We start from the raw sequence: 72,089 nt of genomic DNA on the forward strand, positions 1-72,089 counted from the left end.
GTACGTGTTGGCGGAATCAGCAAAATTGGTGCAAAATAAAATGTTCAAATGTTGTTGTTTATAGTGGTCAGTGCGCTTAGCTACACCTAACTAGTTTGCAGACATGCCACTCAAACGGAAAGAATCAAATATATAAAGTAAACATAATAGAATTAAAAATCCCAAGCGGCGGGAGGCAGACCAGTTTGATATTTACAAGCAACACCAAGGCGTTGAACTAGGGTCTATTGTCTCACAACTCCAGCTAAGTGTGAAAGCGGGACTTGAACTCGCAATCTCTGGATTTCGAGTCTGACGCCCTGCCCACTCGGCCACGCCGCCTCAAAATTTTTCATTTTCTGAGGAAAGGCGCGTAATGATAAATTTTAGGGCGATTTTGTCTGCAGCCGTGAAGCTGTTACACGTTCATCACCTTTTATGTTAATTTTGCTAATGTTTTTCCGAAAAAGTGTCTCCAGGCTAGTTCCGTCACTGTGAATCACTTAAATATTATATTAAACGTCACTCAAGGTTTCATTTTTATGCAAACAAAAGGAAGAAAGTAATTCAGGATAACCGCTAGGGTTTGTAGAATTTGCAAAATGTTTCCTGAAGGTAAAAGATATCGTTTAAAACTGATAGATTAAGTGCACATTTTTGCGGATAGTTTAACCCCGTAGTATTATTTTTTCAAAAAAAAAAAAAAAAAAAACGGAAACAACAACCAGTGTCTCTTTAAGCTTAACCCAGCTGCTCAGCTATGGCTGGTTAATTTGTCTTTCCAAAATCATTCATGTACTGACATATTTCAGCAAACTTGAAATCAGGCGTTATAAAAAGCGTCTTGATCAAGTAGTTCGTCAGATGTTAAGAGCCAGTTCCTGTAAATACCGAGAATGAGATGACAGTCGCGAAATTTTCGATTTCTTCATATTTTGCCCAAATAACCTCTATAGTGAGTTGTTTTCGAAAATACCATTCAAAGGTCCTGATGCGCTTTAGTTTTTTCGAAATTGAGGAAAGTTTGAAAATCGCCATTTTAGCTGCCTGACGCCGCCGAAAATGGCCGAAAATTGTGCATTTTCTTTTCGCTCGTACAGATCAACGCGATGATATCTATCGATATACTTTGGGTAGCTCATAGTGCATGTCTCGCTGTTTCTAAAGCATTAATTTGATTAGCAAAACCTCAAAGTTTAATAATATTTTAGGCCGATACAAGTACCTTCATCGAAGCTCGTGAGCGACATGGCTAATTTTAGCTAATTTCAATACCATCAAAAGCCCACTGGTACATTGAATATGAAGTCGAAACTAAAATTTTCTAAAAGCCCATACTCTATATTATGATGTGTGAAAGTCTCTTCCACGGCCCGAGAAAACTAACCCGTCGAGAGACATAAACGTGTGGTACATTTTTGTAAACTCGTCATTCGTGAAACCAACATGGAACTTGGCCAGCTACCTTCATCAAGAACAAAAATAAGCGAATGGAAACCTTTTTCGTCAATAAGGATACTTGTAATCCGTTTTTTTTCCCTTTTAGAGTAACCACATGATTAACTTTCGCAAACATTTGCAGTTACATCAAAATAGACGCTGCTTTTGGTACATTGTAATGTTATGCAAATTTATTTCGATCATCGGCACGCGCATATCGCCCGAAACTGATTTTCCTTCCGCGTACTGTCTGTTTCTTTTTGAAGGTTACAACTGTAGCACACATTATTCGTTCAATATCGGCAGTTTTAACTTTTATGGAGCACCCATGGCCACAGCCAAACTTGACTTCAAGTAAAAAAAAACATTTTGAAACGTGAAGTTTGAGTAAACAATCGGTTACAGTTGTATCCATCATGTTTGGTGTAAATATTCGAACACAACCATTTCATGCAAACAGGTACACTCTACTTTAAAAATAACCGTCTCGTCGCAGCATTTCTTGAAATCCTGGTCTGAGACCAGGTAATGCCGATAACAAAGCGCGAGCAGTTGACGAAACTTCATGATGAACTGTCGAAATGTCGTACTTGTGGAATAAGCAAGATCATTCAACCTTTGCATTCCTTACCCGTGTGCTTGCAATTCTTATGGATACAATTGCCCCTGTCTGTTACCACCAGATTCATAGATGAATCGTTCGTTTCTTTAGCTAATATGGTACATACCTCTGAATAAAACACATACTGTGATATCACTTTTCTTGGAGTGTTCCAACAGACGTCTGCCAATTGCAAAACGTAAGCAGCAAGACAGAAAACTCCAAAGGCTTCTTCGTCAATCGCACTACGCTGTCCAGATTTCTTTCTTACAAAGTTTCCAGACTTTGCTCTCTTTTAAAATTCCAAGACTTCGCCGTTCTGTTGGCCAGTCCGAATAACTGTCATGGCGTTAGTTGAGTAAGTACTTGACTTTGTTTGGTGGTCCCGGTTCGGACAATTGGGCAAATGTGGATTGCGTGACAATCGGCCACTGTACCAAATAGGTCGATATCTGACGTTCTGCAAAGTGAGTGAAGTTCGAGGGGAGGGGGACACCCATATAAGAAGGACGGGGGTGCTTCTCAAAAATTTTAATTCCCTAAGATCCCCTAAGAGGTACCAAGATCCTGTTTTTTCTCCTCTAAAAGATACCAATTCTTACATAACACATTATCTCCCCGCGTCATATTGTTTTCGGCTCAATACCTTAAAAGGCATCGCAAAAGCTCACGCTTTGGACCTTTTGAGGCTGAACACCCTGAGGGCTACTAAAACTTCATTTTTAACCCCTAAAAGGTACGAGGAGCTCCCCCGCCCCGGGGGGCGTGGACAAGGAATCCAAACTGCTCCTTACTCGCCTCGTGTAGGCAGGATGTTTTCTCTATGTCTGCGTGAAAAAAATGGAAACTACAGTCGAACCTGCACAGCCACCTCTCCACAAAGAACCACCTCTCTGCAACGGCCACTTTTTTCATTCCGGTGGACGGTCACTCGTTTTCTAATCTCTCTACAACGGCCACCTCTCCACAACAGTAACAGCCACTAAAACACGTCCCAACTGCCAAAAAAACCTCTTCACAACGGCCAGTTAATCAACAACTGACGAACGCTGTCCACAAAACCCCATTTTTTATTGGACATGGTCACGAAACTTGATCCATGCCGCAGGGCTTTGGTCTCTATTTCTGTTTGGTTTGATATATTTTGATTGTGTTACGAATTTACATGTTACACTAAGCCTTTTTTAAGATAAAAATTTTGAAACCCAAGAAAATATCGGTGTCATATCTCACCCCTACTGATACCGCTCCATAACGGCGACTTTCCTCTGTCCCCAAGGTGGCCGTTTTAGAAAGTTTCGACTTTACTACCGTTAATAAAAAAACCCACCCTTACTAATGAACTTTAAAATACAGGTATATTGCTCCAGGTTTTTGGTATAGAAATGCACCAGGGACATGACTGGGATGGAAGAAGAAGGTCTAGGAGGCACTAGTCTTAAATGGATACCTGTTGAGAATTTACGTACATATTCACTCCTGTTACCGGTTCTTATTTAAACCTATAAAAACTATACAGTTGAACCCCCACTAACGGTCAACTCTCCACAGTGAACACCTCTCTACAACAGACACATTTTTTTTTTTGTGGACAGTCCATACATTCGCTCTTATTTTTGCCTCTGAAATGCGCAAAACAGGGCTACAATTGCTGGTTTTCAGTGTCACACCATTCAAAATAGATCAAAATAAAAATCAAAACCGTTCAATAGACTAAGTCCAGAATCTGGGAAATGAAGGAAAGTAAATGTGCAAAGACTCTCGCCTAGATTCTGGTCACAGCAATTTTTCTTATGCAAGGTATGCGGAGAAATTTTTTACCCAAATTTATAGAGATTTGTATGGTGACGCCATGCTAGTGCCCATCCGTATGGGCACAAACATGGCAGCCGGAAACCAACAGAAACATCTGTCACTGAGTTTTGCTACAAAAGCGTGAATTTATCCTCGAGGAACTCTAAAACATTAAAATAATACTTTTTCTACGACATGAACTGTTCAGATAGCCGAATTCCCCGAAATAAGTCACTTTTTTAACCATCATGACGCTATCATGTAAATGCCGTGTCAAGCAAAAGCTTCGAAATCCAAGCGTAGTGTATCACAAAACCAAGAACCCATTCGGAGCGAAACTTTGTATGTATATTGGTTTTCAGCTGCTCTTATACATCATTAAAGTAAAATCTCAGGAAGATCAATAGTTTTGTAGTTTGAATTTTAGTGACGTCATGTGAAAACCAGCTATACATAATGCCTAACTATTTTATACCGCCTAATTATTGATGGGAAGTTCGCTAGGTCTATAATTGTGAATTCTCAAGGTAAAATAAAGGAAAATTTTAGCTCTTCTGAGTGTCCGATTTTTGGAAAGCGCCCATATTATTGTCTATATAGCTTAGCAGAAGGCAACAGGGGTGAATATGTATGTAAACTCACACCGCGTATCTAAGATCTAATGCCCTCTAGGCCTCCTTTGTCCTTTTTGTATTCCAGCCCTATCACCGATGCATTTCTATTCAAAAAGTACGAACGACAAACATGTATTTTAAAGGTAAAGAGGAAAGGTGTTTGCACAACTTTTGTGAACGCGGTAATACTTTCCATTAATCTACGTAGACATGCCGTGATAGCAGGACCCGCGGACGGCTCTGTCAGTTCGTCGAGTTCTGTCCTCTTGCAGAATTAAACAACACCCCCTTCCCCCTACATCCTTCAATTTCGTCCAAAAATGCTTATTTAGGATGACAGTGCGAACCACGTTACTTGCACGAGCAAACAGTTTCGCTGGCCGCCATCTTCACCCCCCGGGAGAGGGACTCCCACATGGAAGTGGACGGAGATGCTCGTCGGCAATTTTGAATTTAACCCCTAAAAGAGACCAATCTGGGCGTGGCCGAAGCTTATGCAGACCCCTAAAAGAGACCAGTTTATAAAACAGACAAATAAAAAGTAGAGTGACTTTAAATGATGGCGAATTTGTTTATATGAATTGAGTAAATATGAAGAATCAAAATTCTTTCTGTTTTGTTATTCCTTCGCGTGCAACCCTTAACGAGACCTTGACGGCTAAAAATAATGACATTTTGCCCAGAACACCCTAAGCGAGACCAAACCCCGAAATTTACACCCCTAAGCGAGACGAGGAGCATCCCCGTCCATTCCATATGGGAGTCCCCACCCCCGGGCTTCACCCACTTTGGACACTTTGCAAGTGGCCGTCTGTCACGCAATCCACATTTGCCGGATGGTCTGAACTGGGACCACCAAACAAAGTCAAGAACTTACTCAACTAACACCATGACAATTATTCGGACTGGCCAACAGAACGACGAAGTCTTCGAATTTTAAAAGAGAGTCTGGAAACTTTGTAAGAAAGAAATCCGGACAGCGTAGTGCGATTGACGAAGAAGCCTTTGTGGTTTTTCTGTCTTGCTGCTTACGTTTTGTTAGTGGCCGCGGACGACTGTTGGAACACTCCAAGAAAAATGACGTCACAGTATGTGTTTTATTCAGAGGTATGTACCATATTAGCTAAAGAAGCGAACGATTCATTTATAAATCTGGTGGTAACAGACAGGGGCAATTGTATCCATAAGAATTGCAAGCAAACGGGCAAGAAATACAAAGGTTGAATCATCTTTCTTATTCCACAAGTACAACATTTCGATAGTTCATCATGAAGTTTCGTCAACTGCTCGCGCTTTGTTATCGGCATTACCTGGTCTCAGACCAGGATTTCAAGAAATGCTGCGATGAGGCGGTTGTTTTTAAAGTAAAGTGTACCTGTTTACATAAAATGGTTGTGTTCGAATATTTACGCCAAACATGATGGATGCAACTGTAACCGACTGTTTACTCAAACTTCACGTTTCAAAATGTTTATTTTTACTTAAAGGCAAGTTCGGCTGTGGCCATGGGTGTTCAAAAAAATCAAAACTGCCGATATTGAACGAATAATGTGTGCTACAGTTGTAACCTTCAAAAAGAAACAGACAGTACGCGGAAGGAAAATCAGTTTCGGGCGATATGCGCGTGCCGATGATCGAAATAAATTTGCATAACATTACAATGTACCAAAAGCAGCGTCTATTTTGATTTAATTGCAAATGTTTGCAAAAGTTAATCATTTGGTTACTCTAAAAGGGAAAAAAAACAGATTATAAGTATCCTTATTGACGAAAAAGGTTTCCATTCGCTTATTTTTGTTCTTGATGAAGGTAGCTGGCCAAGTTCCATGTTGGTTTCACGAATGACGAGTTTACAAAAATGTACCACACGTTTATGTCTCTCGACGGGTTAGTTTTTTCGGGCCGCGGAAGAGACTTTCACACATCATAATATAGAGTATGGGCTTTTAGAAAATTTTAGTTTCGACTTCATATTCAATGTACCAGTGGGCTTTTGATGGTATTGAAATTAGCTAAAATTAGCCATGTCGCTCACGAGCTTCGATGAAGGTACTTGTATCGGCCTAAAATATAATTAAACTTTGAGGTTTTGCTAATCAAATTAATGCTTTAGAAACAGCAAGACATGCGCTATGAGCTACCCAAAGTATATCGATAGATATCACCGCGTTGATCTGTACGAGCGAAAAGAAAATGCACAATTTTCGGCCATTTTCGGCGGCGTCAGGCAGCTAAAATGGCGATTTTCAAACTTTCCTCAATTTCGAAAAAACTAAAGCGCTTCAGGACCTTTGAATGGTATTTTCGAAAACAACTCACTATAGAGGTTATTTGGGCAAAATATGAAGAAATCGAAAATTTCGCGACTGTCATCTCATTCTCGGTATTTACAGGAACTGGCTCTTAAGAAGCTGCTCTATAACTTTAGACAGTGATAGCTGATCGATTCCAGTTTGCAGTTAAGCTACAAATAGCTATCTTGAAGATCAACATGGCAACTGAAAACATTACTGGAGATGGACAGCAGAAAACAGTTGGACAACCATTATGTTCGTCAGACTTAGCTGCAGGAATAAAGGGCCAGTTACAGTTATTTCAGTTTTTAACTGTTTTCTGTCCATAATTGCATTTTATAGGAAATACTTTGATAAAGGTCCTCTTTATGTTACTACGTGTGCTATGATTGCGAAAATTGCGTCATCAATTTATTTTGACAGGACAATATCAGGGCGAAACCTTTTTTACTTCATGTGCTGTCATGGCGAAAAAAATAAACTATATGTTTCAAAAAATAATTTCTATAAAATAAAAACTATATATTTCAAATAAAATATACTACACATCGGAAACCAATGTATGGTATCTATTAATGGGTTCATTAAAAAAAGATAATTAAATAATAAAAAATACTATGTTTAATCGAATGATAGTGTTAACTCTTTGATGTTTTCATCTTTGTTGTGTTGTATTTTTTGTAATGCTTTTTCTTTAGTTTGACGTTTACCATATCTTGATATTGATCTTATTTTTTCACCTTTGATTTCAACTTTGCAATAAAGGTAATTTTCTTCTTCATTATCTTTTATCTCAATCTTTTCTTCTAAATCTTTTATACTTTTTGTTAATTCTGCTTCTTTTTCAACTTGATATTGTATTTCACGGTCCTTTTTATTTTCTTTTTTACTTTCTTTTTTATTGTTTGGATTACATTTTTTGTTTAATATGCTGTTGCCATTTTTATCAACGTAATACTCGATGTGTAATTTTTCGATTTGAGTCCAACCCTAGTGTCATGAAACAAAAACCAATATTAACAGTACTTAGTACGTGGACCTAGCGAAAATGTCATAAAACGAGATGTTAGTGGAAAGAAAGGCATGCTGTCATTTTGCAAATGTTTTTTCGAGTAGATTGAAGCTAATTTGGCTCATCCAGGCTGAAAATCTCCGAAATGTCCTGAAAAATAATGTGCGTTTGGCAAAAAGCTCCAGTAGTCGATGGGTTAAAGCACAGGGGTTTGTAAACAAATCATACTTTCTGCGAGGTTTCAAATGGCCTTGCTTCTAAGTGATAATGACCGATTTGCCAGTTTTAGTCATCAACTAAATAGGCCTCTTCACTCAAAGGCTAGTCTGACAGCCTGCGTCCAGAGTAAAGAATCATAGTGATTTCTAGAATTTACAGACTTATTTAATCTTTATGCATGTCAACCTAGCTAGTTCTTTGTTTAGTTTTACAAACAGGGTACATGTAGTTTGAATTGCCTAGTGGAGGGTGATAAAACACAAACGCTTAGTAATTAAGCTTCTGTGTACAATGGGTTTTGGATTTTTCTGCAATAATAAATGACATCTAATGTTATAAAGAGAAATTTGTGAGCACCATGGTTCCCTTTTTATAAGCAACTTAGCCTAGCCATATCAGTACCAAAAGATAATAACCACAAATCAGTACATTGAGCTTTGATATTATTGTTGATTATCACAGCAACTGCCACAAATACTTCTCAATCATGTATGGTTGATTTGACCATCACGCCACCTCCCAAGGATGGAAGTAAGTTAAAAGGGTTGATTACTTTGTGCAGTCATACTGTTACACATTTGTGTAATTTACATTAGTTTGGAAGAAAGTGTCATCTTTACATGTACATGCAGTATATTACTAGAGGGTTGCAACAGGCCAAAAATGTTCAGGGAAAAAAATTCCATCAAGATCAGAAAAAACTCAGATATTTTATTTGGAAAAATTAAAATATCAGGAAAAATTAAAATATCAGGAAAAATTAAAATAATTTAATTAATGACTGATTTCAAACCATTGAAGGCTGCAAGAAACATATGGGGTCACAGCAGTGATTTCATAATATCTTTCTTTAATAAAGAAGGTAAATCAGTTGAAAATTTACACTCTTAATGAATTAGTCTTCATTTATTTGGTAAGGAGACTTTTATTTTTATCAGAAAAAAGTCTGGGAATTTTGAAAAGGGATGTCCATGACAACCATGAACAGCCATTCCTCTTGTCCTACTTTTTCATTTCGTACCAGCACAAAGGAATAAGATATAAAAACTACGGTGGCCATTCTTTCAATTACAGCGTGTATTTCAAATTTATGACTTAATGCAGAATATCTTAACGAATGTGTGATATAAGGGGCCCTGAATAAGAATGGATTTGACATCATCTGAATTACTTGACTGTTTATTATGATAAGAATCAACCCGGAGATTCCTGACGAGCATGGCAAAGCGGGCAAATGACAAAGGTTAGACTCCTACCATGTACACTGTATTGTTTCATCTAAATTTGGTGATGAGTTATTTAACCTAAACTGTGTAGTTCCAGAAAATATCCATACCTCCCTCACGGAAGGGAATTTTTGTAAGTCCCCTCCACCCCTATGGAAATTTTGATTGAGTTTCATACATTTCTTTAATTTATTTGGTCTTATCAACCCCCCCCCCCCCCCACCCACCCCCCAGGGAATTCCAATCCCTTCTGTGCGGGGAAGATATATTCTGGAACTGAACATTATACTTTTAAAGGGGTAAGATACTTCTAGTCTTCACTGTAGATGTCAGTCCAGGTTTAACAATCTAACTTGTTTCTTGGTGTAAATGGACAATGCAATTTAACAGAGTTAACAACAATGAGTGCATGTGCTTGCCTGTGGTAGACAACAGTGTTTGTGATATGTGCATGCACCAGGATTCCATGTGCTCCTGTACTGAGACGTGTTCAAGCTCAAGCCCCCCTATCTATAAGTCTATGTACTTCCGATTTTAAGGTTTCCCAGATATAAGCCCCCTTGGGATTAAAATGAAATGAATGCAACCTATTTAAATACCATAATTACAAAATGGTGTTCATTTCTCTTGAAAGCCCCTCCCCCTCCCTCACCCGGATATGAGCCCCTCCGTTTATAGGCCTGTCCATCTGCAGTTGTAAAGTCTGGTGCTTATAAGCAGCAGTTCATGGTATATGTGGTGGTTCTACTTTCTATTTATTTTCCTTTGTTATTGGTTGTAGTTGATGCATGATAATGTGTTTGAAACAAAGGATAACAACATTGAAACCATCAGAGTAAAATTGAACCTGAGAAACCTAAATTTATTTATAGAAAGGTGGGTGTAATTGAAAGAGTGTATTAAACCAAAGTTAGTGTGATATTGTATTAGCTCACAAAACAAAAAAAAACAAAAAAACAAGTTGTTAACCAACCTAAACGCCTTGTTATTTTCATCTTTGTGAACTGGTGAATATGAGTTTTGTCACAGGACCTGCATTGTATGTTGTGTTTATCATTTAGCATATCACTGTGATATGTGATTAGTTGACACCCAGCAAAGTAAAGTATAAAAAAGAAACATATCTGAATTTTCTATGGTGACTAGGTTTTTTGTTGTGAGCTGATTAAGTTTGCCAAACTGGTGAGAACGATTGTAGTTTTGCAGGAACAGGATTGCATCTCCTGTATATAATTCTAGCATATCTGTTACCCCACAAAATGTGATAGTAACATCTTAGGTTACTATTACATTTGGCGTTAATAATAATATCAGCATAATAATATCACTGCACATGATCCGTGATTAGTCCATCCAACAAATAATGTATATAAACTGTAAAACCGAAGGAAATCAATATTTTCTAGGTGTGAGTTTTCATTGTCTTGAAATTATTTTAGTCGCTGAGGACTGTGTGTCTTGTTTATAGTTTATGCGATAGGTTTAGTTAAAAATAATGTTAATAGTAGACTAGTATTAAATTTCTCAAGTAAGACCTCAGGGCTTTAGTTTCTTTGAAGGGGGGGGGGGGGGGAGATATTGTGTGTGTGTTTTTAGAGTCTATAATTTTCTGTGTTATATTGACTATAGCTCCATATTAAATAACTTGATAAATGCTTTATTATTATTGATAATGTTAAATAATCTAAAATTTCAGTTGATACGTAGATCAATGTGATCAGTAATTGCAGGTTTCAAACAATGAGAATAGTTAAATTTTGAATTTCTGTTTTGTTAGGTACGTTTTTTTTCCTATTCAAATGTGTGAACAAGGTTTCTGAAATGAAAACCAAAACATTTTTAATCCTGTTACTTAGCACGATTATAGGGGTACACATTGAATGATACATTAGAATGCATATTTTTCTAAAATTATTTTAAGTGTTATGAAGTGTTATGAAGTTTATTAAGGAAGTAGGAACAGCTATTGAGAAATTGAAATAAAAAACTCAGTGTCATGCCATGTTATGAAGTATTTTTATTGGGGGGTGGCAAAGGTTTCATCAAATAGTTGTGGAAACAAACCGGTCAGATTTTTTGTCACCTATTAGACAAATACTGTTCTTCTACTGGACAGTTTCAGGCAGTATGTTGGAGTGATATCTCTCTTACAAACAAGTCTAGACAAGTAATGGGGCTATGACTGACAGTGAAAGCAGAGGGTAATGAAAAATAAATGAACGGTCCATTAAAGTCACCAATTGAAAAGCAACGGGCATACGCATTGAAGCAGAACTTGCATGACTAAAAAGTTCCGAACTTCAGCTTCTCCGAACATCAAATGCAAATACGAAATTGACTCCCCGATGCCATTGCGTGATCCCAATGTATGGACTTCTACGTTGTACATCGTCAAGCTTCTAATTAACGGGGCCCTGTTAGGGAGGCGGGAGGCTTAGTCATCCCTTATCCCTAAAATTCCAGGGGCTGTTATCCCTTAACCTGACAATTACCGAGATTGTTGTTCCCAAAATTACTTATCTTGGGAATTTAGGTGACAATTTTAAAGTGTTAAGTGATCCGTTTCTGAAAAGATAAGGGACAGCTCATTATTTATCGTCTGGGTGGGGGGCTGGGAGGATTTTCGGCTAAAAACTAACATTTAGCGGTCCCCCCCTTTGGGCTCTCAGTGACGAGTGATCATGTAATGCCCGTGTTACACGTGCGCCATGAGGTCAGTGGTTGACCGAATAAAAGAGCCTGGGAGCAAATCTACATTTGACCCATCTTGATTGAATTTGGACTGATAAATGACCCGTTACTGTTAGTCACCGGTCGTCGGTGATGCAGATCCTTGGCAAAAGCGACCAAACAAGTGTCAATTGAGAAATCAAAGCAATTTTTTGTTATCCCTAAAACTAGCTCAGTCATCCCGTATCCCTATTATTATTTACTCAGTTATCCCTTATCCCTAAAACCCCTAACAGGGTCTCAATAATGTTCAATCAGGTTAGATAGTAAGAGTAGAGTAAGAAAGAAACAACTTTCGTGAGGTCAAACTTAAGAAGAAAATAATAACTATAATTTATCAGAGCACTGGGTTATCGGTGGGAAAACGTGGAGGGAAAATTGCAAGAAAATATCACATGAAGCACCGATGACTTCCTCCTCTTCTCTGACGCCACATTCTCTCGTCGATGTATGATTGTAAGACCTCCCCTCTAAGTCCTTTCTTTCGCTTTTGACCAAGTTTAGGTTGACTTCAATAGGATTCAACCTCCTGAGTATGAACACCTGTTCTTGGGTCTACGAAATGTGACGGGCGTGTACCACGACACGATGAGCAGAGACAATGGGCAGTCTTGCATGTGCCTGCCAGTCGTCTCTATGTATTTCAGTACCGGGAGGGAGGTATCTTTTTATAATAGGCAGGTGGGTTGCCGCATTTCGTCTTCGCACGATTTGGAAATTTCCTCGTGCTGGGGTGAACTGCGTGGAAACGATACCAAATACTCATGCATCGGTAGAACTGCAAAAAATATGTATGTATATAAAAACATAGTTAGGTTCTATCTTTTAAACTTCTGCTCTGCTTCAAGTGAATGTAATGAAAGACCCTGGTCCTTTTTTTGGGTTTCGCGATGTTTTGCTTTTTGTGCTCATGGTGACGTCACAAAATATTGAAAAGCACTGATGTTTTCCTTGGAGCGCGCGCAGATTACTTATTGGGGCTTTCGTCCTTAAGCATGCGTGCACATTTTTATAATATAGATAAGACCCTGCGCGCGCTCTGATTGGTCAAAAACCCATGTTTTATCAGAATATAAAACATAGAAAAAGCGTGTTTTATTGTTTTTTTTTGCCACATTACCTCTCAGTATCATAAAGCAAATGAAGAAGCGTAAGCCGTGTATTACACTTTCATAAAAAACTCCGGACATTTGAGAACACGCCGGAAATATAGAAAACACGAGCCGCAGGCGAATCTTTTCTACATTTCCCTCGTGTTATCAAATGCCCGTCGTGTTTTATCACAGTGTAATACATGGCTTAGGCTTCTTTATTTGTTAAATAGAACCCGTTGTAAATCGAGCGTGACGTAAACCACGAAGTGAACGACACTCAACTCTATAACTGACCACTCACAAGAACTCGATTTCATTATTTAGAATATTCCTGAAAATTTAGAATATTCCTGAAAAATTTCAGGTGGGCTTGAATTTTTTTGGACAAAATAAAGCCATGGACTAAGTTTATGAACAGAGTGAATTTCATGAAAATTCGCGAAATAGTAAGAGAAAACTAAGTGCACATCCTATGGATGACTTTGCAGAAAGATATAAAGATGGCCAAAATTATTTAAATCAATTGGCATCAACGAGGTAGCTAAAATCAGAAAAGCTTTTCGCGGAAAAAGCTACTCACTGCAAATTCCAAATTTCAATTTTAGTCCAGGCTGAGAACTCGAAAGCCCTTTTTTAGAAGATTTATTTTCAAAGCTTACCAGACTGAAGTTCGCCACGTAATCAAGCCCTGAATAGTCAGGGAGGAGAACTTATTCAGCCGGTTATCTATCACGCAAATTATTTCCGTACACGCTGCAGAAGGCAAGGAAAACAAAGAGGTGAGACATTGTGCTTCGATCGTATTCTTTTGTTTTAGATTTAACTGTTTTATTTTTTTTTTAGTTTACAAGCGCGACTGTCTTGCCTTGTTACCGATGTGTTTTTTTATTTCACAGCAGGGTTTGAGAGGTGAAGGCAGCCATAAGTAAAAGTGAAAAGAGCAAAACATACGCCTTTTTTAAATTAAAAACTAAATCGAAATAATAAAGTGTGGAGTCGGTTCGAAATGTTAAAAGAGATTCGTCCCTCGGGACCAGTACTTCGGTCTATAGAAGGGTCATAAGCGGGCGTGTGGTAGCGTGGATAAAAATTGAAACACCAGTAGTGGAGCCAAATCGCGCGGAGCTCGATAGCACAACGACATGAACTTGAGCGAACTCAACGACTTCGAAAGGGAACCTCCATTGAATGTGATACAGTGGCTTCAAAGATGCTATTTACTACCTGATCCTCTACAATGCGCACAGTATAATCGTGAAATGGAATTGACAGAGAGGACCGGTAACCATGTAGATGGATTTCTGTGGTAAGTTAAGCGTTGTCGTTTGCTTGCACTTTAAAGCAAGATGAGTTGGGTCTTATTGTTAGTTAAGTGAGAACGTAATGTAAGGGCCTGGACGCACCATGGATCATTCCACGCAATATAATGCGCTGCTTCGCTTGTAATATTAAAGTGGCAGTACGGCGAATAATGCGAAAATGACACGAGAGTAACAGATGCTACCACAGAAAATATGTTAGTTGCCATCTGCATAAATATGGCCAAATGCAATTATAAGGCAGGGATAAGGATTGAGATTTGCTTAAGCTAGTACGGGTGTTTTTTTTAAGTTGTCTTAAATGTGAAGGTGGATCCCTGATACAGTTTCATTACCGTGCGCGCTCAGATGATGCAAAGTTTCGAGATCTGCTCATTAGCGCGCGAGCCGACGGAGGCTGGAGAAAAAATGGTCAACCAAGGGATTATGTTTTATAAAAGGAAAACTCCGTCCATCACAGATTTTTGAATAAGGCTAGATAGTTGCATCGAAAGTTCAGTTATAATGTATTGTTGCAAAGACGACGCATACGCAATTGCTTTTCACAAATTGTGGTAAATGTATGGAGCAAAAATGACGATTTTCGCACAGGCTTTCTTGGGAGTATTTCCCTCAAATCCCATTGTTTGCACTGGGGTTACAATCAGTGTTTGGATTTACGCGGTGACAGTTTGTCAAGAAAATCCAGTATCTGAACAGTTTCCACGCAAAAAACTACTAATATCACAGAAGCTCTGTGCTTAAAATAGGTATCGAGAAAGTATGGATGTGCTGTATTGTAAAATTTAACCGAATTAAACTGAAGAAAATCGAATATCAGCCACAAACAATAAGAACGCTTTCTTTTTAGTACTTTAATAAATCCGTAAACACAGAAAGCCAATTTTAAGTTTTTACTGAGCCGAAATAAAAAAAAAGATTTCAACAAATAACACTTAAGCGCGTTATTAACTTTTGAATTAAAAATGCAGCACCAACTGACTTGCATGAGTCTCATGTCTCCTTGGCCAAGGTGAAACGAAAGCGGAAAAGTTGTTTTTGAGATGCGCACAGATGAGATGTCAAGGTTAACAAACTATTGACAAATTGACAACTCTACTGATTCTGTCCTTTGATTTTGAAGTGTAAAACTTCTTCCTTGATACCAATTAACATCTATATTCTTCAGGCGATGCAGTGGTTGCAGAAAACGACGGAGTTTACGAACCAATACTTTCTTCGCTGAATTTCCAAAGGTGCCACTTGTCACGCTTCTCAAGGTCATCTATTACTTCATTCTGGATGACTCGCAAAGAAGAATTTTGCGAACCCTGAATTTGAGAGCAAGTTTGGTCTCACGAATATGCAGACGTCTACAAGATGTGTGTTCCATGGACCTGCAAACTCGTCCAATAATACCAGTTGGTGGTCCGGGTGCTGTAGTTAAATGTGACGAAAGTAAATTTAACCACAAAGCAAAGGTAAGCGCTATGTAAAAAGAAATGAGCGTATCGTTTAATCTGTATCATTACATTGCATCGGGTACGGGCTGTTCCAAAGGTGGATAACGTTATCCACTGGATAAATCACTATCCAGTGAATAGCGTGGTTTGTTTAGTTAACGCCTATTCACTGGATAGCGATTTATCCGAAGGATAGCGTTATCCAGCCTTCGAACAACCGGGGTTTGACGTTGTGAAACCAATTCTACTTCGCTAATGTTTTTCAAAACGAAATTAAATTCCTTCTTGTAAATTGTTTGAGCGGAAACTTAAAATATCGTGAAAATTGCCGAGGGGGTACTGAAGTGGACCAGAATCCCAGCTCAATTTTTCCCCATCAGGACCCTCCGAAGAGGAAAGTTTCGCGAAAATTCGATTTAAATATTTGATAAATGATTATCTTGAAAATTTGCAAAATTTCTCGACAGAGTCAAAATAATGAATGGAATAGTTTGCAAAGCTATATTTCAAAACGGTACTGTACTGAATCATTCTGGGAGAAATTTGGTAAATTTAACAAAGCGACCATGTACTTTTATGGTCTCAACTCTTTTAGTAGAGCTAAACTCCGCACACGTACGATAGACAACTCATAAGGTCACAGATTTTACGGTTGAAGGCCACATATTCTAGTTGACATATTTTGCGTTTCAAGTAACCTCATTTGTACGGTCTATACACTCAACCAATCGCGAAAATTAAGTCCAACAAAAATAAATTTCACAGTGTACTATAGTACGCAGTTTACTACAATACATAAAAAATGACAGCTATGATGCTGTTTTCTGGCTTAGTAACTATGCCATCTTTTGCAATATCGCCCTTATAAGAAACAAATAATCAAGTAACATCACAATTATGGCTCCTGGTAACATTACTAATATCTTTGCAGTACAACAGGGGAAGGAGGGGTGCTCGTGACTCGTGGGTGTTTGGCATAGTCTCATGCGAGTATAGTCCCGCAAGAAGCTATTTCCAAGTGGTGGATAGAAGGAATGCGGCAACTCTTCTGCCCATCATTCAAAGATGCCTTCTGCCAGGTACAGAAGTGCACAGCGATGATTGGGGCGCATACAGAAGACTGCAACTTTTGCCCCATGTCAATTCTCGGTTTTCACTAGTCATGTGATCAAAACTAAAAATCGTAACCATTCAATAAATAAATTCAAGAATCTAGGATGTGATAGATGATCGCTATATAAACAACCTCGCCTAGAATCAGGTTTCTGCTGTTTTTCATTCGCCCGTTATTCGCAGAAGCGTGTCATCCAAATTTATAGAGCTTTGTATGGAGACGCCACGTTTGTGCCCTTCGGAGGGGCACAAACATGGCGACCGTAAAATAACAAAAACATCCGTCCTTGAGTTTTGCTATTGAAACGAAAATTTTTACTCTAGTGCTCCGACACATTGAAATAAATGCTTCTTCTAGTGCAAGCATCGTTTATTTAACAAAAACTAAAGCGATAACTCGTCTTTTGACCTACGCGACAGTCTTTTCTGGCCGCCATTTTCATGTCACGCAACGCAAAAGCTTGGAGTGCTCTGTTACAAAAAGAAGAACGCTGTCGAGCTAAAACATTGCCAAACGTCACGTTCCTACAGGGTCTTTTATCTGATGAAACTAAAACCTCAGAAGGAAGGATAATTTCTAATTTTGGAATATGACTACGTCACATGAAAACCAAGAGTAGGCACCGAGTTGTTGTGCACGCTCACAATTTTGTGGATCCACGAACAGGCGTGCACACACAGGAGGTGGAATCCGCGTGGAGTCAGCTGAAACTGGGGCAGAAAAGGAGAAAGGGGTTGCGCAGAGAAGATCCACAATCCTACCTGGACGAGAGAATGTGGCGGCAGTGGAGAGGGGGCAACTATCAAGTAATTATGCGCAATTTCCTTGCCATTTTCCCGCTACAGTTTCCAACCGATATTCCGGTACTTTAAACTTATACTAACTGCAAAGCACGGTAAAAACTACCCGGGTGGGAATCTCATAAGAAAGAACGGGGTTGCTTGTGAAAAAAAGAGTTGAACATAATCCCTTAGAAGTACCAAGATCTTGATTTATAGACTTACCTTGAAATTTTTTTCATCCCTAAGAAGTAACAATTAACTAAAACAACAAATTACATTCAAATCATTATTAAGTCTAAAAAACGGCCACCCCTATTAGGCGGCCAGTAATCAAAGTCCCGATAAGGTCTTTTATACTGTTTTAAACTCTATTCAGCTCAACCCTTTTAAGCGGTAACTATCCATTTTGGCCTTTTAATAGAGTTGAAACATATAAGTAAGCATATTCAACGCGCTTTCTCACGATTACCCATTAATTATGTGACTGAGAAAATTGCGAACGATAAATTGGCTTGTTCACAGCCAATCACAATGACATAACTTTCACGGTCATGTAAGGAATGGACCAAAAAAAAAAATAATAATACGAAGGCAAGCCATCGAAAGTTTAAATTACATACAATTAAATTTTTACAATAACTGTCTAATTTCTCGAGCTTTGATTGGTTCATTTTCTTCATCAACGAGAGTACAGACGGATAAACTTTTAATGTACAAAAGCTTTCAAGTTCAGCTTCGAGCTGTCAAACTGCCAACTTTTTAACCAATGAAATTGTATGGACTGTTTTTAGTTGCCAATCAAAAACCGCGAAAAGCTATTGACAATGTTCGCGTCATTATGAATAAAATTCACTTTGTTTAGGGCAAGTTAATGGCGTCTTTTCCCCTCATTTATTCCCGGCATTTGACCATTCTGGGGTCTTGTTAATGTACAAAACAAATGACGTCAGTTTTTTATGCGTCTGTCCTCTTATTGATGATAAATTTCGTCATAACATTGTCAACGTTTACTGGGGAACCACTTTGACAGTGTTATGACGCAATTTAGCATCAAACGCATAAAAAACTGACGTCAATTTGTTAAATTTGTGACGTTCCAGTTGTGTTGACTAATACTGGGAGCTTAAGCAGTGAGGACGACGCGACTGCGAATGCGACTGGATTTATTCCTTTTTTTTTTTCTAAAAATTACGTAACTTCCAGTCTCCAACATTTCAAACAAATTAATGATAAAGAGGTACGTAAGAAAATTTATTGTTTTAGCAAAGTTAGGGGTAGTAGAGAAACAAAAGCTAATGACACGCAAATCAAAAACGAAGCAATGCGTTGAATTGATCGAAGATTAAATACGCCAATTTGCTAATGTAAATATTTTCCAGTTCCATTTCCTTGTGGGGGCAAGAAGTGATCACTCGGCCAAAAATGGCTTCATTAATTCATTAATAGATCATATTTTACCCCTACAAGGGACTGGAGCCAGCATTAGCAAAAGGGTGAATTCATGAAAATCAATTGTTATAAAGGTGTGATTGTAAAATTCAGTCGAACGAAATCAATTATACAACTGGCATGTGCTTTATGGACCTACAAATGGTAAAATATAACATAAAATAGGTCGAGACAAATAAATAAAGTTGTTTTAAAACATAAGCTAGTTTCGCGTTACTTTCATCAAATTTATAAGGCAAGACCAACATATCATGCATCCGGCCTCTTTTTGCAACCTGAGTAAAAATTAAAAGAAAACAAAAATTCGGGTGAATACTATTAAAGATAATGGAAATTTATATAAAAAAAGGTTTTTTACTGTTTTTTGGGGGAGGGGAGGTGGGGGTAGATGCAGTCAGAGACCACCTAACTGAACCGCTACGTAGAAAGGTTTGGAGGGGGGTAGGGGGGGGGGGTCAGTCAAAAACCACACAGCCGGACTAGGCTAGGGCCATGAACTCAGATCGCCGGGACACGGTCCAAAACCGAGCTCGGTATAATTTAAAAAAAAAAAAAACCGTGTACGGTCAAGATAATTAACCGAGTTGGGTCATGCATTCACAACCGAGCTCGGCTTAATGTAAAATCGAAACCGAATACGGTTTGTGTATTCTCTAGGGTCGGCGGTTATCACCGTGGACGTTATCTGGAAACCATACACGGTTATGAAACAACACATAACCGAGGTCGGATAAAGACAACCCCCTGTACGGTTTATAAAATGAAGTCGGTTCGTGAATCCCAAGCTCGGTTAATACCGTGGACGTTACGTGGACACCAACCGAGGACAGTTTACCGACCGTACATTCTGTAACCGAGGACAGATTTTTTTCCGAGGACAGTTTTTCAGAATCGAGGTCGGTTGCCCAGAAACAAAAACTGATCCCATATTTCTTGGCATAAATGTTTACTTGGAGTGGGAAGTTATTCTAAATAAAGAGAGAAAATTGACTTTTAATAAGTCATTTTCATCGAGAAAACTGAAGTTATTAGGCTAGCAAAAAAAAAAAAAAAAAAAAAAAGTGTACGAGCGATGAATTGAAATACACTTTTTTTAAAAAGAAAAAAAAAAAACAGTTTTTTAAGAGTTGTCCAGCCTAGTTATGCTGGTCAGAATAATTATATCACCCGTGCCATTTGTCTAAATGGTTGATGCTGAGATTCATAAGCTGATTAAATTGGGGATGGTGGGTGATCGAAAGGTCGAGGTGAGCCACCTTTGTCAGAGTCGAGTCGACCCAATTGATATTCAAAATTAACTGCAAAGTTTCTCGACGAGGAAATGCAGTTATTTGAATATAATAGCCAGATTTAGCGTACGCTTGTTCAATGACAGGGTTTGCACACATTCTTTGTTCATCAAGGCTGCCTGTTAGGACTTCTTGTATAAATTTGGTTGTCTGTTTTGGCTCGCGCGCTTATTTATCAATTCTAGAAAAGCGTAGTTGTATCTGGTGTATAAATATCTGGTGTTTTATTTTCGCATTGTAGATATTTTATTTGTTTACTTCCAAGGCATACCACGTGGGAGCGGTGCATAACTATTGGTCAACACAAAATCACTGTCTTTTACGCGCGGTGCACGATGGGAAGGTTGAATGTAATAACGTCGGAAATATAAGGGCTTTCCTGTATTTTCATTGGATTATTTTGTATGGCATGATATAAAATGTACTACATTGCAATACAATACAATGAGGGTTTATTCAGAATAATACTTATACTACGACTAAGACTAAGACTAAGACTAATACTAATACTAATACTAATACTAATACTAATACTATTACTAGTAATAATACTAATACTAATGCTAATGCTAATGCTCAAGCTAATGCTAATGCTAATGCTAATGCTACTGCTAATGCTAATGCTAATGCTAATGCTAATGCTAATGCTAATGCTAATACTAATGTTAATGCTAATACTAATGCTAATGCTAATGCTAATACTAATGCTAATGCTAATGCTAATACTAATGCTAATACTAATGCTAATGCTAATACTAATGCTAATGCTAATGCTAATACTAATGCTAATGCTAATGCTAATGCTAATGCTAATGCTAATACTAATACTAATGCTAATACTAATGCTAATGCTAATGCTAATACTAATGCTAATGCTAATACTAATGCTAATGCTAATGCTAATGCTAATGCTAATACTAATACTAATGCTAATGCTAATGCTAATACTAATGCTAATGCTAATGCTAATGCTAATGCTAATGCTAATACTAATGCTAATGCTAATGCTAATACTAATACTAATACTAATACTAATACTAATACTAATGCTAATGCTAATGCTAATACTAATACTAATACTAATACTAATGCTAATGCTAATGCTAATACTAATGCTAATGCTAATACTAATGCTAATGCTAATACTAATGCTAATGCTAATACTAATGCTAATACTAATGCTAATGCTAATACTAATACTAATACTAATACTAATACTAATGCTAATACTAATGCTAATACTAATGCTAATACTAATGCTAATGCTAATACTAATGCTAATGCTAATGCTAATGCTAATACTAATGCTAATACTAATGCTAATACTAATGCTAATGCTAATGCTAATACTAATGCTAATGCTAATGCTAATGCTAATGCTAATCCTAATGCTAATGCTAATCCTAATACTAATGCTAATGCTAATGCTAATGCTAATGCTAATGCTAATGCTAATACTAATACTAATGCTAATACTAATGCTAATGCTAATGCTAATACTAATGCTAATGCTAATACTAATACTAATACTAATACTAATGCTAATACTAATGCTAATACTAATGCTAATGCTAATGCTAATGCTAATGCTAATACTAATACTAATGCTAATACTAATGCTAATGCTAATGCTAATACTAGTAATAATGCTAATACTAATACTGATACTAATACTAATACTAATACTAATACTAATGCTAATAATACGCTAATACGCCTTCGTGGTTTTCAGTGGGGCCCTGTAAATCATAATAAAAGTTAAAAACAAAAAAAGAGATAATACAAATGAATAGACGTCAAAATTGATAATAGAGTAAAAAAAATGCAACGGTGAACACATCGGCGACAACAAAATTAAAATAAATACGCATCCCAAAAGAATGTTGAAGATCAAATGAACCACAATTTAGGCATTTTTTTAATTGGAGTCCAATGTGTTCATTAAATATAAAATAAACATATTCTGAAGTTTCAAACGAATTGGACGAGGCATTACGGAGATATTGGAATGTTAAAATCACTGTTTTTTATGCTTCATAATCGTAGAGCGGTCGGGGAAAATTGTCGGATAATTTTCGGAAATAAAAATTGTGACGTCACTGTTGGTGAGCTCAAGAAATGTGGAAAATTTGAAACTGTGTTGGTTTAAAGTTCATAGTGAAATTCAGAGGAAAACCTCTCAAAATCCAAAGTGAGCACTTTCAAGTTCCCCCAGGAACCAAAACTTAAAAGAGAATGGCTTATGAAAATGAAAAGGAATGCTTTACGCCCTTGAAACATCCGCCCTTTTGTGCAGAACACTTTACCGAAGACAGCTGTGAACAAAATATTGCGGTGAGGAGTTTGTTGGGACCTTTCATGCTTCATCAATTTGTAGTCTAGAAAGACGCAGTGCCGACGATTCTTAACTTCAATGTGGAAAGTTGCAAGACAAATCAAAGTGGCTGTGAGCCACTGAACTTAGAAAATAAATTTTGAATGGGTGTTACGGGGCAGTGCTCATTAAGGAATCGAACTACTGTGATGTGAGGGCAGTCTAGCTTTCGAAAAAGTCCGTAAAGCCTTTTTCCATTTAGGGATTTGAAAAACGAAAAAGTTCAACGTTAAGGAACTGTTTGTTACTCGGGCCTGCCTACACGTTTTATATTACATGTATCTGTGGATGTCTTCCTGGTGCTGTAGTCAAAAATGGCAAGATCATTTTGTTTGGTCAAAAGTGAGGTATAGACTGAACGCAACACTTAAGCCTGCGGTGCGTAAATAAAATATTAATACTTTCACCTTCCAGGAACTTTTTTGCGATAACTGTAGAAATTCTCGCGCGCTCATTGGCTAATTTTTATCGTCAATAAGCGGACAGACAGATGAATTTATAAATTATGCGATACGTCAACGAGCGAGAGCGGACAATTTGACAATTTGTTATCGTAAAAAACAAATTGACGTCAGTTTTTAATGCGTCTGTCCTGTTATTGACAATGAATATTGTCATAACATTGTCAAAGTAGTCTGCGGATGCACTCGGCTATCGCTTCGTGGATCTACAGCTACTTTGACAATGAAATGACGAAATTCATGATCAGTAACGGGACAGACGCATGAAAAACTGATGTCAATTTGTTAAATGTACAAGTAACTTAGTGTGACAAGCGCTACCTTGCCGTGCGAGACATTGGGAGTTCGTCTCCCAGTGGTGACCACTGATTATTTTTCCTTTTCTTCTTCATTCTTTATTCTTTGCTGTCAAAAAAGCATTTACCGACAGGTAGCGTTTGTCTTCCCCTTTCTTGTGTTAAAATAATCGTCTGGAGCGTTTAATCATTCGTTTATATCGATGGCTTTCGAACTCACAATATCACGTAGGTGTGTGAAGGAAATACCACGAAGACGTTCCCTGAATCAAATCGCTAAGGAAGAACCATAAGTATTTTCCTTACAATGAAAAAACCGTTACACCTTGTACCTCTCGAAAATAACTGACTTGACACGCTGCAAGCGAGTGTAAAACGGCCTTAAACGACTGATGTTCGAAACCCGGGGGGAACTCCTATATGAAAAGGTCGGGGATGCTTGTCGTCTCGGGTACAAATCAAGGATTCTGGTCTCACTTAGGGTGTTGATGACGAAACGTCACCATTTTTAACTGTCAAAGTATCCTTTAGAGTGTACTCAAGAAAATAATAATAAAAGAAACGCTCTCATTTAATTTCTGTTTTCAGGCTTGATTTCTTCTGATCTCTCAAATACGCGAGTCGGGTCTACAAGTGCGCGCGCGAAATCTCTCCTTAAACAGTGGCTAGAAATTTAACCTAATACATACGTTTTGTGGTATCTTTAAGGGGTCTAATGGAAGCTCAAGCAACGTCCACATCAGTCTCCCTTAGGAGTTAAATTAAATTTTCCGTGGAGCTTTGATTGCCTTTTCATGTGGGAGCCCCCCCTCCCCCCCCCCCCCCGGTTTCCAAATGTCTAACGGGAAGTGAAGGAGTGAAGGCTAAGAGATATGGGGTGAAATCGTTTCACCACTACAACGTGGAAAATAATAAATATTTTACAAGGTAGCAAAACTACGAAAAACAAGCGAATAATGCCCGCCGAATAGCGGGCGAACCGGTCTCGGTCATTTCCCAAGCAAAATACGGTTTGTTTTTAGATCCAAAACCTTCCCCACGAACGACTCACTGACGCAAAAACGCTGCAGTGTACAAGACAACAATGACGCCACAAAGCAGAGTCTCAATTCCAATCCTTCCGTTAAAGTGCGCAGTCATTTTAAAAACGTTTTCGTGAGGCCATCGGCTGTATTCGTACTTTTAACTTCTTTACTCCTTCAGAAAGAAAAATTCCGCGTGAGTTTCCTCTTAAATGTTTTTTTTTTTTTTTTTTTTTTTAACATTTCCTCGCCCTGAATTATGGTTCAGTTGACCTTTAAAAGACTAGCCCTACGTGAACACCGGTCGCTTCAAATGAAGAACACGAATGGAGGCAGAGTAACGGCAGCAATAAAATAATCCACCCTAACATTCTCCCAAACTGAAAAAAAAAATAGAATTCACACTATTTCCGTTTTAAAATGTGTGATACATTGCCACCCGCACTGTTTCAGACACTATCTTTGTAAACAATATGACTAACAATTAGTTTGATGCGTGATCGAGGGAGAAATTCTAATTTAGAATAACAGGAAGAATTTTCAGAATTTTCCAAATATTTCCTGCAGTTTAAGACATAACCTTCAAAACCAATAGTTTGACAATGTTATTTTAATAGTTTTTATTTTATCTTTATTTATTTACCCAGCTAATTGGCTACCCGCTAGATTTAATTGTCTTCCAAATTTATGTTTAAGCAAACTTGAAAAAGGAATTATCCGTCAGTTGAGAAGCCGCTTTGTAACTTTTCTACAGTGAAACGTTTCCACCGAGAGCTGATCGAATACAGCTGCTACAAACAGCCATATCATCTTACCAACTAAATGGCAGCAGCAAACTTTACTGGAGATGGACAGCAGAAACCAGTTGAACAACTCGTGTGTTCCGCAGGATTAACCGCTGGACTACACGGCCAGTTGACATTTATTTCAGTTTTAAACACTTTTCTGTCCGTTACTGCATTTCTTGGAAATGCTCTAATCTTAATTGCTCTTCACAAGGAGTCTTCACTTCATCCGCCGTCCAAACTCTTGCTTCGCAGTCTTGCAACAACTGATCTCTGTGTTGGTCTATTTGTAGAGCCTCTCTCTGTTGGCTATTGGATGTCTGAGGTGAATGAACATTGGAATATTTGTCCTCACCTATCGGCGGCAAGTTTTCTAATAGGTTATATCTTGTGTGGAGTGTCGGTCGCAACTCTGACTGAACTAAGCGTGGACAGACTTCTCGCCTTGTTGTTGGGACTGAGGCACAGACAAGTTGTAACTTTAAAGCGAATGTACCTGATCGTTATCACCACTTGGGTTATTGCCGCTGCCTTTTCAGGAATGGTATTTTGGAATCCCGTAATAACCATATGGTATGGCACCATAGCTATACCCCTATATCTTATAATCTCGATCTTCTCTTACACAAAGATTTTCCTCACCCTCCGTCAACATAACACTCAGATTCACAGCCGCAATGTTCAACAACCGAGCCAAGCAAATCAACTGAACATAGCGCGATACAAAAAGGCCGTTTCCACTGTAATATGGTTGCAACTGACGCTGGTCGCTTGTTATCTACCTCATGGTGTAGTGACTGCTTTGAGGGCTAAGAGTGGACTATCTGTATCTGTTTATCACGCTAGGATTTATACAACCACTTTAATTTTCTTAAACTCGTCTTTAAACCCGATTCTTTACTGTTGGAAGCTAGATGAAGTTAGACAAGCAGTGAAGGACACAATGAGACAAGTGCTTTGCCATTGTTTTACAAGTTAGTTCTTGTAGACCAATACGATGAACAGGGTTAATGATGTTATACGACTAAGATTTTAGAAGTCCTCCTAACCATTGCCTAAGATTAAAAGTGGTGCTTACTCATTTTAATATATCAGTATGAAAGGTTTTTTCCAGCAATAAGATAGCCGTTGAGAAAGTTTTCATCATTGCTGTAAAGAAATATAAAAATTGTTCTAAAATGTAAGTTTACCATGCAACAGTGAATAAAGATGAAAAACAATAAATTGCCATTTTTCTTCGTGTGGACTACATCACGCATAATTAAAAGAGATTAGACTCTTGACAAAATACAGTCATTAAGTTAAACAATAAGAAGGTTTTGATGTTGTTTTCGCTCATAAAACATGCCGAAAGCGCGGAGTTTTTATGCGATATGAGATGGGTGTGTTATTATGACAGGAAAAGTCGTTAACGATATTAACACAGAAATTGTGCACTAAATTTTTTTAATAACCGCCTTAAGTTCAGAGTTTGTGTTTCCATGATTCGTCTCAAGTTCAGAAACCCAACGAATATTCACAAAATGATTTATTGCGCATTTATAGAAGAAAGCAAGGAAACTGTGGGTTACGTAGTTAACACTCAGCCGGGAATTATTCGAAAATTATGACTCAAGTCTTCATTAAGGCTTACGTTAAATTTTATTTTTTTCGGATATGCAAATTTTTTGCAATTTTGTTTTATAGATGGCGCATATTTCTGCAGCTGCGAGAGCAAAATAAGTTAACTAATATCATACTAAAATTAAAATCGACAGTGGAATGTGCTTTTATGTGAAACGCCAGCCGTAATTTATAATGAACATAATATTTCAAAGCTACGCTTTATTGAGTAATTTAACTTATGTTGGATTAGAATTTAAGAATTTAACTGAGGTAAGGGTGGCGCCGACATTGTTGTCAAACTTTTAAAATCGTGCTCAGATTAATGTTGTGGTTTCTGTTCCAAACATCTTTCGTTCGAGACAGCTCTTCCGTGTTTGAAGCGTTATTTATTGAAGCATTTATTATTATTTATTGAACTAAGCTCGACTGTTAAACTTAAAATAAATAAATGGCGTATTAGACCAAAGATGAGATAAATGTATTGTAGAAAAATGGCGATAAAGTTATTGGAATGGAAAACAGAAAATATTTTTTCGACAAATTTATTCAAACGGAAAAAGTTTAGGACTTCCTTGTTAGCAATGTTCATATTTCTTGGCAAAAATGTTTATTTGGCGTGGGAAGTTATTCTAAATAAAGGAAGGAAAAATTGACTTTTAAATTAGTCATTTTCATCGAGAAAACTGAAGTTGTTAGATTAGCCAAAAAAATGTACGAGCGATGAATTGAAATGCACAATTCTTTTTAAAAAACACTTTTTTTAGAACTGTCCACCCTACGGATACGGTGTTCAAAATAATTACATTGGTATAAACGGTGGATGCTGTGAATCATTAACAGTTTAAAGTAGCGATGGTAGGCGCTCGAAAGATCGAGGTGAGCCACCTTCGTCTGAGTTGAATCGACCCATTTCACGTTCAAAATTAACTGTAAAGTGTTTCGAAGAGTGAATACACTCATGAATCGAAATACAGTAGCCAGATTCAGCATACGCTTGTTCAATAACATCACAGGGTATGCACGCGCTCTTTATTTATCACGGCCGCCCGTTTGAACTGTTAGGTAAATTTGCAATAAAAGAAAAATTAAACAATATTTGTTCATTGTTTTGTTCTTTCTCGCCTGGTGTTAATTGAACGAGGTATATATGTTATTTATCAACTCCTTGTTTTTTCTCGCGTGTTAATGTTTCTGGGTTGTATGCTTTGGCTTGCGCGCTTCTTTACCAGTTCAAGAGAAATAAAGTTGTACTTGGTGTATATAAATATGGTGTTTTATTTTTCACCGTGTAGATATTTTGTTCGTCTTCTGTGTCTCGGTTGTTTGCTTACCAGTCTGAGGGGTCTGTATGATTTGGTATCACCATACTGGCGCCTTATTTCGATCCGCCGCTCATGTTTATAGTACATGTCTCTTCGCCCGTGTTTTTATTAGGGTTGCCTGGTTACCGACTCAATGCAAGCATTCCTTGTCAGTCTGGGCTGACTGATGAGATGCGGTTTACGAATCATTCACGTATTCACTTTTGATTAGTCAATTACCAACTCAACCAATTCTTTCATTACGCTGTATTGTGATCACATTTAGATAATGAGGTAAAAGAGGTGAAATAGACCCAGTCCTCTTGATGTAATATAGATAGTTCCAAAACTGATACGTTATTTTCAATCACTACTTTGCCTCATTTAGAAGAAATTAAGAAAAACAAGAAGGATAAAAAAAAAAGTCTAAAATAAAACGATTATAAAATCTTAATTAGAACAAGAACGGAATACAAACATAAATATGAACACCAAATCTGAGTAAAATCCCTTTGAAATATAAGGTTGACAAATAAAACGTCAAGTCATGTGACTAAATAGTTGACGCTACGAAATGTTCAGTAATAGTTCCTAGGAAAAATCACAAACTTTGACCACAATAGCTTCAATGCAGTTTGATTTAAAAATGGATTGAAAGCTACGAGGCTAGTTGGTACACGCCTGACGCCGAAATAGGGTCAAGCTATATATAATTAATTGAAACTGACCAGAAAAGGAGATTTTCCAAGATAATGAAGTTTAGCAAAATGTCGTCACTGCTTTAATAAACTGACAAATGAAATATCATCTTTCAAAAGACTGCAGCTTAACCTTTCCTGGGAAAAAGAGCCTGTTTTTTGTTTTTGTTTTGTTTTGTACATTTTGTGATCTAGAATACCAGCGAAACCAAGATCTGTCATTGTAGCCTACATCCATGAAGTCAAATAAAGATATCAGTAGGTATAAGTTGTTGGAACACAGGAAGCAGGTTTTAATTTCTCGAAAATTTAATTTAACCTTCCTTAATGTAAATTAGGACAATTAAAGCTAGTATTCACTTCTGTGTGTTCTTTGCATATATCATATTTTGGGCTTATATTCATTTGCAAAGTAAATAAAGGAGAGCTGGTCTTGTCAGCCGAAGTGACAGGAAACGAAACTTGTCAGTCATTTCATCTTAACTCAAAAAAAGAAACCGTAAATTAAAATTGTCTTCCATAACATGAACAGCAGTTAGTAGACAGTGGTTTGGAAGCTGGCGGAATTAAAGATACTTGTGGAAAGTTTCCATTTTCAGGGAAAACATGATGATTAATTCAGGCAAGGCATTTTTGCCTCGCGTAAGCCAAATGAGGGCCTCCCTGAGAATATTTAAACATGGACGGCCATCTCTTTCAGGGACAAAGGACATTTCTGAATCATTCTGAGGGAACAGCTCTGTAAACCGTTCACAAGAGATCATCCTCTCTCTATCTTTGCCATTAATTATAAGTCGAACTTTTTTGATGGAGAAAATGGAAGACTAAAAGGAATAAAAGAAACATTTAGTCCCTGTCCCCGGAAGGCCCTCTTAAATAATAAACTGAGTATGGAAAGGCTCACTTTCTGTCAGTAAGGCTACATAGATCTTTCATGATCGATACAGAGTAGCTTCTTCCATTTTGTTACAGCTCTTAATAAATAAAACATGACGTTTCCCCACAGAAATTGGAGTTAACTTAGCGATCTGGCATTCTCACGAAATTCGCCCTCTCTGCAGGATCCAGACCCTTGTAGGGTAGGGCAGGGATAGTTTAGCAATTTCTAAAAACCTTCAGTGGTACCTAATGATCTCTGTTCACACCCTGCAGCTAAAACTACAAATATCCGTAATGTGAAAAACCTAAGACAAAACAGTTTCCTGAGGGTTTGAATATCAAAAATCATAAATCACATAGGACTATTTCAATAGTACTTCTCTTTTATAGAAAAAACGGTAGAAGTACTTTTATATTTCATCGATTTTAACAGAATTTATGCATTTTTGATCTTATTCAGTGTAATTTATTTTATTTCTTATTTATGTTGTGACTAGAACTTTGAAGTAGCTTTCTATCTAGCTAAGACTCAGTCACTTTGATAAAGACTTGCTCTTACTTACCCTTACTCTCTTACTAACATGTAGTTATACACATGTCGTTTCTCTTGTCAGTCTGTTTTCAGAGTCTGAGAGTAAGCCAGCTGCTTGGCAAGTTAAGTTTTCTTTCCAAACTGTCAATTATCATCCATGTACTGACATGTTTCAGGAGATAACAAGCGTCATGAAAGGCATTTCAACTGTTTGTCAATTGCTGTGGTAACAACCAGCTTCGTAATTTACTACACTGAGAAGTTTCGCTAGTGATTCCAGCTTGTGGATAAACTACAAATAGCTATCTTGTAGATCGGTATGACAGCACCTAACTTTACTGGAGATGGAGAGCAGAAAACAATCGAAGACTTAACTTGTTCGCCAGATTTAACTGCTGGACTACACGGCCAGTTGAAATTTGTTTCAGTGTTAAACACGTTTCTGTCCGTTACCGCATTTCTTGGGAATGCTCTGATCTTAATTGCTCTTCACAAGGAGTCTTCACTTCATCCGCCGTCCAAACTCTTGCTTCGTTGCCTTGCAACAACTGATCTCTGTGTTGGTCTATTTGTAGAGCCTCTCTCTGTTGGCTATTGGATGTCTGTGGTGAATGAACGTTGGAATATTTGTCCTCACCTATCGGTGGCAAGTTTTATAACAAGTTATATCTTGTGTGGAGTGTCGGTCGCAACCCTGACTGAACTAAGCGTGGACAGACTTCTTTCCCTGTTGTTGGGACTGAGATACAGACAAGCTGTAACTTTAAAGCGAACCTCGCTCGTCGTTATTACCACTTGGGTTATTTGCCGCTGTCTTTTCAGGCATAGTATTTTGGAATCCCGTAATAACCATATGGTATGGCACCATAGCTATACCTCTGTGTCTTATAATCTCGATCTTCTCTTACACAAAGATTTTCCTCACCCTCCGTCATCATAACACCCAGATTCACAACCGCAATGTTCAACGACTACACCAAACAAATCAACTGAACATAGCACGATACAAAAAGGCCGTTTCCACTGCAATATGGTTGCAACTGACGCTAGTCGCTTGTTATTTACCTCATGGTGGAATGACCGCTTTGAGGGCTAAAAGTGGACTATCTGTATCTGTTTATCACGCTAGGATTTATACAACCACTTTAATTTTCTTAAACTCGTCTTTAAACCCGATTCTTTACTGTTGGAAGCTAGATGAAGTTAGACAAGCAGTAAAGGACACAATGAGACAAGTGCTTTGCCATTGTTTAACAAGTTAGTTCTTGTAGACCAATACGATGAACAGGGCTAATGATGTATTACCACTAAGATTTTAGAAGTCCTCGTAACCGTTGCCTAACATTAAATTTGGTGCTTACTCATTTTATTTTATCAGTATGAAATACTTTCCCAGCAATAAGATAGCTATTGAGAAAGTTTTCATCATTGTTGTAAAGAAATATAAAAATTGTTCTAAAATGTAATTTTACCATGCAACAGTGAATAAACATGGAAAATAATAAATTGCCATCTCTCTTCGTGTGGACTACATCACGCACAATAAAAAGAGATTAGACTCTTGACAAAATACAGTTATGAAGTTAAACAGTAAGAAGGCTTTGATGTTTTTTTCGCTCATAAGAGAGGCAGAAAGCGCTGAGTTTTCATGCGATATGAGATGGGTGTGTTATTATGACACGAGAAGTCGTTTACGAAATAACACAGAAATTGTGCTCTAAATTTATCAACCGCCTTGAGTTCAGAGTTTGTGTTTACATGATTCATCTTTAGTTCAGAAGCCCAAAGAATATTCACAAAATGATTTATTATGCATTTGTAGAATAAATCAAGGATACTGTGGGATGCGCAGCTAACACTCAGGTGGGAATTATTCGAAAATTATGCCTCAAGTCTTCATTGAGGCTTAAGCTGAATTTTATTTTCTTAGAATATGCAAATTTTTGCAATTTTGTTTTGTAGATGGCGCATATTTCTGCAGCTGCAAGGGCAAATGAGTTAACTAATGGCATACTGAACTTAAAATCGACAGGTGGAATGTGCTTATATGTGAAGCAGTATTTTACAATGAACATTAAATTTCGAAGCTACGCGCTCCTGAGTCTTTGAACTTGGTCAGTTAAGAATTCGAGAATTGAATTCAGGTAAGCGTGACGAGCGTTCATGTTGAACTTCTCAAACCGTTCCATTATAAACGGTTTCCGATGTAATTATCTTTCTTTCGAGACAGCTTGTCTGTCTTAAATGCAAATTGAAGCGTCTATTTATTGAGCAAAACTTTACTCTTAGGTAAATGTAGACTTAATTTACGTCTGGGGCTTATTAAACCAAGGATGAGATACATGTGTTGGAGAAATATGGCGTTAAGGTTGTTGGAATGGTAAACAGAAAGTATTTTTGCGAGAAATTTGATCATTTTTTTTTTGAAGCTGTCCACCCTAAGTTACGCTAGTCAGAATAGTTATATCATCCGTGCCATTTGTATAAACAGTTGATGCTGTGAATCTTAAAATGATTAAATTAGGGATGGTGGTTGATCGAAAGATCGAGGTGAGCCACCTTCGTCCGAGTCGAATCGATCCAATTGATATTCAAAATTAACTGCAAAGTGCTTCGAAGAGGTAAATGCAGTTGTTAATTTGAATATAATGGCCAGATTTAGCATACGCTTGTTCAATAACAGGATATGCACACATTCTTTGTTCATCAAGGCTGCCTGTTAGGACTTCCTGTATAAATTTCGTTGCCTGTTTTGGCTCGCGCGCTCATTTATCAATTCTAGAAAAGCGTAGTTGTATCTGGTGTATAAATATATGCTGCTTTATTTTCGCAATGTAGATATTTTATTTGTTTACTTCCATGACATACCACGTGAAAGCGTTCCACAACTATTGGTCAACACACTATCACTGCTTTTTACGCGTGGCGCAAGATGGGAAGGTTGTATGTAATAGCAGAGCTCCTGCTCGCTGAAGGCGCGCGAGCGGAGACCCATACCTTAGAAAATTTAGGGTGCTTACCATTTACATTAAACCACCCGGTTGGAGAATTCCCTGTCAATGGTAATCAATTTTCCACCCGAATAGAACAGGGCAGCGGGTCGTGAACCTTCAGCAGTGATCCGAACGGAGACTTGTGCCCCCATTAAGAGCTGAAAGCGGTTGACTTACTTTGCTACTGTGGCAACAGTCGACGCGAGATACCAATTAAGAGGTAAACAAAATGGCGCAACAACGCTCTTTGTTAGCCATTTTAGATGAGTTAGACGTTTCTGACCTTTTGGATGACGAAGACGACGTTTTTATCCTCTCTGTAGCCTCAACGTATACAAGACGAAGTCTGAACCGTATTGGCAGCTACTTTGAAGTCACAGTTCCGTCCTATTTTGGCGACGAGTTTAAAAACCACTTTCGTTTAACTCGTAACACTTGTAAGTTACTCGCACGAGAAATTTTAGCGTCCGGTGTGATAAATGTAGGAAACGCATTTGACAGGGCCCCTATCCCGCCAGAAAAACAAGTTTTAGTTTATTTGTGGATGATGGCAAACGGCAGTGAAACAACGCGACAAGTAGCAGATCGATTTAACATCACGATGAGCAGTTGCGGCAGAGTCCTGCAAAGAGTAAACTCTGCTGTTTTGTCGATGCGCTAGCGCTACATTGAATGGCCAAATGGTAAGACAATTGTTTTTATCCTTTACATACATACATTCAGTTTGGAAGATGACAACAAAAATTGCGTATTTATATAGTTGTATGTATTCATTCGAAGGAAGTTAGAAAAAAAAATCGATCATTACATTAAAAGCTTTAATTACTGTGTATATTTCCTCGTTTTCTTGCGATCGCTTCCCTTTTCTTCGCTCTCGGGTAATTTAGGAATTCATATTCTTTTTGTTCTTAATTTAAGTAATTTCTGCAGTCCTTTGAGGTAATGCTGGCAAAAGATGGGCTTTTGTGCCTGCCAATGAAATAGTTCGGTAAAGTTTGTGCTTGTTATATCATTCACACGTTGTAATTGACATACTGTCTGTTTGCTTGTTTGTTTTCTCAACCTTTCAAGAAATTGGATTAAAACACAACAACAAACGCAGAGAACATATAACGTTCTATTTTCCTCATGTAACTTGAAATGGCTATTACTGTACTGTTTTCAGTGAATGAAATGCAAGAGATTGCCCAGAATTTTGAGGATGAAGGGATGCCAGGAACAATAGGTACTGAATTTCATTGCTGCCCAGTGCTTTTAACATGACAGGAAATTTCAAATGACAAACTTTAAAATTATTTTATATCCATGCATGACTCTACGGAACGCTAACTCTGCTTGAAGTCGCACTAGTTTGCTGAAGAATGCGCAATAAAACTAAACACATGGATTGGATGAATTTGGCCAGAAATGTGGCAAGTTTAATTTGATCCAGGACACTTAAATTGTAGCAACACATCTACAGGATTTCCATTGTTCAGCAAAGGTGGGGCGAAAAAGACGCCACATGCCACCGGTTGTGGCAGCCCCACCAAGACAAAAGCAGAGTTAGCGTGGCGGAATAAGTCGAATAACACGAGACCTACTCTCTCTGTTGTGCTTAATGATATAAAGAGATTGCTAGCAGTAGGCCTGTTTAGTCTTAACAGGCAAGCGTGAAACCGCAGCTCTTGCCTGACCGGCTCCAATGAAAAATTAAAGAGTACGTTCCACTAATTATTCTGTGGAAGAATAAATCATAGAAGTTAGATTACTTAAGGACCTAGGGGAGCTAGTAAAGCCGCAGCCCCTGTCTGACCGACTTCACCAAAAGACGACGGCTCGGACAAAGGAAACATATACGTACATACATCACTTTATTTACCCTCGGATTTCAGAGTAGCTTATGCAGCAAATATCTCCAAGCATTTAACCATCAGATGAGAGATAGACCACCACACCGGGAACTACGTCCCCTACTCTTTTCGATCAGTGTGTGGGTTCTTTTACGTCTCACAGAATTAATTTAATCGAAAATTCAACAGGTGATATAAGGATGAAAGAATAAGAGGGAAGTCGCAGCTCCTGTCTGACCGACTTCAGTAAACCCCCAGTTCTGAATATTGCTAATGGTAAAAGTAATATTATAGCACCCTCTTATAAATCTCGATATACTGTTAGAAGAGGCTGTATACTGAAATCAAAATAGGCCGTAAAGTAGCAGCCCCTGACTGACCTACCCTAGCGGCCATACAATGATGGACAGCAACATAGCAGCCCTTGTCTGACCTACGAAGCTGTCAGGACGTACTAAATACAGGAAAAGAAGGACTATCAAATGAAATCAATTCGCATTGATACTTTCTGATCTAAGGTAAACCTTAAAGGCGTCGGATTTCCATCGACCATGGTCGGCAGCATGACACGCCCCCCCCCCCCCCCCCCCCCGATGCGAAAACTGTGGTTTTTGTATCGACTTATGTCTAAGCCACAATATTGGAGGCAACGCTGGAGCGCGGTGTTAAATTGATACACAGTCATAGGTGACAGATCAGAATTACAAAAAAGAGGGCCAGGTCTATTACTTCGAAATTTGCAGTAATTAAGAAGGGTTTTAACCGGGAAAAAGGGGACAGAATCATCCCGACTGATTAGGATATCAAATGGCTGGTGGTCAGAATTGTGTTTATAATCAGTGATAGTGATCTTAGCCGTGCATGGGTCGCCTTCACGCGATAAAATTTGCAGATTACGATATTGGACAACTGAACACGCAAAGCGAGTGCTCTTGGCCGAAAGCTCGCCAATTCGGAAAAGTCCATAAAAAGCAGTAAGAAACATGGCGGAAAATAGAGTGCGTTGGAAAGCCGAAGAGTTAGTGTATTCGAGGGACCGGCCGCGCTCATGCAAAACTGGTCTTGTAATGGGCAAACGAATATCTGAGTGTCTTTGACGACTTAATGCTGTCAGTAATTTCTGTATTAAAAACGATTTGGTTGGGTCACAAAATCCTCCGAGTTTGTGAGCGTAAGAAATGGCAGAAAGATGTAAAGTTATCGTAGAAAAAGCCAATTTGCGAAAGGAAAGATATGAAATATGAAGGGGAAGACAGACAGGGGATAATGGCAACGTGGGGTTAGAGGATCCGTAAAATTGAGCATTAAATTGTCGAAAGATGGCCCACGCGCGTTGATACGATCTCCGGGTTCCTTCAGTTATATTTAATGCTGAGCTCAAGCCACTCAAGTTAGAGACCAACTCTTGGGCATTAGGTTGTCAGGTACTGTGGTTGGATTCTCGTCTACATCCGGTGAGAGTTCCTTGAACTTTGCTACCTGAGAACGTGAAATGTAATCGGCTCGAGTATTGTAAAAACCGGGAATGTGTTTCGCGTGAAATAATACATTGTATCTGAGGCAACTTGACACTAAATCCCTGATCAACACCATAATACTCCGATGTTTGGACGTCTGCTTGTTGATAACGTCAACAACGGCAGCGTTATCGGTAAAGAGTATTACACACTTATCAGCCATTAAATGTCCCCAAATATGCGTCGCGAGGACAATAGGATATAACTCTAAGGGCGCAATCCATTCAACCAAAATTTCCGGGCTGAGGTTCGAAAATTTCTTGGTGTCGAATGGATCGCGACGCGTCCGGATAGTCTCATTCCATTCCACTCGCAATACGAGTTTGATCACTGTTGCTCGTACTAGAGCTAGACGACGATTTCGACGGTGATATCAATGGGATTATTGTGTGAGCTGTTAAGTGTTTCAAGGGTAGTATTATTTTGAGCGGACCGTTACCAGATTCCCAGATATTTACCATATGAGTTCAAACACCACTTTCGAATGACGAAAAGAATATTCCAAACTCTCTCAGGAAATAAATCGTCTTAAAGAGCCGTTAACAGCCAAAACATACACTTGGCTTGCGAAGCAGCTCCAGAGCTGTTGTAACTACACGTGGAAGTATGAGTAACACCGATGGATCCGCTGTTAACAATCCCTAAAAGCTACATAATAAGCGTTTTCCTCCATATTGTACATGGACAATACCGAACAGCGAGGTACTGGGATTGAGAATGGGTCGGAATGGTCAAATGGAACCGGTCCATTTCGATCGGACCGGTCCAACCGAGAAAAGTGGTCCACCTCGAAAGGTGGGCCGATTTTTTCGAAATTTTTCCGGTTGGACCGAACCGATCCATTCAGTTTTAGACCGAAATTTCCGGAAATTTTGGTTGAATGGATTGCGCCCTAAAACTGCAATGTTATAAGATTTGCACGAAAGCGGCCATTCACCGCCGAACCAGTGCTTACCAAAGACAGCCCCGAAGCCTATTAACCCCGCTGCATCGGTATAAAGTTCAAGGGTATGCGACGTTTCCCATGCATCGTCGAGAAAAAATGATTTGCCGTTGAACTCGTCTAAAAACCGAATCCACAAAAGGAGATCCTGTTTCGAGCCTTTACATAAACGGATATGATGGTGTGGCTGTCGTACGCCCTTGGTAAGATCGATCAGGCGGCGAAGAAAAACAAGGCCCGGGACAATAACTTGACAAGTAAAATTTAGTAAGCCTGTTAAAGACTGAAGTTCTTTTAGCTTGACTGTGCGACGTTTATACAAATTGTGCAAGAGCACGCGGCATTTTTGAAGCTTTTCGTGTGGTAGTCGCGCTTCTCTTCTCACCGAATCGAGAGTAATGCCTGCATATTGCAATACTGAATCAGGGCCGACGGCTTTTCCCGGGGCTAGGGTAACTCCGAGATGATGGCGTAGAGAAATAAAGTTGCCCAAGTCGGCCTTGCACCGATCTTTGGTCTTTGCAATAAACAAAAAATCGTCTAATATGTGCAAAAGAGATGAGGCCCCCAGACGATGAATAGCCAACCATTCCAATGCGGTACTAAAAGCTTCAAAAATGTTGCATGAAGAAGAAAGCCCCATGGGTAGGCACCGATCAAAGTAATACAAATTATCGAACTTCATACCTAGCAAGGAATAGTCTGCAGGATGAATTGGTATAATACGAAAAGCCGATTTAATGTCCGTTTTAGCTAGAAAACAACCCTCCCCGGTGGCTTTAATGGCTGTGATCGCATCACTTACGGATGCGTATTTGACAGAGGAACAATAGTCAGGAATAGCATCATTATCAAAATTTCCTTTTGGATAGGATAAATGATGAATCAAACGAAATTCAGACGGGTCCTTCTTGGGTACAACGCCCAAAGGAGAAGTACGAAAGCTCGCAAAAGGGGGAGTTCTAAAAGGACCCACTATTCGGCCTGCGTCGCATTCCTTGCGCAATTTCATTCTAGCAATTTCCGGTTGGTCTAGGACACTCTTAAGATTAGGAGATTCAAAAGGAAGTCGATCACCAACAAAATTAACACGAAAGCCACAGCGGAAACCATCGACAAGGAATTGCTTTTTGTTTTACCCATAATAACAGTGTAAGAGGCATTCAAGCCGTTCCACCCTTACGGGCGTTACTGGCGGGGTGTGAAGGGCCTGATACTTGAGTAGAGTTTCCTTTTGGTTTAACTCCACCAGATCGCTGTTGAGGGGTTGGTACAGAGCACTGAATTGCTGGGTGCTTTACTCCACATTTATAGCAAACGTGTTCGAACTGACACCTTTGGCAGTGTTTTCCGGCATGAAATGCCCAACACGTTCCTCGGAGGAAAAAATTTGGACGAAAACGCTGGCATGTTAAAGCTTGGGGCTTATTGGTGATCGGCTGTGATCTCCGAAAAGTAGCTGAGGCCCTTAACCAAAGTTCCCAATGTATTTGATCCCATGGATATTTATCGGTTGCAGATTGCCTCAGATAACGAAATTGCTCGTCATACCAGAGCCAATCCCCGTGCGATAAAGCTATGTCACGGACTACCTCGCAATACTTCATCAACTGCGGGGTTTCACTCTGGTATCGCTCAATATAAATCGAGACAAAAATGTTAAATGCTGAAACCCACTGTTGTATGTTGAAAACCCTCTTAGGTGTGTGATAAGGCTTAAGAGTCAGCCGCGGTTGCTTTGATGACCCAGAGGAGGGTGTCATAGATAGCGCATACTTACTGATTTGAAGGGTGGATGCTAATAAGGCCCCAAATTCCACATATTCGTTAGCCCAGATTTTAGCTTTAATTTTCGAACCCACCCGGGAACTAAGATTTACAGAGACGCTAGTAAAAATTTGTTTAGGTTGAACATTGTCGGGACCCAAAAGCAGAGAATTATCTCTTGTACCTGCACCGGTGAGGTTACTGACATGGTTGCTCACAGCTGTGGTCACGCTGTCCGATGACAGGTCGGCTTGAGACTGCCCTGCTAATGTGGCTTCAATCGACGTGCCGTCTTCAACGGCGTTTTGTCCCAGGATCTCAGTTAGACGGTCCTTAGACAATGCTGTTTTCACCGCTTCTGAGATGGCCGTCGATATGGTTGCGGAGAGAGTGTTTACGTCCAAGGAGACCAAACCGGGATTGGTAATAGCTGGTTGAGGTACAGGTGGGTCCGCTGCTGTCAGCTCTGATGTTCGCACTCGCTTACAACGTGTTTGGCGGCCTATCCTTGATGGCTGTTCCGCACGCTTTCTAGGAGGCATGACTTATCGATAATAGATAAAATTAGGTAATTAAATACGATGGAATGCAAAGTGATTTCGAAACAAAATTGATAAGAAGAAATACAACTCAAAATGACAAGATAAAATTCCAAACTAAATTTTTTAGTCGCAGTTGAGGAGGCATGAATTATTGATAATAGATAAAATTAGGTAATTAAATACGATGGAATGCAATGCGATTTCGAGACAAAATTGATAAGAAGGAATACGACTCAAAATGACAAGATAAAATTCCATCCTAAATTTTTTCGTCGCAGTTGAGGTGGGCAGCTCCACAGGTTCTCTGGTTCATAAGCAACGATACGTAACCGGATTAAAAAGATAACAGAGGCCAAGTTCCCAAAACAATGCATTACCGCTAGTGCCGAGAGCATTGGACCACTCGTAAAGAGGCGGTCAAAAGATTGTTCACTCATACGGCAGGGGTAAGTAGAAAATAAATCATCGCCAAAGCCATAAATGCACGTTGGACGTGCGAACCATGGTTCCAATGAACCGAACAAGCACAGCCATTGCTCGTGGGAGTAAAACCCAACGGCAAACAAACAGGGGCTGTGAAAACAAACATCAACTGACAAGTCGGCTTGGCTTAAAACATAAAGGGAACTGGCAAATCTTAAGACAATAAAATGAAAATCATAAAATGCCTGGGCAAGGCGGGCACTATGGATAAATAAGAGGATGTTTCAAATTTGTTTCATATACCCGATTTGCGGCTATAGCGATTTTAGGCAATGTAGAACTGCCCCCCTCAAACTACGATAGAGCTTGTGCTGACCAGGACCATTTAAATGTACCCCGTCACGGGTCATAAAATTAGTTTTTGCCCTCCACAACCCTTTATGGCTCCAGAAAATTGCATAAGGGATGGGCTCTAGCACTACTTTAAAATACCGATTTAAGAGGATCACGTTCTTGTTGAACGTAGGAGCCCCTGTTCGATAAATAACTTGACAAACACACACATTTCACGTTTAGCGAGTCATGGAGAGACCGGGTAAGGTCTTCAATTGCTGAGCCAACGTTCACTGGGGAAAGATGGCTCAAGTCGTTAGTGCTTACCTGTAATATAACTATGTCGGGCTTGAACGATTCAACCACAGAAAGATCAAATTGGACGGTCGTGAGTACTGTTCTTTCCCCGACCCCGTGCCATTTTAACTCTATGCATTCCCGACTATGCAAATTAGCATCTAGATCGGTACTCCGCCTTACATATTCGCGTAAACGGCGAATAAAGGAATGACCAAGTATCAAAACACGTATTACCGTCATTTGACCGCTTGGAACACAATGTTGTAAACTAAGATCTAAAGAGGGGACTGAAGAGTCGAAAATGAGAAGAGGTACGTGCCTGAAAATTCTTGGAGGTGGTGTAGAAAAAAATTTTCCTTGCGAGATACTGAGGGTACGAGGGCCAAGGGAAGAAGGCCGAATTGCTCGAGAGAAATATCTTTTATCCTTGAGGGAACGCCCCCTCTCTCCCCTGGGGTGATACTTGACACAAACCAGACCTACGGACCATTGCGTGACCGTCATGACTCGACATAGATAACATTATGCGTGAACATAATGTTTGGTTTTTTTGGCGGTTTGAAGCCACCCATGAGTGTAGTTTCTCATAACACGTTCAGATGATGCAAACATGGAATTTTTGATACTTTAGAGTTAAAACTTTCAAAATAATAATAATAATACTAAAATAAATATATATATAAAATATAATAATAAGCAAGGGACCAGCAAGGGACCAGCAACACCCAAAAATACCGTGGAGGCAAATGTGACTTATAGAAAAACAATCAGACATTCCATTTAACTTAGTTTTGTAAAATGTAAAAAGAAGAGTAAATCCTATTTATAGTGATCATGCACTTAGCTATACAAGCACTAACCGGTAGCTAGTTTACAGGCATGCTTCTGAAACAAAGGAAACAAATATTTTAAATAAACGAAACATAGTTAAAAATCCCAACTGGCAGGAGGCAGACCAGTTGGCTATTTACAAAGCGACCAAGGATTTGAACTCGGGACTACCGAGAAACAAATCCCGCTAGTAGCAGGGTGGAGGCCTTGAACCCGGGACCCCCGGATTACAACACCAGCGCCCTAAACACTCGGCCACGCTGCGTCCTCCAAATAGTCTTACTATTAACAGTAAATAGTTTTAATAGTTCTACTATTAATTTTGAAAGAAAAGTTGGATATACGAGGGTTTACATAATGATAAACATCCACCTTGTCGACAATTTGCCCTGCGTGAGAGATACTTAACAAAAAAATGTGTTTATTATTTCAAAAATAAAGTAATAGATTACTTTAATGGAGTAAATAAATCTACTAAAGAGAGCTAAATAGAAAACAGCAATAATAGTTTCAGTGCTGTTCGATATTAAGGTGCAGTGGATGGAACATTCATAAAGATCAAGGCACCTATTGTGGATCCAGAATCTTACAACTGCCGAAAGAGTTTTATGCTCTGCAGTTGCAGGTGAAATTTTTTTAATAGTCAGACTGCGATAAAAAATATAAATTGTTTTTTCTGTCAGATACTATTTACTAATAAGTGTTATAAAAATTGCATATTTCCCATGCCTTCGCAGATTGTTTGTGACAATAACATGGTGCTGACAGATGTCTTAGCAGGCTGGCCTGGTTCGGTACATGACTCAAGAGTCTTGAGAAATTCGGAACTGTTCGCAACTTCAGGGAACAAATTTCCCTGTGATTATCATCTAATAGGTGATGGAGGTTACCCACTTTTGAGCTATATTTTCAGACAAATAGTGTCTGACATCAATATTATATCTCCTTAGCTGTAAAAGAAACACATTAAAATTATTATTTTTTACACTTCAATTGAGCATGCATCAGAATATGCCATGTAATTGGTTTTTAATAACCATCATGACTTCAGTGGTTAAGATTTTTATTGCTTTTGTCTGATTTGGTCATGGTCGCCAGAACGTAAAAATAAATAAAGTGAATGAAGGTTACACATTTCTAATGATATGTACCTCTTAATATCATTACAGACGGTTGATGACACCTTAATTTTCGTAATAATGGCCACCTACTGGCAAATCAGATAAGGTTCAACGAAGTTCTGTCATTATGCAGACAGATAGTGAAACGTTCAATAAGTCTTTTAAAGGGGAGTTGGAGAAAGCTAAGCCACCTAAACCACTCCAGTGTGAAGCTGATGACAAAGATAATCATGGGAGCTTGCGTCCTGCACAACTTCGCTCTTGTCCATGATGACTTTGATGAAAGCTACTTTCTTGAAGATGACGATGATAATGATGATGATGATTTCAGTGGATGTGATAGCTTCCCTCGAAACAGACTAGCGGAACAAAAGCGCCAACATTTCCTTAATCTGTTTGCTGGTTGACCCTATTATTCATTTTAATTGAGGATGTATGTTTTTAAAATAATTACCTTTTATAACATGCTAACTCTACTCAGTCCAAGGATACATTTTTTGCTGCTGTCAATAATCACATAAGGAGACTTCCAATGAGGCATAATGTAAGGTCACATCTGTGTGTTATGAAAGCTGACGAGTTTGATTCATTTCGTTTGCTTCAAGTCCTGTTACTGATAGACCCGGGGGGGGGGGTACTCCGAGAAAAATTCTTCTAAAAAAATTCTTCTTCTAAAAAAATGCCAATCAAGACTAGAGTCAGCAAAACTCATACCCTGTTAATGATCAAAATGACTTAAGGTAAAGTCTGTGTACGAGCCAAGTGTCCCATCAGGCCGGAGCTTTTCCCGGTTTCCGTAGCATGAAGGGACTAGGAGTATTCCTACTCCCCCTGGATGGGATGCTGGTCCATCGCAGGGTTACCCCCAACTTTAAGTTCGCCAGTACCCATTTATACACCTGGGTAGAGAGAGGCACTGTGAGAGTAAAGTGTCTTGCTCAAGTACACAACACAATGTCCCCGGCCAGGGCTCGAACCCGAACCGCTCGATTTGGAGAGGAGCGCACTAACCATGAGGCCACTACGCCTCCCATAAAAATGACTAAAAAAAAAAGACTAAAGCCGATACCCTATTTATGACCAAAACGGATGAAGCGGCCACAAATACCTACATAGGCCATATAAAGGAGTACCCCCTTTCTCCCGTGCCAATAGAGTAGAAAGTTAACTAACCATCAGTTAAATGTCTTTACGAATTATAACATAATAGTATACTTGGCAAAATGCACGTTAACAGTGCATGTTAATGACACATACTGCATGATATATGACGTGATGGCTGTCTTATTACACTGTACAATTACAAGCATGGTGTGTACACTGTTCTAGTAGTGTTCAAATCGAGCTGTTGATAACCAATATGATTTGAGAATTTTGTTATAGTTGTGATTACTCATGGACATGTGCGTGCACACATTTTTGACCATGATGTTAAACTATCATCTGATCATTAGCATAAGGTTGAACCATTAAAAATTAAGGGATGGAGGTTAATAGTTTTAATTAATACCCATCTCTTCTAGGCTTCAGAAAATTGTTAGTGACTGGGTATTAAAAACAAATATTCATTTGCTTTTTCTTCCTGTCTTTTAGCATTTGCATATGATGTCAGATTGCTCCACATAGCCATTGTTGGTAGCAAAACCTTTCTCTAACTCAGTCTGTGATTTATATTATAGCTTACATGGGAAACTCCCCAAACCCACCCCCTGAACTAATTTACCAGTAGATACATTATTAAAATAATTAATTTCAGGGTATAAAGTTACAGTTCTGTGACCAAAGGTGTCAATAGACACATGAAAATTTATAGGTAAAACTGCGTGAAGTTTGAAACAACACTTTTCTTTAATTTCAAAATCAATGCTCACAAAGGTCAACTGGATCAACAAGTTTTCAATTGAATGTCAATGCTATAGACCTTACATATCATGAAGTTTTATTCTTTAAGGTTTGCTTTGCTGGTAAATAATTTACAGTTTTTTAGATTGCACATTTCCAACTATCAAGTAATAGCCAAAAATTGAAATACTTTCAGAGCAAATCCTGATAAGGGCAAATACAATTATCTAAAATGTTCAAAAATGTCCTTGAGTAAATCAAAGGGCATAAATGTGTATGATGCCAATTACTTTACTTTTTGGAAGTTTTCATAACTTCCAGGAGATTTGACCAGAAAGCCTTTTTTTCCCTCATTCATCTCCTGTAAAATTTTTAGTTTTTTGTTTTCAACCTCTTCTTTTTTACCTTGATATTCCATGAGAAATTCAAGCATTTCGGAGGCAGAGGATCTGCTTCTGCGTTTCTTTGAAGGGCGTTTGGAGGGTCCTTTTTTTTGTTGGGTGTTGCACATAAATTTCCGTCGTCTTCAGATCTAGAAGAGCTCTGTCCATAATCAGAAATGACTGAAGAGGAAGATGATTCGAGAGTGAAAGTTGGGTTGACACTACATTGTGCACCAATACAATCCTCCATCTGTGCATAATATGTCCATGTACGTGTACCATTTCCGCTCTTATTGTTGTGGTCGACAATCTCCTTTTGTTTAGCCTCTAATTTCGCCCATTTCCTTGGGCACTGGATACCAGACACTTTTAAATCTGACTTTGCATTGAAATCGGTGGCGATCTTTGCAGATACTTCCTTTTTTGTACTTTTTCCGTTACCACAGAACGATTTGTTTTCCTTCCAGCAACATATTAACATTTGCACGTGGCGGTCTTCCCATCTGTCTAGATTTTCTGCATTTAAAAGAAGGTGACAAAGCGATTGGAGACCAATTCAAGCATAAATTAAGCTAAGCAAATCCATAATACTTAAACATAGCCCACAAAAAGCTTAGATCGTGAGCATAAGCTTAACTAATTTAGACTTAAACGGCTAGCAAGATATTAAACAAAGTTTGTTTTGCCACTGGAAACAGTCGATGCTTGTATGGTTGTTCTTCACCGTCCGTACTCTATGAAATGAAGAAGGTCTTGTAAACTGACCATCGACGATCCCCGGCCGACGATCTGCCGTCGACAAATCGATTTTGCCAAATTTCGAAAAACCTACGCTTTTAGACAATCCGGGAAAATGCAGTTTACAGCGCCCCGCAAAAACACCCATTCACAGAAACAAATAAACAAACCACATTTTTCTTCAGTGACATAAGCAAAAAATGTAATTTTCACCTACCGTCGCTTTTATCTTTAGCCGCTATTCTGTTTTGACCGCACAAAAAACAATCAAACCCAAATGAATACTGTCAAATGGTACGCTCGCCACCCGGGAAAACCGAAAAGGGCGAGAAAAGTGGATCGCCTCAAACGACCGCCCACTTTTTCCGGAACGTTCCGAACGGAATAGTCCGTACCATTTGATTTTCCAACGGGAATTTCCGGTTTTTTGGTGTAAATGGTAAGCACCCCAGATAACCCATCGATCTGAAAAATTTTGGTTGTCACGTGACTGTCCCTACGTACGTACGTACGTCCGTGTGCCAAGTCCCATCCCATACCTTGAAAAGTAAGAGAGTACACGTAGCACCATTTCCATAGGTACATCATTGATAATGGACATCCATGTTATGATTAATTTACAGCTGTCAAAACAAGGTATCCACTGACTAGTATCACGTGACCATGTCACGGGCTCAGGTCAAGAGTTTACCGAGGTCGCGTTTTTTTAAGGTGACCGCTGACCAGGTACTGGGTTTTCGATTGGATCAAGGGCTCAAGCCAGGTTATTACTCTGGTAGACTGCTGGCAGTCTGTTTTCTCTCGAAATTCAGTAGGGGTTATGAGGTTAGACGTTTTGGCTAAAGAAGAATGGGACGAGACATGGACCCGGCACGCATGAGAAGAAAAATAGACTGCACACTCTTCTCATGTTTTTGAGGACATTCACACTTGTCAAAAATAATCTAACTAACCAATTAACTAATTAAAATCAACTAGTTTTTCGCGGGAGTAACATAAACCGATTGCTCAAACTTTTTTGTAATGTTTACGATGTAGCAAATTCTCTTGTCGGGCGAATTTTGAAAGCAAAGCTAAGGTCATTCTTTGATGTCGTCCACAAGAGAAACACCTAACAAGCTTGCTTCCGTACTTAAACCGAGAAACGCGTCGTGCTCTAGGGATTGCTGTCGACTTTGTGGGCGTAAAGTACAAAAAGGCGAAAAAATTATAACACATATCCACGGAGAACTTATTTAAACTTCCCGGGAAGAAAGGTGTGGAGAAACGGCCTCTGGACAAACTTTTTTCTGAAGATCTGGGACTTCCCTTTCCAACAATCCAAATTATTCCTCCAGAGTCTGTGCGAAGTGTGGATTAAAAATTCGGAACGCCGTTGAGCTAGTCCATTTCTTAAAGGCGAATGTAAACCCCGCGCTGTTGAAAAAACTTCTGATGACTGCGAAACTCAACAACGCTGGAAGCGTATGTCGAAATCTCCATCGTCCAAAGAAAAACCAAAATCTGCCGGGAATTTTGCCTGAACTTAGCCGAACAATGGCATATACCACACGCAATACAGTCAACAGGCTTGCGTTTAAACAACTACATTTGTATCATGTGGTGCCAGAACAACTAAAAGGAGGAATAAACCTATACATCGAGCTCGAGAAACATACGCTCGATCAGATAGCTGCAAGAAACATCAGAATGTCTCTAGAGAAATATATTGCTTTCTCTAAAAAAAAAAAAAGCTACGGCGTCTCCGAAAAAAAAAACGCAACAAATATCTGTGATTCGAATCTACCTACTGTACCGTGCAAACAGTTTTAATCACAGCCGGGCCTGGCGTCACAATACAGATTGCAAGTAAGCAGCATTTTCACGGTAAATCTCATATTTTGTCCCTCGAAAGCAAATACTTGGAGACTTAAAAACATATCTTGGAAAAAAATGAGCCTAAAAATGCATAAACACATGGCAAATTATAGAGGTGTCAAACTCGACGAAGCGATATGCAGATAACAGCGGAAATCACGCAGACCTATGACCTCTAAAAATTTTGCCATAGCACGCTCTTTATATGGCTCAACTCTGCTTAAAATTCCTCCCTATAACACAACATGAAGTGCCCTTCATAAACACGAGTGAGGCAACGAAAAGGTCGAGCGACTGAAGAGAGAACGCGAATTAGATATACAAAAGTCACAAACCGTAGGAGATGTGTAGGCTAGTCTACCCATTTTACATTGATAATCGGGATGACTGCATCGCTCAAGGCTCTTTGTTGTGCTTCGAGTGAAACTTATGACGCTTTATTTACCCTTCCGTCAACTATCTGTCATCGGGTACGTATTAACCGATCAGGTACTCCGTTGTTGGGCTGACGGAGGGTTTGAAAAGTTAAGAAGAGTCTGCATACGGTTTTTCTCGTCTCGCAAATACAACGGCTTTCCTGTCTTCTGATTGTATTTTCTATGGCATGGTATAAAGCATAGTACAATGCAATGCAATACAATAAGGGTTTATTCAGAATACAAATGAATAGACGTGACAATTGATAAAAGAGTAAAAAAATGCAACGATGAATACATCGGCGACTACATAATTAAAATAAAAAAGCACCCTGAAAGAAAGTTAAGAGGTTACCACTATATATGTGAACACTCCCTTGAAATGAAAAACACGAATGGACGGTGGAGTGTAGCCGCAGCAATATAATAATCCAACCTAAAATTCTCCCAAACCCTGGAACTGCATGAATTTTGATTGTTATTTTCGCTTGTGCAGTTTACATATGTTGGTTCTCTCGTTTACATTGTGCGGATGACCTTTTCCATTTCCAAAAGCACGAGTAGACGTTCATCGATTTTTAAGGCCCCACGTATCTGAAAAGCTGGTAACGTCACGGATTTCAAGCAGCCCATGAATGAGCAGGTAACATTAGTTCTCATCTAGGACTGAAATATATCGAAAATTGGTCTCGAGGTAAAAAAAACTCGAAAACTGAGATAAATTATTCTTGCTGCATTTACAAAATGGCCGATCTGAAGAAAAAAACAATTAAAATTCACAATATTCCCGTTTTAAAATGTGTGATACATTGCCACCCGCACTCCGTTTCAGACACTATTCTTGTAAACAATGACTAACAATTACTACGATGCATGATCGAGGGAGAAATTATAAATTAGAATAACTGGAAGAATTTTCAGAATCTGCGAAATATTTCCTGAAGTTTAAGACATAACCTTCAAAACCAATAGTTAAACAATGCTCTCTTTATAATTTTTATTTTATCTTTATTAATTATTTACTCAGCTAACTGACTACCCGCTAGATTTATTTGTCTTTCCAAATTCAGGTTTAAGCAAACTTGAAAAAGGCATTATAAAAATAGTTTCGATTATTCGTCAGATGAGAAGCCCTTTTTTAACTTTTCTACACTGAAACGTTTTCACAGTGATAGCTAATCGATTCCAGCTGCTACAAACAGCCATATCATCTTACCAACTAAATGGCAGCAGCAAACTTTACTGGAGATGGACAGCAGAAAACAGTTCAACAACTCATGTGTTCCGCAGGATTAACTGCTGGACTACACGGCCAGTTGACTTTTATTTCAGTTTTAAACACTGTTCTGTCCGTTACTGCATTTCTTGGAAATGCTCTGATCCTAATTGCTCTCCACAAGGAGTCTTCATCACTTCATCCCCCATCAAAGCTCTTACTTCGTAGCCTTGCAACAGCTGATCTCTGTGTTGGTCTATTTGCAGAGCCTCTCTCTGTGGGCTATTGGATGTCTGAGGTGAATGAACATTGGAATATTTGTCCGTACCTATCGCTTGTAAGTTTTGTAACAAGTTATATCTTGTGTGGAGTGTCGTTCGCAACTCTGACTGAACTAAGCGTGGATAGACTTCTTGCCCTGTTGTTGGGACTGCGATACAGACAAGTTGTAACTTTAAAGCGAACCTACCTGACCGTTATTACCACTTGGGTTATTGCCGCTGTCTTTTCAGGAATGGTATTTTGGAATCCCCTGATAACCTTATGGTATGGCACCATAGGTATACCTCTATATCTTATAATCTCAATCTTCTCTTACACAAAGATTTTCCTCACTCTCCATCATCGTAACACTCAGATTCACAGCCACAATGTTCAACAACCAAACCAGACAAATCAACTAAACATAGGGCGATACAAAAAGGCAGTTTCCACTGTAATATGGCTGCAACTGACGTTGGTCGCTTGTTATCTACCTCATGGTGTAGTGACTACTTTGTGGGCTAAGAGTGGACTATCTGTATCTGTTTATCACGCTAGGATTTATACAGCCACTTTAATTTTCTTAAACTCGTCTTTAAATCCAATTCTTTACTGTTGGAAGCTAGATGAAGTTAGACAAGCAGTAAAGGACACAGTCAGAAAAGTGCTTCGCCATTGTTTTACAAGTTAGCTCTTGTAGACCAATACGATAAAAAGCTTAAATGATGTTTTACGACTAAGGTTTTAGAAGTTCTCGTAACAATTGTCTTACATTAAAAGTGGTGCTTACTCATTATAGTATATTTTAGTATATCAGCCTGAAATGCTTTCCCAGCAATAAGATAGCCATCGAGAAATTTTTCATCATCGTTGTAAAGAAATATAAAAATTGTTTTAAACTGTAACTTTGCAATGCAACTGTGAATAAAGATGAAAAACAATAAATTGCCACTGATTTTTCTTCGTGTGGACTTCATCACGCATAATAAAAAGAGATTAGACTCTTGACAAAATACAGCTCTTAAATTTAACAGTAAGAACGAAGTTTCTTTCACTCATAACACAGGCAGAAAGCGTGGAGCTTTTATGAGATGGATGAATTATTATGACACGAAATGTCGTTTACGAAATAACACAGGAATTGTGCACTAAATTTTATAATAACCGCCTTGAGTTCAGAGTTTGTGTTTTCATGATTCGCCTTTCGTTCAGAAACCCAACGAAAATTCGCAAAGTGATTTATTATGCATTTATAGAATAAAACAAGGATACTGTGGGATACGTAACTAACACTCAAGCGGGAATTATTCGAACATTATGACACAGGTCTTCGTTGAAGCTTAGGCTGAATTTTATTTTCTTGGAACATGCAAATTTTTGCACATGCATGGAACACGCATGTTTCTGCACCTGCTAGAGCAAAATAAGTTAACTAATAGCATACCAAAATTAAAATCGACAGGTGGAATCTGCTTTTATGTGAAGCACTAGCAGTAATTTATAATGAACATAAAATTTCGAAGCTACGCTTTATTGAGTAATTTAACTTATGTCAGATTAGAATTTGAGAATTTAATTGAGTTTAGCATGACGGGTATTCTTGTCAAACTTCTCACATCGTGCTCAGATTAATATAATATAGTGGTTTCTTTTGCAAACATCTTTCTTTCGAGACAGCTCTTCCGTCTTTAATCTGAGTTGAAGCGCTATTTACTGAACGAAGCTCGACTGTTAGACTTAATATAAGTAAATGGCGTATTAATTAGACCAAAGATGTGTTCTAGAAAAATGGCGATAAAGTTACTGGAATCGAAAACAGAAAATATGTTTGCGACAAATTTAAGCTATACATAAGTAATTGAAACTGACCAGAAGAGGAAATTTTTCTAGATAATAAAGTTTAGCAAACTGTCGTCATCGATATAATAAACTGACAAATGAAATATCATCTTTCAAAAAAAACTACAGCTTAACCTTTCCTGGGAAAACAGTCCTTTTTTCTTTTTGCTTTGTATTCCACATTTTGTGATCTAGAATACACGCAAAACCAAGATCTGTCATTGTAGCCTTCATCCAAGAAGTCAAATAAGGATACCATTAGTTATTAGTTGTTGGAACACAAGAAGCAGGTTTAATTTCTTCAAAATACAATTAACGTTCAGTAAATGTAAATTAGGACAATTAATATATCTTGTTAGATGTTTTGGTGTGTAGTATCGCTGTATATTTTTACGAGTTGTGCCGTATTCCCATAATTCGTTAAGAATTCTCCCGAGCAAAACAGAGTTCAATTTGCTTACGGCAATTTCTTTCTCTTCGTATGCTCCAGACAAAATTTTGCTGGCTTCCATTACAGTTTCCTCACAATATTCGTAATTCCACAATACCCTAAGAGAAGCAAATTTTGTTTATCAGCACGGGAATATTTTATACAAACAAATCAAAGGTGCATAAACGAGAAAACCTACCACGACTTTCACTTCAAAGATGATTGTATCTCCTCAGTTTCTACGGAGCTTTCGCCGTTGAACTTACGTTTCTTTGGTTTTGAAGCCATTTTGCAAAAGGGTTCTGTACGACTTTTATTTTGCATTGTAAATTCGACGTAAGGGGACCCTGGGTGTTACAACACTGGAAAAGTTGAAAATTTACATGGACATGTCAATTTTAATTTACAGTATGTAAATCTTGATTTACATTCTTTGTAAATTACAATTTACATGTTAGGGTTTTGTAAAATAAAATTACAGGAAATTTACACCTTTTAGTACAGCATGTAAATGTTCTGTAAATAGTGATTTACATTGTCTTTGTCGACAATGATCATTTGAAGAACATGTAAAAACCTGTAAAATATTTTACGCACTTTAACAGTATCTGCCTTTGTAAAAAAACATGTAAATTGCTTTGCTAAACCATGTGAGGAACGTGTAAATAATTCAAGCGAATGCTGTAAAAAGTCTGGAAATGTTATGTTTGTAACCCTGTAAAAACCATGTAAATGAAAAAAGGGGGCCTGCAAGAAACATGTAAAAACCGTGTAAATGAAAAAACGGGGCCTGTAAGAAACATGTAAAAACCATGTAAATGAAAAAAGGGGGGCTGTAAGAAACATGTAAAAAGCATGTAAATGAAAAAAGGGGGCCTGTAAGAAATATGTAAAAAGCATGTAAATGAAAAAAGGGGGCCTGTAAGAAACATGTAAAAAACATGTAAATGAAAAAAGGGGGCCTGTAAGAAACATGTAAAAACAATGTAAATGAAAGAAAGGGAGCCTGTAAGAAACATGTAAAAACAATGTAAATGTAAAACCTAGGAGTTGCACGGGTGCGACACCGCACTAATTAAGTTGTCTTCTTGTGAACTTTCTGCGCATCCACAACGACAAAATAAAACTAGAATTGTTACTGCACATGCAGGCGTCCCAAGCTTACGTCTCTAGAAAAGAGAAAAATTAATTCTGGGACACGTACGTATTTATTCATGAAGGACCATGAAAGCGTCACGTGTTGTGTGAGTTCAAGACGGACAGAGCCCTGGTGACCGAGTTTGAACTGACGCGGAATTAGGTTAGGCAGGGAACCGTAAGGGACACCCAACGACCGTTTCCTCTCGAATGCTTTTCAACGCTGTTTTAGGCTATCTGGTGTACTTTCAAAGTTCTGTAGGTTAATTTTAGGTTGCGCAAAAAAAATTTATCTGTTCGGTTATTCTAGAGGAGCTTGAGTATTCTCGAACTTATTAGGGGTTTTTTGTCCATTTCCCGAAAACGTTAGGTCTTATGGCCTTTCCGAAAATGATAGCTGACTTTTTTCGGTACTCAAAATGACATTTTTAACAATCCGAAAACAACAAACATTAAACTTCTCATATCGCGAAAGTTCGAGGTCACAGTTGTGCCCCTGAACCGCTGAGAATGAACGAAATATCATCGATTTAGAGCGTTAAATATTCCGAAACATGCACATTCTACAAGTAAGATTAATACAACTAAGTCTGCCCTTGCATGTTCACTGTTTCTTTGTTTTTTGTTTGTTTTTTGTTTTGTTTTGTTTTGTTTTGTTTTTTTGGTGATTTCTACCGTTTTGTGCTTTCATTGCCATCACTGTTATCCCAGTCACTTTATAAGAGCATACCAGCCTTGTGTGTGCCCGATCTCCAACAAGCAGGAATCAGCCGTCTTCATGTTAGGTACCAGGTTCTCTCGGTTCTCCCGCCATCTTTGGCAGTTCGTTGGAACTTGTATCGAACTCGAGCTCTGTTTTAGCGGGCCAAAATCCACTCTACCTTCGCTTCGTCACCGTGCACGGTTTCAAGGCAAAGTGTACCGTTACCCAGAAGTTGAAGATAGCGATTACAGGCAACAAAAACAACAGGTAAGCAAGTTTTGCATAAATTGAACGAGCAGAGTAAAGTAACGTCAAGATACGTATACATTTCGTTTTGCCTTTGGTTGTGCATGTGTCATTATCAAGGAGAAGTTACATTGCTTGTGGAATCGACTTTGGCGATGTTTACCTGCCGTACATAAAGAGCTTTATTATCTGTTATTATCTGTTCTCGATAACTGAACATGAGCATGCGACATTTGTTATTGGCTTATATGCACCTCATGATTCTTTCTGATGCATGCTCTTGTAAGGTTATGTTGCCCTCTGATGTGAATGCTAGTAAACTAAAATGTAATGTGCCATCTTTAGCAGAGAAATTTCTCTTATGCTAGAGTCAGTATTCTGAAGTTACTCAAGTGTCTACAGTTGTGCCTACATGCAAGTTACAATATGCTGTTATACACAACTGTACATGGACATTGCACCCACTGGTGCTGATACTGTAGTAAGTTAAATGTTGTGGTATTTTCTTTCACAAAAAAAAACACTAAGATACTTTATAAAGAGGTATACATGTACCTCAAACTGTCGTGAAAACTACACAGGACTTGAAAAAAAGGAAGAGTAACTTGCCCAGGCAGGAAAATCTACTTGTCTTGGACAACACAGTATAGTCAATCGATTATTTCATAACAATCAATAGAAATTAGTCAATGATATCAGAAATCAATAAAAGGATTCGTCATGAGTCATTGATTGTGATCAAATTTTCAATAAGCATGATCAATTTTGCTGATACTAGCTTATCTTTTAAGCAACATTTAATAAGAAAGAAATGAACAAAAGATTTAGAGTGAAATATGAGATCATGAATACAATTGCATAAAAGCATAACATTGTATCTCATAAACAGAATATTTTGCTGGCATACATGTATCAGGGACTATGTTTTGGGGGTTTTTGGTAGTGCCTTTGAAATCTACATGAAAAAGTTACAATCAAACATTGTGTTGAGGGACAATTTTTCTACAGTTTAGGTGAACTAACAAAGAGAGACCATCTTTCAATTGATTCTCTAATGACTGATAAATTTGGTAAAATCAAACTGATAACTTGAAACTTTTCTAGCATGTGAGTATGAATTTCTTTCAATTGATCGATAGCACTGATAACACTTACATTAATTTCAATTTATTGATTTATATCAATTTATGGATTGATTTCAATCATTGCCTTACCCTGGGATGACCAGACAGCACTTTAGAGCCCTGTCACAGCTGTACATTTTACTTGTACGAAATTGGGCTCTTACCAAATACATGTAGGTTTCATGTGTCATGCATCTGTTCATGCATCTGTAGCAGGGCAGGAAAAAAAATTGTAAGTCACTTGCCCAGTGGGCCAGTCAATTTCAGTTTTCACTTGCCCCACTTAAATATTAGTTGCCAGTGTGGTGGCCAGTAAGGAAATCAGAGGACAAATGCGAATGAAGTGCACTCAGATTCCAAACTAATTCTTGCTTTCAACCTAATAATTAACTAATCTTTAGGTGTTAAGTTTTGAAATGGAATGACTGGAAATTATCATTTATCAAGCTGGCATTTTTAGTGAGACTCACAAGACTACTGAGGCTACATTGTAATTTCACTTGCCCACTGGACCACTGAACTTCTATTTTCGCTTGCCCAAGAACAAAATTTACTTGGCTGAGGAAATCAGACCTGTGTTTTTTCCTGCCTTGAGTAGATCACAGATAACATCAAAATGTGGTAAAAACAAAAAATAGTCACATAAGCCATTACCAGAGTGTGTCACAGAATCTGTGAATTTTTCAGGCATGTGTCACTGATGTTTTTACCACATTTTGATGTCTTCTGTGATCTATTACTGAACAGATGCACGACAACATAGAATCTGTCTGCTTCGTAATACATAACAAAGAAACAAAAACAAACTTTTATGACATCATCTGTACCTTTGTCCACCAGTAGAGCATAAGTGCACGTAAGAAACAATCAAATTGTGCCTGCAAATAACTTGACTTATTATTTAAACATTGTTTGATAGGAGTTTGATTTATTGTGCATGAATATTACAATGTAGGAGATAGTGAACATTGAATAGTTACTGCCACGGATTTTGAGTTTACTTCTTCTACATCCTCTGACATTCAGTGCCTTCCAATCAGAGATGCAAATTTTTTGTCACACAGTAGCTACAGATGTAGATGTAAGATCTGTTTGATTGGTGAATATTCAGGGCTCAAAATAATGGCTGGTCAACGGGCAATGTCTGGCCAGAATGGTGACTTGACCGGCCAAAAACTTCACTTGCCGGTCATGTTGACCAGTCATGTCATGTTGAGACGGTCACGTTCATTCTTGAATAAACAATCAAATCCCCAACTGTAAATCTGAGAGTTTTTATCTCTTTTTTATTATGACCTCTAACGAAAACATAGACCAATGCATACATGTATCTGTTCGAATGGCTAAAGACCATTCGCTTGCTGTTTGTCATGCGTTCAAGATAGATAGGAATGCCATTCGAGTGACTGGGGTTAAATCTGTTCAGAAAAATATTAAGCCAATCTTTAAACGGTCTAGCAGTGACAGGAACAAACAAACTATATTTGTGGGTTTAATTTAGCTCACATTACGTGTACTTGATTTTTTCGTAAATATCTTGACCAGACAGAAATGACACGTGACCGAGCTAAAATTACTTTGGCCGGTCAACATGACCGGCTACAGTCCGATTTCAAATGTCACAGTATAAATTGGAATGATAAGAAACAAAATAATAACTCCAGTGTAAAATTCACTGATTGATATCATACACAGAATTTGCTGATTCATACTCAGACATAACTTATCTTATTTTTTTCAAATGTTTTATGTTACTTGTAGGATGAAGTAAAATTGAGAGTGGTCAGTACATGCATACTCCTTGGCATTGATGCTTGATCAGGAAAAAATCAGCCACTGAGAAGTCTACAGTACCTATGACTCTATAAGGGGTCCAAGGTCCATTTCTTGAAGGCCCTGGAAACTTTTCGGGCCCACAAAGCCATCTTTAATTGAGCTGTGTCTAAAAACTAAGAGCTGTGTATGCCTGAAACTTCTTGTGTGAAGGAAACCTCTGTTCATATTGAGAATAAGCGAATAAAACAGCTCTGTAAGCATAAGATTTCAGATTTTGGTATGGCTTTCTGGGTGCGAAAACTTTTTGGGACCTTCGACAAAAGGGGCCCCTGGTGCATTACAGTCTAACATGGTGACCTTCAACACTTTCTGGCATAAATTCAACCACTTTAAACATTATTTTCAATGCTTTGAAGTATCACTACGCTGTACCTGTGTTAGTGAATTAGCATTAAATTTGAAGATCATAGATTGCTAGATTGATACTTATTGTTCAATACAGCAGCTATAAGATTTCATCATAAACAGCAAAGGCTATGTTTAGATACATGTAGTACCAGAACAATAATTTATTAACTTATGATGTGTTATGGGAACTATGGTACTAGATAGGCCTTTCAATTTCAACAGGTTCCTATGAATTTTTTTTTTACAGTGCAGTTTTTTTTATCACAAAAAGAAAACGTAAAATTTTGAATATTGTTTACAGTGAATGTTTTGTCAGGGGTCCAAAATGTTTGTCCTGTTTGGATTCCGTACAGTTTTGGAAAAAGAAGGAAACTGTGACTGTGTAAACATAGCCTAAAAGATGTCAGAAGCCTTGTTTTATGTTATGCAATGTAGTATTCCTTTGGCATGAATGTTTGTATGATGAATTTAAAATGTCAATCTCTATCTTGTGGTAAATGTTTTTTCTCCCTATTTTCTGTTATTTCAAAAGAACAATTCACTCTATGAAAAAAGTTGATCAATATTTCACACTTACATTGCAGTAATTTTCATAATAAGGTAAAGGTAAAGTCTGCATATGAGCCACGTGGCCCAACAGACTGGAGCTTATCCCGCTTTCTGTAGCAGGAAGCGACTAGGACTATTTCTACTCCCCCTGGATGAGATGCCAGTCCATTGCAGAGTTACCCCACCATTAAATTTGCTGGTACCCACTTATACACCTGGGTGGAGAGGCACTGAGAGTAAAGTGTGTTGCCCAGCAACACAACAGAATGTACCCACCTAGGGCTTGAACCTGGACCGCTCGATCAGGAGTTGAGCGCACTACATGTAACTATGAGGCCATCGTGCCTCCCACATTTTTCATAATAATTATTAAGGCTAATTTAATCCTACATTAATTACTTAGTAAGAAAAAAACAGTTTATTCATTCATTTTATGACAAAGGTATTATCATTATGTTACATTTGACTTTGTGAATTTAGTATATATTTAAGACAGGTATCCATTTGCAAACAATTTTAATTTAGTAATATGCCTAAATTGCAAAATTTTCACTAGTTGTAGCTGACAACAGTATAGTTCTTAATCATTTTATTATTTATGAATTAAATAGAGTTGAATATGACATGGTTTTGCACAATCTTGAAAAGGTCTTGAATTTTAGTAGTCTTCTTGAAAAATGCTTGAATTCGGTTAAAGGAGCTCAGTCATGGTATTTTAAAATATTTTGGCCATGCCCAAAATAACATTTAAGTCGTCTTGTTATGGATAGAAAGAAAAGAAAACATGTTTTATTTGTTGCAATGTGTACATTGTAAACCTTATTCATGGCATATAAAAACTATTTGAATTTTACTGAGTTTGTTCTGATTGCAATGAATTTCTGATTCTGTATAAATTTGCATGTTTTCTACTATTATAATTAAGGTCAACAGATTTGATTACAATAAAACAGTACATTCCATGCATTTTTCTTCAAGTTATTATTTACAAGTTATTTATCGTACAGGGTGTCTGCCTCCCTTTTTCGATTTACATGTTATTTACAGGCTCCCTTTTTACATTTCCAGGTTATTTCCAGGCTCCCTTTTTTGATTTACATGTTATTTACAGGCTCCCTTTTTCAATTTACAGGTTATTTGCAGGCTCCCTTTTTCGATTTACATGTTATTTACAGGCTCCCTTTTTCGATTTACATGTTATTTGCAGGCTCTCTTTTTCAATTTACAGGTTATTTACAGGCTCCCCTTTTCAATTTACATGTTATTTACAGGCTCCCTTTTTTGATTTCCATGTTATTTACAGGCTCTCTTTTTCCATTTACATGCTATTTACAGGCTCCCTTTTTCGATTTGCAAGTTATTTACAGGCTCCCTTTTTCGATTTACATGTTATTTACAGGCTCCCTTTTTCGATTTACATGTTATTTACAGGCTCCCTTTTTCCATTTACATGTTATTTACAGGCTCCCTTTTACGAGTTACATGTTATTTACAGGCTCCCTTTTTCCATTTACAAATTCTTTATGGGCTCCTTTTTTGATTTCCATGTTATTTACAGACTCCCTTTTTCGATTTACACGTTATTTACAGGCTCCCTTTTTCGATTTACATGTTATTTACAGGCTCCCTTTTTTGATTTACATGTTATTTACAGGCTCCTGTTTTCATTTTCCATGTTATTTACAGCCTCCCTTTTTTTATTTACATGTTGTTTACAGCCTCCCCTTTTTATTTACATGTTAATTACAGTATTATGGCAGCCTCCCTGTATTAAATTTACATGTTATTTACGGGTTTCCAGGTTGAATCACAAGAAATTTACAGGCTATTTACAGTATTTGCAGGAACAGTTTACATGTTATTACATGATCTTAGCCCTTTGCTTTGAAACATTTACAGTGTTTTCTTCATCATTTACATGTTTCACTTGAAATATTTACATGTTTTTTACATGAAACCTCCAAAACATGTAAAAGGGGAAAAATCATGTAAATTAATCTTTACAGTCTTTTTTTGATTATTTACATGTTAATTACATGTTATTTACATACTCTGTAAATTTTCAACTTTTCCAGTGCAAGAGATTCGGTTGACAAATTGCGGTCTATTACCCCCGCGAGTCTTGGTTTGCCAACATGACGAGGTTACCAAGCCGATTTCAACGGTCGTTGGATCGCGGATCAAACGACACGGAGCTCTTCCATAGTTTTATCGTTTCACTGGGGACACGAAGAGCCGCCTGGCGTCGCTCGCAGAGCTGCGATTGTGTGGCTAGAGGTTTGAAATGAAAGATCAACCTTTGCCCTTGAATTCTGCGGTGGATTTGTGGCCGTGGGTACATTTTAGCCTGGGATTTTTGACTTCGTTCGGCAGGCTGTCCCGACTGAGGTGTTTCGCCTTGTGCTCTCTTTATAAAGGGAAAATCGGAATTCAAAAAAGTCGCTTAAATCAAGTTCAATCGGTAAAATAACCACACCAGGAGCAAACAACACACGTATGGAATAAGGTAAGCCATTTTTATTGAGAATTTTCACTTTTAAATACCTCCACGGATATCTTGTAGAAAATTCCATATAAACCCTTATAATTCGATGCCATATTGTGTTGCTCGTGTGGTTCATAGAGAGAGCTTGGGCTGCCTGTTGGAAAACATGATGATTAATTCAGGCCTTTTTGCTTCGCGTAAGCCAAATGAGGGCCTCCCTGAGAACATTTAAACATGAACGGTCATCTCTTTCAGGGACAAAGGACATTTCTGGATCATTCTGAAGGAACAACTCTGTTTACTGTTTACAAGAGATCATTCTCTCTCTATCTTTGCCATTAAGTCGTTTACGGTATGGTTTACGGTCGTTTCGATACAAAGTCATTTCTATTCAAGTCGCGGCTCGATACAAATGAACGTCGATTTGATACACTTCTAAAGTCGATTCGATACAAACTGAAGTCAATTCGATACAAACTGAAGTCGTTTCCTAGCAAAAGTTAATTAGAAGAAATATCGCAATGAAAGTCTTTTTATCTTTGCACCGCATACGACAGCGATAGATCGCAAAAATGTTATCCCCGAAGGAGAAAAATCATGTTTGTCTGGAGGTCTCGGAACTTTTTCCGCTAGCTGAATACGCTGAACTTCTTCTCTGAAACAAGCCCGACTTGAAGGGAAGTCAGACGAGCCATCGTCCACTACAAAACAAAACGATTTTGTATCGTTTGGCAATCTAAACGTGGAAATTCTGCAATAATTTCAGGCTGCCGGGTATCTTAAAGTTTTGTATCGAATTGACTTAAAACGACTTTGTATCGAAACGATCGCACACCGAATCGGTTGTTAATTCTTCCTCGTACGAAAAGTTCAAGAAAATTTTAAAACGGCTCTTTGTGGAGCTATTCAAAACGACTCTTTTCAGAGCCACCACAAACGTGGTCTTTTGCAAAAAAAAAAAAAACTTTCAGTGGTACTTCTTGACCTCTGTTCACACCCTGCAGCTAAAACTACAAATATCCGTATTGTGAAAACCTGGAGACAAAACAGTTTCCTGAGGGTTGAAAATCGAAAATCACAAATCAATTAGGACTATTTCAATAGTACTTCTTTTTTATGGAAAAAAATTACAAAGTTTTTTTCCTCTGTGTTTTAAAACGGCGGAAAGGTTTGAGAATTTAAGTAATATTTTACGTGACTGGCAAAAGGTAAGGTGCAAAAAAGTCTTGTCGAGGCATTGGACTGGTAAAACAAGGAGGAACAAGAAAGATAAAGCCGTTTCTTTGTTAGAAAATGACTCAGAAAAATTACTTGAGCAGTCTCAGTCGTCAGACTGTTGAGCGAGACTAAACCGAGCTCAAACTTGGCCTTGGTAAGCCGAGAACAATTGCCTTATCTCGAATTTAACAAAGCCAATAAACAAAATGTTTGTGAAATTAATTTATTTAAAAAATTCAACTTTTCTCGGTCTCAAAATAATTGTTCACACACTGATTGATGTCAGAAATGAAACATCAAAACATCACTTCTTAAAATCAGTTACAATAAGCACATAAACCTTCCTTTCCGATACCAATGTCCCAGTCCGTTTCAGGGCACAGCAGCGAGAAAAGTATAGCTCGCTACAGCTAACGGCCAACTGTATCGCAGCTTAAAGGTGTCTCCGACACTATTTCAAACCGATTCAACAACAAAGGACACAAATTTCCGCCGTCACTAATGCTCCTTTCACTCAAATCTCGAATCGAATGGCCTCCAGTTGACCGCAACCGCAAGTTTTCCCAGCGTATTTTATCAACTACTGCAGTATTTAAGGCAACATCCAAACTTGTCGGCCCACAGGGCTGCTTCGATGACAAAAACTGACTTGAATTTTCCAGCATTTTCTTTAAGATTTGTAGATTTCGCAGTTCAACTCTGCTTTCGCCGTAAGTTTTTATTCCGCGAGAAACGACCCTCGAGTCAAGTTTGACAGTGGCGTAATTTTCCTAGACCAATCACAATTTTTTGCTACGCATAGCAACCAATGAGATTGCCTCATTTTGTATAGAAAATAGATTACGTCAAATGGCTTTTTTTGTGTTCGCCAAAGTGGGCAAAGGCCCTCTTTCGAGTTATGTTGAAAGATTTTGTAAAAAGACAGGCGTAGTAGTTTGTTCCGTTATTATATAAAACAAACAGATTCCATGGTCCTTTGCTTCTGTTGAGTAACAGATCACAGAAGACGTCAAAATGTGGTAAGAACATCAGTGACACACTCGGCTATCGCCTCGTGTGCAACTTTTTTGTTCTTACCACATTTTGACGTCATCTGTGATCTATTACTGAATAGACGCACGGCAACATGGAATCTATTTGTTAATGGAGGTTAATTCTAAAGAACGTGAGGAAGAACAACTACTATTATAATTAGTCGTTCCTAAAGAGAAAACTGAAGTCGTTAGGTTTAAACATGCGCGAGTGATGAATAAAAAATGCTATATTTTTAAAAAACATTTTTTCGAGAGCTGTTCACCCTATGTTTTACCAGCCAAAGTAGTCACTTTCATCCGCGCCATTGGTATAAACGGTGGATGCCGTGAATCATCAGCTGTTTAAATTAGCAATGGTAGGCGATCGAAAGATCGAGGCGAGTCACCCTAGACTGACTAGAATCGACCCATTTGACGTTGGAAGTTAACTTCAACTTGTTTCGAAGACGGAAATCCCCTCGTGAATTCCAATAAAGTGGTCATGTTCAGCATACGCTTGCTCCAACAGTATATGCACGCGCTCTTTGTTTATCAAGGCTGTCTGCTAGGACTGGTGGGTAAATGTGCGGGATAGAAGAAGTAAAAAATATTTGGTTTTTTTTGTTTTGTTCTTTCTCGCTTCGTGTTCTTGGAACATTATGTCAGCTACTTGTTTCTTCTCACGTATTTTAAATTTTTTCTGGCTTGCATGCTTTGGCTCGCACGCTTCTTAGTTCTACGGGACCTACCGTTTATTACGTCCCAGGGATGGCCGGTGGTTTTGCAGGGGAGGTACAATTTTAAAACAAGCCTCTTTTGGGGGGGGGGGGGGGGGGTAGACTGAAAAAACGAGGGGTTTCAAAATTTTTGACACAGCAACGATAGTCTAACAGGTTTTATAGCAGAATCCATTAAATAAAACAAAATTTGCCGCTGGCGGTTCTTGAAGCGAAGGTAGGGATGGAGGAAGAAACATTTCCTCGAGCAGAGAGCAAATATTGACCGGATTAATGAGCCCACTGTATCAGACGATCAGTAATCACCACCCCAGTCTCGTTTTCGCGGTCGGCCGTGGCAGCCTGGTCGCTCAGCAATCCAGCAAGTCAAAATGGTATCCTTTAGACTGAGGGATTGTGAAGAGCTCCAGTTGATGAACATGGACGAAGAAATCATGCGAAGAAATGGGAACGATAGTATGCGTTCTGGTATTAGTGTGTGGTTGAAAGAAATCAACTTGCTGGAGTATTCAGTGAAATTCATTGAGAATGGCTACGATGATCTTGATCAGTTTCGTACAATGAGAACCGAGGATTTGGCTGAACTTAGCAATGATGTCGGCTTAACTGCGAAGACTCGGAAAGGCCATCTGAAACCATTTTATGCGGCCATAAAACAATGGAAAATAATACAAACAATAAACAAGAGAAAAGATAAAAGAGATATTAAAAAAAACACGATAAAAAATCTGCATGTGTAAGGGCGGAAGGATAGAATTATGACCTTGTCAGGAGGGGATTACATTTGTAAAATAAGAATTTGCAAGGGGAGTATAATTTTTATCTGAAAATAGTTTGTGGGTTTAGTTTTAAAACACTACACTTATTTGAAAACCACCGCCCCAACACCCCCTCCCCACTCTCCCCTCCCCCCTTTCCCCGTACCCTGGGACGTAATAGACGATCTTCCCCTACAGAAATAAGGTTGTATCTGGTGTATAGTGTTATGGTGTTTTATTTTTAACGGTGTAGATATTTCGGTTGTCTTCCTTGTCTCAGTTGTTTCCTTACCAGCTTGAGGGGTCTGTATGATTTGGTATCAGTACTAGCACGTTATTTCGATCCGCGGCTCACGTTTACAGGACAAGGCATGCACATGTTTCTTCGTTCGTCTTTATTTGGGTTGCCTGGTTACCGACCCAATAAACGTATTCGCTATTCATAAGAATGGGGATAAACGATGAAATAGCGAGCCTTTCCTTGAAATTATCGACTAAAGTAAAAACTACTCCTTCTTATGGATTGTATAAATTAAGAGAAGAAGCTGGTGCCACTAGTTTTACACGCAAATAAAATTATTTCTGCCGTCACAGTAGAACACCGCCCCACAAACCTACTTTTTAAGAGTTTTTTCCTCGTTTTTTTCTTTTTTTGTTTTCAATCTACTGTGTCTTCTACATCAAAAAGAGCCCTCTTTTAGGCCATGGTTGTATCATAAACTAAACTATATGGTAGTATTCATCCATCGAAATAGAAGTGCTGAGAAATGCTGCAAACTGTTGCCAGCCACCTTAAGTTTAACAAACTGTGAGCCAGCTGTTGTCATCGCTATCATAAACTGACAAATTAAAAATTATCTTTCCAAACACTGCTGCTTAGCTTTTCCTGAAAACACAGTTAATTTTATAATGTCCAAGACAACAGTGACGTCACAAAGAAGAGTCTCAGTTCTATTCCTTCCGTTAAAGTGCGCAGTCATTTTTGGAAACGTTTTCGTGAAGCCATCGGCTGTCTTCGTGTTTTTAACTTTTTTACTCCTTTTCAGGGCTCAGAAAGAAAAATTTCCGCAGAAGTTTCCTCTTTTTTTTAACATTTCGTCGCTCTAAATTATGGTTCATTTGGCCTTTAAGAGGTTGGCGCTACGTGAAAACTGGCTTGAAATAAAAAACACGAATGGATAGGCAGAATAGCGGTAGCAATATGGTCCATCATTGACTTAGCGCGATAATGGGTTTTATGCTGGGGCGGGGCCTTATCTTATCTTACGGTACAAGCTGCAGAGGTAGATAGCCGATAATGGGCTAGACACCACACGCAGAGCAAGCTTTAAATTCGCGTGCTCTAACCCTCTCTCCTTTTTCTGCCAGCACCGATCGTGATAGCTGTTTAGCCTTAGAAGAGTACTTTACTTTCTTTCGTCGGCCCTCCACCATCCCCTGAGCTCCTCCTCTGCTCTTGCTACCTCTTACTGGGCTGGCTGTTTTTCGCCCCAACATTATTCGCTGAATCAAATATAGCGATGTTTAATTGATTAATTTGACACCTTAGCATTTGAATGGTTTGAAATAAACGCCACGTGAGTGGCCAAATTAATCCAAACAAGTGTCTCAGTGATTCAGTGGTTTCTGGCCGCATGCACGACCGCGATTATAACCATTTCATTAAAGTCTTTTGTGCGCTGGGTTTATAAATAGGCGTCGCTCTCGGTATAAATAATAATCCACCCTAACATTCTCCCAAACTCTGGGATTACATGTATTTTGATTGTTATTATCGCCAGAATGTGCAGTTTACATATATTGCTTCTCTCGTTTACATTGTGCAGATCACGTTTTCCATTTCCCAAAGCACGAGTAGACGTTCATCGATTTTTAAGGCCCCAGGTATCTCAAAAGCTAGTAACGTCACGGATTTCGAGCAGTTCATGAATGAGCAGGTAACATTAGTTCTCATCTAGGACTAAAATATATCAAAAATTGGTGTCGAGGTAAACAACTCGAAAACTGAGATAAATTCTTCTTGCTACATCCACAAAATGGTCGATCTGAAGAAAAAAAAACTAAAATTTACACTATTCCCGTTTTAAAATGTGTGATACATTGCCACCCGCACTGTTTCAGACACTATTCTTGTAAACAATATGATTAACAATTACTTCGATGCGTGATCGAGGGAGAAATTATGAATTAGAATAACTGGAAGAATTTTCAGAATTTGCGAGATATTTCCTGAAGTTTAAGGCATAACCTTCAAGACCAATAGTTAAACAATGTTCTCTTTATATAATTGTTATTTTATCTTTATTAATTATTTACTCAGCTAATTGACTACCCGCTAGATTTGTCTTTCCAAATTTAGGTTAAAGCAAACTTGAAAAAGGCGTTATAAAAGGAGTTTAGATTATTCGTCAGATGAGAAGCGCTTTTGTAACTTTTCTACACTGAAACTTTTTCACAGTGATAGCTAATCGATTCCAGCTGCTACAAACAGCCATATCATCTTACCAACTAAATGGCAGCAGCAAACTTTACTGGAGCTGGACAGCAGAAGACAATTGAATAACTCATGTGTTCCGCAGGATTAACTGCTGGACTAAACGGCCAGTTGATATTTATTTCAGTTTTAAACACTTTTCTGTCCATTACTGCATTTCTTGGGAATGCTCTGATCCTAATAGCTCTCCACAAGGAGTCTTCACTTCATCCGCCGTCCAAACTCCTGCTTCGTTGCCTTGCAACAACTGATCTCTGTGTTGGTCCAATTACAGAACCTCTCAATGTTGCCTATTGGATGTCTGTGGTGAATGAACATTGGAATATTTGTCCTCACCTAATTGAAGCAAGTTTTGTAACAAGTTATATCTTGTGTGGAGTGTCGGTCGCAACTCTGACTGAACTAAGCGTGGACAGACTTCTATCCTTGTTGTTGAGAATGAGATACAGACAAGTTGTAACTTTAAAGCAAACCTACCTGATCGTTATTACCTCTTGGGTTATTACCGCTGTCTTTTCAGCAATGTGGATTTGGAATCCCCTGATAACCACATGGTATGGCACCATAGGTATACCTCTGTGTCTTATAATCTCGATCTTCTCTTACACAAAGATTTTCCTCACCCTCCGTCATCACAACACTCAGATTCACAGCCGCAATGTTGCACAACCACATCAAACAAATCAACTGAACATAGCACGACACAAAAAGGCAGTTTCCACTGCAATATGGTTGTAACTGACGCTGGTCGCTTGTTATCTACCTCATGGTGCAATGACTGCTTTGAGGGCTAAAAGTGGACTATCTGTATCTGTCTATCACGGTAGCATTTATACAGTCACTTTAATTTTCTTAAACTCGTCTTTAAACCCAATTCTTTACTGTTGGAAGCTAGGTGAAGTTAGACAAGCAGTGAAGGACACAATAGGACAAGTGCTTTGCCATTGTTTTACAAGTTAGTTCTTGTAGACCAATACGATGAACAGGGCTAATGATGTATTACGATTTTAGAAGTCCTCGTAACCATTGCCTAACATTAAAAGTGGTGCTTACTCATTTTATTATATCAGTATGAAATACTTTCCCAGCAATAAGATAGCCATTGAGAAAGTTTTCATCATTGTTGTAAAGAAATATGAAAACTGTTCTAAAATGTGAGATGACCATGCACCTGTGAATAAAGATGAAAAACAATAAATTGCCATCTTTCTTCGTGTGGACTACATCACGCATAATAAAAGGAGATTAGACTCTTGACAAAATACAGCTATGAAGTTAAACAGTAAGAAGGCTTTGATGTTTTTTTCGCTCATAAGACAGGCAGAAAGCGCCGAGCTTTTATGCGGTATGAGATGGGTGTGTTATAATGACACGAAAAGTCGTTTAGGAAATAACACAGAAATTGTGCACTAAATTTAACAACCGCCTTGATTTCAGAGTTTGTGTTTTCATGATTCGTATTTTGTTCAGAAGCCCAACGAATATTCACAAAATGATTTGTTATGTATTTATAGAATAAAACAAGGATACTGTGAGATACGTAGCTAACACTCAAGCGGGAATTATTCGAAAATTATGGATCAAGTCTTCATTGAGGCTTAAGCTGAATTTTATTTCTGCAGCTGCAAGGGGAAAATGAGTTAACTAATAGCATACTAAAATTAAAATCGAGGGTGGGTTGTGCTGTTATGTGAAGCAGTATTTTATAATGAACATTTAATTTCGAAGCTACGCTCTACTGAGTCTTTCAACTTGGTCAGTTGAGAATTCGAGAATTGAATTCAGGTAAGCGTGGCGAGCATTCATGTTGAACTTCTCAAACCGTTCCATTAAAAACGGTTTCCGATGCAATTATCTTTCTTTCGAGACAGTTTGTCTGTCTTAATTAAATGCAAATTGAAGCGTCTATTTATTGAACAAAACTCTGCTCTTAGGTAAATATAGCCTTAATTTACGTCTGGTGCGTATTAAACCAAGGGTGAGATAAATGTGTGGGAGAAATATGGCGATAAGGTTATTGGAATGGTAAACAGAAAGTATTTTTTGTAACAAATTTGATCATTTTCAGGCAAAGTTTAAAACTTCCTTGTTAGGAAGGCTCATATTTCTTGGCATAAATGTTTATTAGGCGTGGAAACTTATTCGAAATAGAGGGAGGAAAAATTGACTTTTAATTAGTTATTTTTAACGAGAAAACTGAAGTTGTAAAATTAGCAAAAAAAAAAAAATGTACGAGCGATGAATTGAGATAAGCTTTTTTTTTTCAAAACCATTTTTTGAAAGCTGTCCACCCTAAGTTACACTAGACAGAATAGTTATATCATCCGTGCAATTTGTATAAACGTTTAATGCTGTGAATCTTAAAATGATTAAATTAGGGATGCTGGTTGATCGAAAGATCGAGGTGAGCCACCTTCGTCCGGGTCGAATCGATCCAACTGATATTCAAAATTAACTGCAAAGTGTTTCGAAGAGGGAAATGTTGCCTGGTTACCGACCCAATAGAAGCATTCCTTGACAGTCTGGGCTGACTGATGAGGTGGTGTTTACAGATCATTCACATAACCAACTCAACCAATTCTACATTACGAAACGAAACGAAAGTTGTCGATTATTTTATCTCAATTAACAAAGGAACAGTCAATTAAAGTTGTCTTCCAAAACATGAACAGCAGTTAGTAGACAGTGTTTTGGAAGCTGGCGGAATTAAAGATACTTGTGGAAAGTTTCCATTTTCAGGGAAAACATGATGATTAATTCAGACATTTTTCCCTCGCGTAAGCCAAATGAGGGCCTCCCTGAGAACATTTAAACATGAATGGTCATTTCTTTCAGGGACAAAGGACATTTTTAAATCATTCTGAGGGAACAACTCTGTAAACCGTTCACAAGAGATCATTCTCTCTATCTTTGCCATTAAGACTGAGTTTACCAGAGGACCAGGCAGAGGTGATACATGCCATCTTTCCTTTTTGGATTAAACTTTGCCAGATTGAAGGTACTACCAAACTACTCTAAAAGACAAAGTGGACTGGCTTTGTGATTTTTCCCTGAGGAGTTAGACCACCCCCCCCCCTCCCCCCCTCCTGGTTTTTTGCCCAAAATCCCAAAAATGTCACTAAAATAAGCACGAAGTTTAGACACCACTCCTGCTTACAGAATACATTGAATTTTATTGGTATTTCACACAAATAAAGATTGGACCTATCTTAGCTCACATCAGGAATTTCAAGTCATTTGAAGTGACAGGTGCTAATCAAGGAATATCATTTCCTACCCCTGTCACGCAACATTTAGCTATAAGTCAAATTAGCTCAAATTCTGACTCAAATCTTGCTTAAATCCAACTTTTTAAATCAAAACTAATTTCATCACACTTTAGAGTAACCCTTGGCCTGATGAAATCAAGAATAAAATTTTTGGCATCTGTTATTTTTTGGTAACAAAAGCTGTTCAAACAACATGACAAGAGGCTAGTTTTAACAAAGAGACTAGGACGAAATCTAAAATATTTGATATTATAGAGTCAGTTTATCGAAGTTATTTCTATGTTATTTGTTATTAACAAAGTCTTTGAATATTATTTAGGGCAGTGGAAGCTCAATGAATGCAAAACTCTTTGCAATATCCCTTAACCTTCGGACGTACAAGGGAGAGTGGGGTTGGATGCCATCCCCTCAATAAGGTATTTAAATATTGAAAAGACGGTTTACTCTAAGGGGCTGAAACTTTCAGTTGCTGTTCATTCATCCTTCACAAATATTTTGATATGGCAATTGTGTGTCCATCATTTTTTATGCTTCCATAGCAACTGCTAGTTTCATGTGGGTTTGGCCGAAAATCAACATTTTTGACATAATTCTGTATTTTTTCCAGTTTTCTTCATCAAATTCCAGAAATTCACCAATTTGTACATTCTGAAAGCGTGGGAACAAGAAGCAAAGACCTTGATCAGCAGGAAATAATATCACCAAGTGATGATTAATAGTCTTTTGTTGTTGTTATTATTATTATTATTATTATTATTATTAATTATTATGTTTATTTATATTTATTGTTGTTATTATTTAATATCTATTACCGCTGCGCAAGGGATTTCAATCTCTATTTATAGATGTGCACACTCCAATGATAAGAATGGCTTCGATGTTTTGCTCAATTGTAACTTTTTTGAAGGAAAAGCTCGACAATACCGGAAGTTACCTTTGTTCTAATCTCATCCACTCACTTGCCAGCCTTAGAGAATGCACAGGCATTAAGACTGTCAGATATGATTTCAGTGATCCACAGGCTGGAAAGGACCTCTGTGGCAGAAGAACTGCCACAGTGCAGAGCTATGTGCGTCGTAACATAAATGATGGCCAAGACATTTCAAGTGCTAGTGATATCCTATGGCGGGTTGAAGGGTGTGAGGCATCAATAATATTGTAAAGACTCAAGAGTCAGGCCAGACCATGAAGCACACAATGTCTGGGATCCTTTCTCTAATTGTTTTTAGCTTCAAGTCCAGAGGTTTGAAAGTGTAGAAGGCTTATGGTATGGGCCCTGGTAAACGTTTCAAACCTGCACATGAGGAATGGATTTGGAAGACCTCAAGGGCCTACAGACTTATGCATAGAGCAGCCCTTAAGTGTACTGCAAGAGAGACTGCTGGTTTTACAGCCAGGAGCTTGACAAGTGTCAGCTCCAACAGCCGCAGTCTAGGCATAGTTAATAGAAGGGGATTATTATGAAACTCAACAAAGTCCTTTGTTGTATGTTTTTGTTCCCCTTTTTGGCCTTGACCGTGCACAAAACACAATTGCTGTATACTACCGACCCCCTAACTGACCAATAGAAACGTTTTGGTTACGTAATTCATGCATAGTACATGAGCGCAAAAAAATATTTTGCACGGTCGTGGACCTTCCAACACAAATTTTGGCATCTTTGTTTGCTCCTTTGATATTTGCCGAGCTTCATAACCATTCCCGTCTATTACCTATGGCCTAGGACCTCGCAATCTATTGAAGAAGAGTCCCAAGTTGTCAAAGCTACAGGAGTGTATTGCTCCTACCCTGAAGAGGGATTCACAAAAGAATACCAATCTTTTGCAGTCTGCAGAGACACATGGATGCGGGTAAACACCAGATGGAGTTAGAGAGAGAAACGACATAGACAGCATCAAGATAAAATGGGTTGAAATCCCAAACGTCCTTTAGTGATCATGATCCACATGAGAAATCTCAATGAGATGGGTCTGAGAACATCACGAAGAGGAACCCGCTTTTCTGAGAAAGTGAACACATCCGAAAAAAACATTCTTGGAAGGTGAGGGGACAGGGCAAAGTGTAGTGGATGAGTGCAGTAAGATGAGACTCTGCAAGACAGTAGTGACAGGAAAATGTCCAGCAAAGAAGAGTAGCTTGCTGCAGACCAAATAGCCCAGTACGTCAGCATGTTGTCTGTAATGTAGAGATTGAAATGGCCGACTAGGCATACATCAGGTTGATCTGACTCCATCTCA

General features: G+C 38.4%; 5 protein-coding genes, 1 long non-coding RNA gene and 3 pseudogenes across 6 annotated transcripts; 6 read left to right on the forward strand and 3 right to left on the reverse strand.

Annotated features, from left to right (window-relative positions):
* Positions 1-14,129: 14,129 nt before the first annotated feature.
* Positions 14,130-18,244, forward strand: LOC149116380 (uncharacterized). The gene is made up of 4 exons (XM_089282318.1): positions 14,130-14,309; positions 15,491-15,782; positions 16,696-16,913; positions 17,498-18,244. The coding sequence occupies exons 1-4, from the start codon at positions 14,146-14,148 to the stop codon at positions 17,748-17,750; spliced, it is 927 nt and encodes a 308-aa protein (XP_089138444.1). The 5' UTR covers positions 14,130-14,145; the 3' UTR covers positions 17,751-18,244.
* A 6,968-nt stretch (positions 18,245-25,212) lies between these two features.
* Positions 25,213-26,560, forward strand: LOC110046345 (protein carrier GPR45-like). The gene has a single exon (XM_020752035.2). The coding sequence runs from the start codon at positions 25,374-25,376 to the stop codon at positions 26,313-26,315; it is 942 nt and encodes a 313-aa protein (XP_020607694.2). The 5' UTR covers positions 25,213-25,373; the 3' UTR covers positions 26,316-26,560.
* Positions 26,561-29,961: 3,401 nt separating this feature from the next.
* LOC110046347 (protein carrier GPR45-like) lies at positions 29,962-31,857 on the forward strand (annotated as a pseudogene).
* A 3,913-nt stretch (positions 31,858-35,770) lies between these two features.
* On the reverse strand, positions 35,771-38,648 carry LOC149116381 (uncharacterized). The gene is made up of 2 exons (XM_089279701.1): positions 37,583-38,648; positions 35,771-36,900 (listed from the first exon to the last, which is right to left on the reverse strand). Exons 1-2 carry the CDS (start codon positions 38,646-38,648, stop codon positions 36,563-36,565), a joined length of 1,404 nt encoding a protein of 467 aa, XP_089135827.1. The 3' UTR covers positions 35,771-36,562.
* A 151-nt stretch (positions 38,649-38,799) lies between these two features.
* Positions 38,800-39,990, reverse strand: LOC149116382 (uncharacterized). Its single transcript, XM_089282304.1, has one exon. It carries the CDS (start codon positions 39,943-39,945, stop codon positions 38,800-38,802), a length of 1,146 nt encoding a protein of 381 aa, XP_089138430.1. The 5' UTR covers positions 39,946-39,990.
* Positions 39,991-45,145: 5,155 nt separating this feature from the next.
* Positions 45,146-45,732, reverse strand: LOC149116383 (uncharacterized; annotated as a pseudogene).
* A 3,595-nt stretch (positions 45,733-49,327) lies between these two features.
* LOC149116384 (high-affinity lysophosphatidic acid receptor-like) lies at positions 49,328-50,611 on the forward strand. The gene has a single exon (XM_089282305.1). The coding sequence runs from the start codon at positions 49,413-49,415 to the stop codon at positions 50,355-50,357; it is 945 nt and encodes a 314-aa protein (XP_089138431.1). The 5' UTR covers positions 49,328-49,412; the 3' UTR covers positions 50,358-50,611.
* Positions 50,612-53,697: 3,086 nt separating this feature from the next.
* Positions 53,698-58,844, forward strand: LOC149116385 (uncharacterized). Its single transcript, XR_016205403.1, has 2 exons — positions 53,698-54,042; positions 56,907-58,844. It is a non-coding gene; the product is annotated as an uncharacterized LOC149116385 (long non-coding RNA).
* Positions 58,845-66,487: 7,643 nt separating this feature from the next.
* Positions 66,488-67,781, forward strand: LOC110046344 (protein carrier GPR45-like; annotated as a pseudogene).
* Positions 67,782-72,089: the final 4,308 nt, after the last annotated feature.

The sequence above is a fragment of the Orbicella faveolata genome, unplaced genomic scaffold, assembly GCF_042242905.1.
Source record: "Orbicella faveolata isolate gen_17 unplaced genomic scaffold, um_ofav_v1 contig_12, whole genome shotgun sequence".
Lineage (NCBI taxonomy): Eukaryota > Metazoa > Cnidaria > Anthozoa > Scleractinia > Merulinidae > Orbicella > Orbicella faveolata.

Excerpts from the sequence above, each read along its gene's own strand:
- LOC149116384 (XM_089282305.1), top strand. The coding sequence starts at position 49,413 with ATGGCAGCAGCAAACTTTACTGGAGATGGACAGCAGAAAACAGTTCAA.
- LOC149116382 (XM_089282304.1), bottom strand. The coding sequence starts at position 39,945 with ATGCCTCCTAGAAAGCGTGCGGAACAGCCATCAAGGATAGGCCGCCAA.
- LOC149116381 (XM_089279701.1), bottom strand. The coding sequence starts at position 38,648 with ATGAAATTGCGCAAGGAATGCGACGCAGGCCGAATAGTGGGTCCTTTT. Across the intron at positions 36,901-37,582 it reads TAACATTGCAGTTTTAGGGC|AGTTATATCCTATTGTCCTC; the intron begins GCAATCCATTCA and ends TTGCGCCCTTAG.
- LOC149116380 (XM_089282318.1), top strand. The coding sequence starts at position 14,146 with ATGAACTTGAGCGAACTCAACGACTTCGAAAGGGAACCTCCATTGAAT. Across the intron at positions 14,310-15,490 it reads CATGTAGATGGATTTCTGTG|GCGATGCAGTGGTTGCAGAA; the intron begins GTAAGTTAAGCG and ends TATATTCTTCAG. Across the intron at positions 16,914-17,497 it reads TTGCCCCATGTCAATTCTCG|GCACCGAGTTGTTGTGCACG; the intron begins GTTTTCACTAGT and ends AACCAAGAGTAG.
- LOC110046345 (XM_020752035.2), top strand. The coding sequence starts at position 25,374 with ATGGCAGCAGCAAACTTTACTGGAGATGGACAGCAGAAACCAGTTGAA.